The sequence below is a fragment of the Cicer arietinum genome, chromosome 3 (assembly GCF_000331145.2).
Source record: "Cicer arietinum cultivar CDC Frontier isolate Library 1 chromosome 3, Cicar.CDCFrontier_v2.0, whole genome shotgun sequence".
Taxonomy (NCBI): Eukaryota; Viridiplantae; Streptophyta; class Magnoliopsida; order Fabales; family Fabaceae; genus Cicer; species Cicer arietinum.
The window spans coordinates 30,925,735-30,980,025 of NC_021162.2; the positions used below are offsets into that span (position 1 = coordinate 30,925,735).

The 54,291-nt window shown below is 33.0% G+C and overlaps 1 protein-coding gene, 2 non-coding genes and 12 pseudogenes across 5 annotated transcripts; 2 read left to right on the forward strand and 13 right to left on the reverse strand.

Annotated features, from left to right (window-relative positions):
• Positions 1–11,194: 11,194 nt before the first annotated feature.
• Positions 11,195–11,314, reverse strand: LOC113784825 (5S ribosomal RNA; annotated as a pseudogene).
• Positions 11,315–11,634: 320 nt separating this feature from the next.
• Positions 11,635–11,753, reverse strand: LOC113784831 (5S ribosomal RNA). The gene has a single exon (XR_003470963.1). It is a non-coding gene; the product is annotated as a 5S ribosomal RNA (ribosomal RNA).
• A 311-nt stretch (positions 11,754–12,064) lies between these two features.
• LOC113784817 (5S ribosomal RNA) lies at positions 12,065–12,183 on the reverse strand (annotated as a pseudogene).
• Positions 12,184–12,487: 304 nt separating this feature from the next.
• LOC113784818 (5S ribosomal RNA) lies at positions 12,488–12,606 on the reverse strand (annotated as a pseudogene).
• A 3,612-nt stretch (positions 12,607–16,218) lies between these two features.
• Positions 16,219–16,337, reverse strand: LOC113784830 (5S ribosomal RNA). The gene has a single exon (XR_003470962.1). It is a non-coding gene; the product is annotated as a 5S ribosomal RNA (ribosomal RNA).
• Positions 16,338–16,557: 220 nt separating this feature from the next.
• On the forward strand, positions 16,558–16,676 carry LOC113784828 (5S ribosomal RNA; annotated as a pseudogene).
• Positions 16,677–27,724: 11,048 nt separating this feature from the next.
• Positions 27,725–27,843, reverse strand: LOC113784823 (5S ribosomal RNA; annotated as a pseudogene).
• A 309-nt stretch (positions 27,844–28,152) lies between these two features.
• On the reverse strand, positions 28,153–28,271 carry LOC113784822 (5S ribosomal RNA; annotated as a pseudogene).
• Positions 28,272–29,239: 968 nt separating this feature from the next.
• LOC113784824 (5S ribosomal RNA) lies at positions 29,240–29,358 on the reverse strand (annotated as a pseudogene).
• Positions 29,359–29,670: 312 nt separating this feature from the next.
• On the reverse strand, positions 29,671–29,789 carry LOC113784816 (5S ribosomal RNA; annotated as a pseudogene).
• A 2,039-nt stretch (positions 29,790–31,828) lies between these two features.
• On the reverse strand, positions 31,829–31,947 carry LOC113784820 (5S ribosomal RNA; annotated as a pseudogene).
• Positions 31,948–32,246: 299 nt separating this feature from the next.
• Positions 32,247–32,365, reverse strand: LOC113784819 (5S ribosomal RNA; annotated as a pseudogene).
• Positions 32,366–32,661: 296 nt separating this feature from the next.
• On the reverse strand, positions 32,662–32,780 carry LOC113784827 (5S ribosomal RNA; annotated as a pseudogene).
• Positions 32,781–33,086: 306 nt separating this feature from the next.
• LOC113784821 (5S ribosomal RNA) lies at positions 33,087–33,205 on the reverse strand (annotated as a pseudogene).
• Positions 33,206–37,137: 3,932 nt separating this feature from the next.
• LOC101491133 (ribulose-phosphate 3-epimerase, cytoplasmic isoform) lies at positions 37,138–49,393 on the forward strand. 3 transcript variants are annotated; one of them, XM_004516154.4, is made up of 8 exons: positions 37,139–37,717; positions 38,846–38,850; positions 41,664–41,726; positions 41,836–41,942; positions 43,030–43,127; positions 43,329–43,421; positions 43,747–43,788; positions 49,002–49,393. In XM_004516154.4, exons 1-8 carry the CDS (start codon positions 37,601–37,603, stop codon positions 49,155–49,157), a joined length of 681 nt encoding a protein of 226 aa, XP_004516211.1. In that variant the 5' UTR covers positions 37,139–37,600; the 3' UTR covers positions 49,158–49,393. The 3 variants fall into 3 exon arrangements, with proteins under 3 accessions (XP_073221992.1, XP_004516211.1, XP_004516210.2); XM_073365891.1 differs by lacking the exon at positions 38,846–38,850 and having other exon boundaries at positions 37,138–37,718; positions 41,636–41,726; XM_004516153.4 differs by lacking the exons at positions 37,139–37,717; positions 38,846–38,850 and having other exon boundaries at positions 38,897–41,726; positions 43,317–43,421.
• Positions 49,394–54,291: the final 4,898 nt, after the last annotated feature.

Here is a 54,291-nt window from a genome sequence, read left to right on the forward strand (position 1 = left end):
GAATCCAAAAATTTTGGTTCAAAAATCATTATATTAGGTTTTATCCAATTTTTCCTTTAATAAAAATAAAATTGGTGGCGACTCCGCTGGGGACTTTTGAGAGTCAAACCTAATCTAATTAATTATATATAAGTATTTTATTATTTATTATTTTATTTATATTACCCCTATTATTTTATTTATTTTCTTATCTTATGAATATAATTATATGTGTCTTGTCAATTTATTTTTATTGTGATGATTTATTTATTTTTATTTACACCCTAACACGATTCACACACTTATGAGTGAGCTCTATACCCGGGCTGAGTGCAAACCTAAGATAAGTTAGAGACTGTGTAATGATAATCTTCTGGATGTACATCATGTTTGGTTGTCATGAAAGTCTCACCTAGAGTTGACCTTTTCTAGAATATTTCCATTTTAATAGTTTACCTATTAATTGGTTTAATATTTTAGAATTGAGTTGTGTGCTCTGGGAACCGATTTAGAACTATAAGGCCACCCATAGTAAAGGTTCACAATAAAAAACCATAAGAAAAGAACCATGTAAGGCACATGTATATATGGAAGAAAAAAAAACTTAATCTAGCAATATCTCATTTTTATCATAATGCATTGTATAATCATGCATGTTTCATCTTTTATTTTATTTTACATGTTTTTCTTCTTGTCTTCACTTTTTTTTGGAAAAAGTGATTGCATATTAGGAGGTAGTAAAATATTTCAATTAAATGAAGTATCATTGCATTCACTTTCTTACATTCTCAAAACATTTTTCTTCAAGAAAAAATAATAAAAAAGTGAAAAAAAAAAAAGCAAAAAAAAAAAAAAAAAAAAAAAGTATCATGACACCCTTACCAAACATATTCTCGAGACTAAATCATGGATGAATTGAAGCATACAAAGGTTATCTGGATCAACTGAAAGACCCTATGTCTATATCATGGATGAACATCAATAAGTCTAACAAGATTATCTGAATCATGGATGAATACGTAGAACTCATGTTTCCCCTTGATTTCATAAGTCTAACAATTTTTACTTTTAGTCTAGGTCTACCTCAAGTAACTTGTCTACAAGATCTGAACATGATACTAATGAGATCATCTTCATCCTCCACCCCCTAATTCGAATTCATGGACATACTTTTTTGGCTTTTCACCACAGGTGAACCTCTAGAAGTTGGGTCGTCTATGTTGAACTTTCATCATTATCGCTTACTACTTTAATGTCATGAAAAAAATTCACCAATCTAAAGAAAAATATCAAATCTGGTATGAACCTTTAAGGACAATTGAAAAAACCTCGACTAAACATTATGTTGAAGACATTGATGATATTGCATATATTTAATGAGTTTATCCAAGGGGCAAAGTCGACAATGAAGATATTATCAATTTCTCTTGTGAATTTTAATTCTGAAGCACCGATAATATTGCTAAGTATAAAGTCTTACGATACTTTATTATATTGACACACTTTTGTTTCCTTAATATTATGAATATCACTAAATGCATTTTGTTGTCTCTTTCTTTCTACCCTTTATATATTTAACCATTTATTACCCAACATTATATGTCTTTTTCTAACCATGTACCATACATATTTTTAAGTAGTTCATTCATAAATAAGTTTGCTAAGATTTCATTACATAATTTCAGTCATGCTATTAATTCCACTGAAGGGGATGAGAACTATAAAAATAAAATCCTCTATTTGGATGGACCTCAATATGTTGGGACATGCAATTAACGTCATTTTAATCCCCTAGAGAGGTCGTTTTATTTTTATCATTTTCTAATTGTACTGTGAATATACCAATCACTTGGAGGAATTTGAAGTTTGTACCATGACTATTCTAGCTGCCTACAAATCAAAAGTGAAATGTTGAAAGCATATTGGGATTTGACCTAATCATCAACCAGTTGAATCAAAAATGTAAAATTTGGGATAAGAAGATGATCATTTATATGTACATATTAGAAAAATGTCTAAAAGTTGAAGTCATTTTCCATCGTGTCCTTCCCCTGAACAATATAATCAACTAGCTGATGTTCTAACTGTTTTATTTTCAATGTTAAAATTCACGATGAAGAATAGTCACTCACAAGAATGAAAGTCACGACCATCCTGCTTACTATCAAATGTAGAAGAAAGCTAGATAAAAAATTCTCGTACCAAATATTATCTCGTAATAGTGGGACACCCTCCCTGAGAATCAGACTATAATTGGGGCACCCTTTTATTCTTATTATATAGAATAAAGGCAGTGCGACTCGTTCAAACAAAAAATTCTTTTATCAAGAGTAATGATCTGTGTTGACCAACAGAATTCAAGTCAAGAAAAATGTTGACTGCCTCATATTAAGGACAATTATTTCAAAATATCTTAAAAGAATAACATATGAACTTCAAAGCTTTAAAAGAAAGAATTAGCACTCAAGAAGATTTCACATATTTAAAAGGACTAGCACATAAGTGGACTCCCAACTATATGAGCCCCAATACCAACACATTCAAGTTTTTCTATGATCTACACCAATATGGATCAAGAAGACTTATCACTACTTTCACACATTGATGCTTCAAAAAGTATTACATCTAAATGAAGACCCGCTAGGTTGAAAATCCAAAAGGACGACCTAGGCAAAAATTAGGGTATAAAAAAAATAATAAATACTCATTAGGTTGAAAACCAGAAAGGGAGACCTAAGCAAAAATTAGGGTACAAAAAATAATAATAAATACCCACTAGGTTGAAAACCTGAAAGGGCGACCTAGGCAAAAATTAAGGTAGAAAAATACGTAAATACCAATGAGGCAAAAAATCCAAAAGGACAACCTAGGAAAAGTGAGGATATAAAGTCGAATAAAGACCTACTAGGTCAAAAACAAGAAGGGGTAACCTAGGTAAAAATGAATGAAGACCTTTTAGGTCAAAAACCCATAAGGGCTACCTAGTTAAAAATTAGGGCAAAAAAAAAATAGAATGAAGAAGTTATAAAGGAAAATGTGCAAATAATATGGCTTACACAGATCGAAGTCGAATCAATATATTCTGAAAGGTTGTGAAGATAAATTGAGGCAAATCATATCCTCCAAAGTGGGTCAATAACGCTATTGAAATTATGGAATGATTTATTAGCACACTTTTTTTATGAAAAACTACTAACAAATTGGGTCATTTACCCATATGAGATCACCTTATCTTCTTATCTTTCTATGAATTCTTTTTTTGTACCATAGATTTTTTCATTAAATATTATTGTCTGAACCTTCCTTCACTACTTTCTTGTGTTACAAATCTTTTTTGTCAAAACACATTTTTATGATAATCATATGTTGGGGCACAAAATATGTGAAATGTCAAGAGTCCAAAACTAGTATGACGTCTTTACAAGGCAAGGGCAACTAAAGATCAAGTCGGTGATGTAATAAACAATCTCTTTAAAGATCAAAAGGACAACAATCATCTAATCTTCATAGATGACGAACTGCATGTCGAAGAGAGACCATAACAAAATGTTGCACGTATCAGTAATGTGCCTCGATCATATGATATCAAGAGTCCTTGTTAAATCATTTGATGGGAGTCGTAGAGAAATGATGACATAAATTGAACTCCCAATGCAAATAGGTCCGTACACTTTTGAAATCATGTTTCATTTGATGGATATCATACCCGCCTATAGCTGCTTATTGAGGAGACCATGGATCCATTCTACCTGTGTGGTGCCATCAACCCTACATCAAAAGGTAAAGCATATGGTATATGACCAGCTGATAATCGTGTCAGAAGAGGAAGACTCGTTGGTGAGTAAGTTTTCCACCACACTGTACGTTGAGATAATAGAGTAAGCTCTGGAGACCTCCTTCCAAACACTAAAAATCGTGGGCACCGCTTACATCAAAACAACAAAATAGAACCACATTTATTAAACACAACTATTATGGTTGTTAGATTCATGTTAAGTAGAGGGCATCATCCATGACACGGTTTGGGGAAGAATGAAGAACTTCTCAAAGGACTGATAAAACTTCTTGAGAATAGAGATAAATGGGGTTTAGATTACGAACCAACCAAAGTTGACAAGCAAATATTGGCTAAAAAAAAGGTTAGCTCGGATTTAAAATCGATACCCTAGAACCAAAATGATTCCCATATGTGACATTCAACATAGTTTCCAAAATGCATCAAAGACAAACAAGACTCATATTGCAATAGTCAGAGATGATCTTTCGATCGGTGATGCTAATTGGGTTCATCCATATAATCCAAAAGCAGAAATCAAGAATGAGGAGACAATCAAGTTGCCTATAGTATTCAATGCAATTCCTATATTTGAGAATAATCCATTAACAGATAATTGTACTAAAATCTGGCCACATAACTTTGACCATCTTACTAACCTGGCAATAAAAGATAATGAAGAAGATTTTTAATTTCCCATAAAATTGTTAAAATCGGTAAAACAAGAAGCTAAGGGAATTATGCCCCATAAGGAACCAATAAAAGTGATTAAAATAGAAAGGAAGTTAAAGTCGACACTATCTTAAAGAAATAAGTATATCATCAACTAATCCAACTTCTACAGGAATACAAAGATATTTTTATCTCTTCATATCGGGATATGTATGGATTGGATACTAGCATAGTGGAACATAAATTTCCCTTAAACCCTATTTTTCTTTGGTCAAACAAGGATTAAGGCGAATAAAGCCCGATATGTCATTAAAAATTAGGGAAGAGGTAAAAAAAAAAAACAACAATTTGACGATGGATTCTTCACTGTGGTAAATTATCCCCAATGGATAGCCAATATTGTACCTGTGTTGAAAAGGAAGGCAAAATTCGAATGTGTGTCGACTATAAGGACCTTAACAAAGCCAGTCTTAAAGATGATTTCTCGGAAAGAAGAAAATAGAAAGGAAGTTAAAGTCGACACTATCTTAAAGAAATAAGTATATCATCAACTAATCCAACTTCTACAGGAATACAAAGATATTTTTATCTCTTCATATCAAGATATGTATGGATTGGATACTAGCATAATGGAGCATAAATTTCTCTTAAAACCTATTTTTCTTCAGTTAAACAAGAATTAAGGCGAATAAAGCCCGATATGTCATTAAAAATTAGGGAAGAGGTAAAAAAAAAAACAATTTGACGTTGGGTTCTTCAATGTGGATAGCCAATATGGTACCGGTGTTGAAAAGGAAGACAAAATTCGAATGTGTGTCGACTATAAGGACCTTAACAAAGCCAGTCTTAAAGATGATTTCTCGTTACCTCACATCAATATTTTGGATGACAATGTGGCTCGCCATTCACTTTTTCTCCTTTACGAATGGTTGCTTAAGATATAATCAAATCAAGATGGCTGCCTATGATATGGAAAAAACAACTTTCTTCACTGCTTATGGAACATTGTGTTACAAGGTAATGTCTTTTGGTCTAAAGAATGTTGGGGCAACCTACCAAAGAGTTATGGTAACTCTATTCCATGACATGATACATAAGGAGATAGGAGTTTATGTAGATTACATGATTGCTAAGTCACAAACAAAAGAAAAATATGTGATTGATCTAAAGAAACTCTTTGAAAGATTCAGAAAGTTCAAGCTAAAATTTAACCCCTTCAAATGCACTTTAGGTGTACAGTCAGGGAAATTGTTAGAATTTTTGGTTAGTCATAAAAGAATAGAGGTTAACCTCGATAATCTTCGAGCCATTTTGGAAATGCCTCCCCAAAGTACAGAGAGAGGGGTTCGTGGTTTTCATGGGAGACTAAATTATATTTCAAGATTTATATCAGAACTAACTGTCACTTGTGAATTGACCTTTAAACTTTTACGGAAAAAATCAAACAGTTGTGTGGAACGAATAATGTAACATAAAAACATTAAAAAAAAGTTATTTAGAAAATGGTTGTAACATACAAAGATTGGCATGGGATGTTGCCGTTGCCACCACACGGGTATCGCACCTCGATACGCACTTCAATTGGGGCAACCCCTTTTTCCCTAATATATGCGATTGAAGTTGTGCTACCCATTGAAGTAGAAATCCCCTCGCTAAGAATATTAATGGAAGTCAAACTAGAGGATTCAGAATGGGTATAAATATGTTTCGATCAATTGAATTTAATTGAAGAAAAAAGGTTGGCGGCCTTATGCCATGGGCAATTATATCAGAAAAGACTGAAAAAAACGTACGATAAAAAAATACGTCCTCGAGAACTCCGGGAAGGAGACCTGGTGCTAAAAAAAATCTTACCCATTCAAAAGGATTTTCATGGGAAATGGACCCCCTAACTATGAGGACCCATACGTCATGAAGAAAGCTTTCTTAGGTAGGGCTTTTATCCTCACAAATATGGATATAAAAGATTTAATCCTCCCTGTAAACTCAGACGCCGTAAAAAAATATCACACTTAAGTAATGAATACCCGCTAGGTTGAAAACCTGAAAAGGGCAACCTAGGCAAAAAGTAGGGTACAAAAAAATAATGAATACCCGCTAGGTTGAAAACCTGAAAGGGCGACCTTGGCAAAAATTAGGGGTACACAAAAAATATTTGTTGGGTTGAAAACCCGAAAGAGCGACTTGAGAGAAGAAGAAAAATAAAAACAAAAATAAAAAACGACTTATCGATTATTTGAATGATCGTGTCCAATAAAAATATTAATAAAAACCAACATATTCATTCATTCATTTATCGATTAATGACATTTTATAAATTTAAAATCGAGAAAACGACCCGCATGTTGAAGCCGGGAAAACGACTTGCACCTGAAACCGAGAAAACGACCCGCATGTTGAATATGGGAAAACGACTCGCACCTTGAAGCCGAGAAAACGACCCGCATGTTGAAGCCGGGAAAACGACGTGCACCTGAAGCCGAGAAAATGACCCGCATGTTGAAGCCGAGAAAACGACTCGCACCTCAAAGCCGAGAAAACGACCCGCATGTTGAAGCCGGGAAAACGACTCACACCCCGAAGCCGAGAAAACGACCCGCATGTTAAAGCCGGGAAAACGACTCACACCTAAAGCCGAGAAAATGACCCACATGTTGAAGCCGAGAAAACGACTCGCACCTCAAAGCTGAGAAAACGACTCGCATGTTGAAGCCGAGAAAACGACTTGCATCCCGAAGCCGAGAAAATGACCCGCATGTTGAAGCTGGGAAAACAGCTCGCACCTCGAAGCCAAGAAAACGACCTGCATGTTGAAGCCAGGAAAACGACTCGCACGCCGAAGTAGAGAAAAAGACCCGCATGTTGAAGCCGGGAAAACGACTCGCATCCCGAAGCCGAGAAAACGACCCGCATGTTGAAGCTGGGAAAACGACTCGCACCCGAAGCCGAGAAAACGACCCGCATGTTGAAGCCAGGAAAATGACTCGCACCCCGAAGCCGAGAAAACGACACTCATGTTGAAGCCGGGAAAACGACTCGCATCCCGAAGCCGAGAAAACGACCCGCATGTTGAAGCTAGGAAAACGACTCACAGTGAAATTGAGAAAACGATTCGCACCCAAAGTTGAGAAAACGATTAGCATCTTGAAATTAGGTAAAAGACTTACCAAAATTATATTCAGACAAAATTAGAGTTGTCATCTTTACTTATCACTTACTTTGATTCTCAAATAAATTGTTAGATTTTTAGAAAATCATGAATTGTGTTTGGTTTCTATTTGACTCTGATTCCTTTCCAGAAACTTTTACTATTTTCTAAATAAAAACAAATAAAAACAAATGTATTTAATTAAATTGAATTTATGGTAATAAAAATCATTATAATGGTCATCATTTGAATGAAAAGAAACCGTAAAGAAATGAATCAATGGTAATAAAAATCAGTATAATGGTGGTCAATTGAATAGAAAAGAAACCGAAAGAAACATATTAATGGTAATTCATTGACAATTATTCTCTTGTCTTTTGTAATCTACACCCAAAAGTCTATAAATAGTCTACCGCAAGAGGACAAAAGGGGAAGGAGGAGCACAATTGAGAGCACACAAAAAAATAAAAGAGAAGAGAGAATAATAGAGAGAAAAGAAAGAAGAAAAATTGGAACGAGCTAGTAAAGAACATTTCCATTGCGGTAAACACTTATTTTTCTTTTTTCTTCTTGTCTATTTTTTTTTTACATTATTATTGTTATAAAGTTTTTTTTCTACTATTCTATGCACGTATGATATAAACAATAATTTTTTTTTACTTCACGATCAAGTTTTGGAATCAATTAATAAAAATCAATTTAATTTTTGTATAATCGTTTATTTCTTTATCAAATTTGTGATCTCTCATCTTTATTGTGTTTTATTTCTTGTGTGTTAGATCTTAAATTCTCTTATTATTACCGCCGTCGGTTCGCGCCACATATGTGTCGCCTACTCGCGGATTTTTATCCTTTAAATTTTTATAAAAATAAAAAAGGTAGTAAAAATATTTCTTTAAAATAAAACGATACACAAATCAATATACAACACATCACTCCTATTATTATTTTCATTATTACCGTTATTACTATTATTATCACTATTATTTTGTTAATTTATTTTGATATATATATAAAATAAAATTAATAATAAAATCGATCAACACATAAATATTTTCTACCCAAGAACTACGTGAGTTTTGATTTCCCTATTGCACATGGGGATACGTAGGAGCAAGATATTTCCCTAGTCAAACCAAATTAATAAAAATACATTTTTCCTTCTTTTATTAATGTAAATAATTTCTTTTTATTTTATTATTCTTTTTGGTGTAAAAATAAAAAAAATAAATAGTATGTATATAATTAATTATATGGTAACCGTTTTAATTGACGTTGTAGGGTGGTAATACTTTCTCTACTCGTAATCGACTCCCGAATCTGAATTTTTTGGTTCAAAAATCATTATTTTAGGTTTTATCCAATTTTTCCTTTAATAAAAATATAATTGTTGGTGACTCCTTTTTCGCGGACAAACCGGACGCGACAAAAACAACATACTCAAATTTGGGCAAAAACGGAGAAATTTTTATGGGACAGTAATCGATCATCGATGTCAAACAATCGGTTTGTTGTTGGTTTCCTCTTGGTTTTACGGCGACGGGTTGTAAGCTTCTTTCCTTAATCTTCTATTTTATTTTATTTTATTAACAATTTAAATCCTTTACACGCATGGGTAAATCCCATTAGTCTACTTTTGTGTTTCGCTGTTACTATTTTTATTTTATTTTTTTAAAACACAATTTAATTAATAAAATATTATTAATATTTCAAAACTAATAATTTATAAAACAAAATAATTAATCTTTTAAAATACATTAATAACCAAAACTCTCATATTCAAATTATTCACTATAATTATACTTATTTTTCCAAATACTTACATTAAATTACTACCATCGTTAGAAAATATTTGAAATTATAAAATAAATAAATATAACATCAACACTTTATATTAATTACTAATTCAAAATAAATAAATATAAAATCACAGTCATAACAAGTATATAAAAATCAAGAAAATCAAATACAATATTACTACTATCTCAAGATAATTATTTATAAAATAAATAACTAAAACTAGAAAATAGTTATAAATAATTGGAATATAACTACGTGCGCACTTAATATCAATCAAACACATTGTAAAATATCACATTAATTGCGTACGCGCATATGCACGTAAAATCGCCAAAAATCTTATTCTGTAAAATATTATAATAAAATACTATTTTGAAAAATATATAAAATATAATATTTGTTATTTAGATTACTCATTTAGTTCAATATGTATAAAAGTAGCACATCATCTAAAGTACCCATATAATGAAAATTAATCACGAAATTTATCAACATGTACTCTAAAATAATTTTAACACCAAATTAATTATTTAAAATAATATTTCATTTGTAAAATAGTTTCGTCCTTAAAATTTGAAGTGAATAATAGCCTAACTGATATCTAAATAACCACCTTCAAGATTCAAACTTAATTTATAAACATATTTAAGGTATTCACTATTCATTTAGGCACCACATGTCAAAAATCAATTACCTTAACATGATAGACTAACATGACACAATGAATCATTTAAATAATCGCAACTAATATTTCAATCATGAATGAAATACCATAATTACCCACTATAATTTATGAAGGAGACAAAACTTATAGATTTAGTAATCACAAACTTACTACCTCAAGTTCAATGAAGCGAAAATATGCCAAATGTATTGTTAACTTCAACTAACTACTCAAACAATGATTTTCTAGTTTTACTCGCTAAAAAATATTCAAATAATATTATCTATTTCTCAACAAATTTCACTTAAGTAAGAAAGATAGAACAATATTTCAATGATTTCGTACCCTTAAGAATTCCAAATGGAGACACACATAAGAATTCATATCATGAATAATTTCTTCGAAATCAAGAACTATAGTACATAACCATAGTGGAAGTGGATAAATATTTTCACATATTTTCAAAACTCACTCCAACCATTATTCACGCCACATAACCAATTATCGGCATTCAACACTGATGCCACATAAGACTCATAATCACTCAAATTTGTATAAGAGGTGAACATGATTTTTAACTATTTCAAAAATAGATTTAACAAGTATTTCTAAAAATAATAACAATATGTTATTGTTGCCCCTTTTATCAACGATGGGTCATCGGGGTAGCTAGCTCCTCCTACTCATATAGTCAACTACTTAAGGTAACTATAACTGCAGTCATTCAAATTTAAACATATATAATTAAAAGTATCTTTAAAGCGATTCAGGAGTGTGAAGGTGGCGCCACAACTCCTACTCCTTACTTCAAGTTAAAAATTCACTTAATTATACATTCACAATAATTTATTTGTAACTTTCAAGTAGTAACAATGACACTTACATCAATATATAATCAATAATTTGTTCCAAGCAATATAGAATTATTCCACTCTTAGATGTTCACGACTGCTCTAACTCTATACACTAGTTCCCAACAATTAGAACACTTGAAACAACAAATAACGACACAAAAATCGATTTTTTGTCAACTGCTCCGTGAATATTTTGTGATTTTCTGGCAAAAATTCGAGGACATCCGAGACAGTGGCCTAAAAACTCGTATTTTTACTAGGAAAATGGCAACAAATCTGAAATAAATACAAAAATAAAATAAAGAGTGTGAACACGAGAACTTCCCAGGAGGTCACCCATCCTAATAGTACTCTCGTCCAAGCACGCCTAATTACGGAGTTCGGATGGGATCTAATGCATTAATGCTGGTATGATCGCACCTGTAAATTAATGTGTCGTAATTGTATAAATGTGTTGCACCAAAGAAAATACCAAAAAAAAAAAAAGCACCCGCGACTAATTGAAATCCATCCAAAGCATGGATCTTTTTTTTTTTGTAAAGAAAAAATAACCTAATAATTTTTTCCAACAAAAAATAAAAAGAACAACACAAAAATCGCTTTTTGGTTAACTATTCAGTGAATTTTTTTTTGTAATTTTCTGGCAAAAATTCGAGGACATCCGCGATAGTGGCATGAAAACTTCTATTTTTACTATAAACATGGCAACAAATCTGAAATAAATAAATAAAATAAAATAAAAAAGGTGCAACACGAGGACTTCCCAGAAGGTCACCCATTCTAGTACTACTCTCGCCCAAGCACGCTTAACTACATAGTTCTGATGGGATCCACTGCATTAGTGCTGGTATGATGGCACCTATAAAGTAATGTGTCGTAATTGTATATATGCGATGCACCAAAGAAAATACCAAAACTAAAGCACCCCCGACTAATTGAAATTCATCCGAAGCATGATTTTTTTTTTTTTGTAAAGGAAAAATAACTTAAATTTATTTCCAACAAAAAATAAAAAGAACAACTTGAAAATTGAGTTTTGGTCAACTGTTCCGTGAATTATTTTTGGTTTTCTTGAAAAAAATCGAGGTAATCTGAGACCGTGGCCTGAAAATTTGTTTTTTTACTAGGAAAATGGCAACAATTTGAAACAGATAAAAAAAATAAAAAATAAAAAAGTGAAACACGAGGACTTCCTAGGAGGTCACTCATCCTCGTACTAGTGTCGCCCAAGCACGCTTTACTTCAGAGTTCTGATGGGATCCGGTGCATTAGTGCTGGTATGATCGCACTTGTAAATTAATGTGACGTAATGATATATATGCGTTGCACAAAAAAAAAAACACTCCCGACTAATTGAAATCCATCCGAATCATGGATTTTTGTTTGTAAATAAAAACTAACCTTATATTTATTTCCAACAACAAATAAAAAGAACGACACAAATATCGCTTTTTGGTCAACAGTTTCAAGAATTTTTTCTTATTTTCTAGTAAAAATTCGAGGACATCTGAGACCGTGGCCTGAAAATTTGTTTTTTAACTAGGAAAAAGGCAACAAATCTAAAACAAATAAAAAAAATATAAAAATAAAATAAAAAGGTGGAACGCGAGGACTTCCCAGGAGGTCACCCATCCTAGTATTATTCTAGCCCAAGAACGCTTATCTGCGGAGTTCTGATGGGATCTGGTGCAACAGTGCTGGTATGATCGCATCTGTAAATTAATGCGTCGTAATTGTATATACGAGTTGCACCATAAAAAATACCAAAAAAAAGGCACCCCCGACTAATTAAAATTCATCCAAAGCTTGGATTTTTTTTTTTTTGCAAAGAAAAAATAACCTTATATTTATTTCCAACAACAAATAAAAAGAACGACACGAAAATCGCTTTTTTGTTCAACTGTTCCATCATTTTTTTTTGTGATTATATGGCAAAAATTCGAGGACATCTGAGGCAGTGGCCTAGAAACTGGTTTTTTTTTTACTAGGTAAATGGCAACAAATCTGAAATAAATACAAAAATAAAAATAAAAAAAAGGGTGCAACAGGAGGACTTCCCAGGAGGTCACTCATCCTAGTATTACCTCGCCCAAGCATGTAACTCCCAAATTTTATAATAAACTATTTTATTAATTAAATGGGATTTTAAATAATTTATTTGATGTTAAAATTATTTTATAATATGTGTTGATAAATTTTGGGATAATTTTCGTCATACGGATGCTTTCTACGATGTGCTAGTTTTATAAATATTATATTAAATGAGCAATATAAATAATAATTATTATATTTTATGATTTGATATATTTTTAAAGAAAATTATAGTATTTTACTGTAATATTTTAAAGAAAAATATTTTATGCGATTTTAAGTGTATATACGCGTACCCAATTAATGTAATATTTTTTTTGTGTGCTCGACTGATGTTGAGTATGCACGTAGTTAAATTTCAATTATTTATAACTATTTTTTATTTTTAGTTATTTTTTTATAAATAATTATCTTGAGATATAATTGATATTGTGTTTGATTTCGTTTATTTTTATATACTTGTTATGACATTGTGATTTTATATATAATTATTAAGATTTAGTGATTAATATAAAGTGTTGACGTCATATTTATTTATTTTAAAATTTCGACTATTCTCTAATGATGGTAATATTTTAATTTGAGAATTTGGAAAAATAAGTATTATTGTAGGGATTATTTTGAATATGAGGGTTTTGATGGTTAATGTATTTTAAAAGATTAATTACTTTACTTCATTTTATAAAATATTACTTTTGAAATATCAATAATACGTTGGTAATTAAATTATGTTTGAAAAAAATAAGTGTTAAAAAAATAGTTTTGATAATTGTTTGTTTTATTTAAAAAATAAAAATAAATAGAAGAAAGAAATAAAATTTATTTTATGGATTAGACACATATTTAAGAGTAAAATCTAATTAAATAAAAAAAATATTAATTGAAAATAACAAGAATGAAGGGCATGAGAAAGAGAGAGTAACCTAGAACAAAATAGGACAGCCGCACATTGAGAGAAAACGAAGAAAATTGATATCGTTCATCGATGACTGTCCCATAAAAGTTTCTCCGTTTTCGTCAAAAATTCATCTGATTTGAGTGAAACCAACGCCAAAACAATCGTGTGAAAAGTGGCTATATTATCCACTAATTGGTTTTCTGATTTATGAACGATTGAAGGACAAAAAGTCAAAGAACAAAGGTTGTTTGCTCGTGGAATCGTACTCGTGTGTGAAAGCGTCGAAATAAGGTAAGGGGTGAGAGAGCGTTTGAATTCATGAGTATAATATATTGTGAGATGAACGGGAAAATCGTATTTCCCAACAATTCATCCGAGGCTCGCTACGTACGGCAGTAGCCCTTTGAGTGATAAATTAATTAATATGTAAAATGGAAATTGTGAGATTAAAATATGGAAGAGAAATACTTATAAGGTGTTGATTGATTCATTAAATGTGTTGTATTTAGTATTATTGTGATATTTGATTTAATTTCGTTAAATGTTGGGCATTTGATATTATTGTGATATTTGATTTAATTTCGTTAAATGTTGGGCATTTGATATTATTGTGATATTTGATTTAATTTCATTAAATGTGTCGCATTTGATATTATTGTGATATTGGATTTCAAACGAATTTTATGTATATGTTTGATTAGACATGTTTAGGTGATGTGATAATAAAAGGTGGATGCATTTTGATAAGTTTTATGTGATTACAATGATGTATAATTAATAATAATGATGTTATAAATTTGTGATAAGTCTATGTGATGATGTATGATTGATTATATTGATGTTATAAGATTGTGATGAGTATATGTGATGACGTGTGATTAATGATAGTGATTTTTTAAATTGTGATGAGAATATTGTGATTCCAATTTGTGTTTGAGATGAAGGTCTTAATGGAGTACCATAGGCCAACGAGGGGAGAAAATAAATATTGAGAATTTGTGAAGTGGAGATTATTTTGTCATCATATAGGTAGGGCCTGACAAGCCTAGTGATTCCAGGGAAGTACAACTAAATGAGTCTGATGACAAGATTGTTAGACTTTGGAGGTATTCAGGTGGGGAATTCCTAGGCGACTTGGAGGTCGCACTCCAAATGTCGGGAGCTACCACGCAACACACGTTTACCTCGACTGTCGCGTATATGTGCCTCGGGTTGAGTTGAGGGGATCTATGAGGACAGGGCCAATTTGAATTGTCCGTCCACCAGGATGGTGGCATAGTATCAAGCCTCCTAACCAAGTACTTCAGAGTTAGAATGGTACCACATTGTGAAGTCGAATCTAAGCTCATGCATATCATTGCATTTCCTTGTGATTGTTTTGTTGTGATTGATGTCTTTCTAAAGCGATAATAATTTCTCTTAGACACTTTGATGTTATAGTAAAATATATTGATTTTCCTTGAGTGATTTTAACTTTTTAATGTGATATTTTTCTTGAGCAATGTTTGTGTAATGATACGGTTCTATGATAATTGTTTGCGTGTTCTCCTTACTTATTTTATACTATTAACATGATTTCAAAACTCACCTCCTTTGTTGTTCGTGTTTGACTGACTTGTCCCTGCGTTTGTGAAATCGCATTTGTTACAGATTAATGAGTCTTGAAGTTCAAGTTTGTATTTTACTTATTTAATTTGAAACACTTTTTGTATGAAAACCTTATAAGTACTAGTAAGTTTTTAGAATTAAATCAAGTAATTATACTTAAATAAAGCTTATTGAGATTGTACTATTTTATAGGAGTAAAGAAATTTCAAGTGTCCCGTTTGATTTTTGAGAAACGTGATATTCTAACTTAAAAATAAAAGTTTTTATTTTCTTGAAAATAAATTTTTATTTATTCGCTGCAAATTTTATAGAAAAATGATATAAATTATTATATATATTATTTTGGGATTTAGGGTGTCAGAAAGCACGCTTATCTGCGAAGTTTTGATGGAATTCAGAGCAATAGTGCTGGTATGGTTGCATTTGTAAATTAATGTGCCGTAATTTAATATGTGTTGCACAAAAGAAAATACCAAAAAAAGGCGCCCTTGACTAATTGAAATCCATCCGAAGCATGGATTTTTTTTTTGTAACGAAAAAATAACCTTATATTTATTTCCAACAATAAATAAAAAGAACACAAAAATCGCTTTTTGGTCATCTGTTCCGTGAAATTTTTGAGATTTTGTGGCAAAAATTCGAGGACATACCAAATAGTGGCCTGAAAACTAGTTTTTTTTATTAGGAAAAGGGCAACAAATACGAAATAAATACAAAAATAAAATAAAAAAGGTGCAACACGAGGACTTCCCAAGAGGTCACCCATCCTAGTATTGCTCTCGCCCAAGCACGCTTATCTGCGGAGTTCTGATGGGATTCGGTGCAATAGTGCTAGTATTATTGCACCTGTAAATTAATGCGTCATAATTGTATATATGGGTTGCATCAAAGAAAATACCAAAAAAAAGGCACCCCCAACTAATTGAAATCCATCCGAAGCATGGATTTTTTTGTTTTTATAAAGAAAAATTACCTGATATATATTTTCAACAACAAATAAAAAGAACGACACAAAATCGCTTTTTGGTCAACTATTTCGTTAGTTTTTTGTGACCTCTTGGAAAATCGCTTTTTGATCATACCAGCACTAATGCACCAGATCCCATCAGAATTCTGCAGTTAAGCGTACATGGGCGAGAGTAGTACTAGGATGAGCAACCTCGTTGGAAGTCCTCATGTTGCACATTTTTTATTTTATTTTTTATTTATTTCAAATTTTTTAGGTCAACTGTTCCATGAATTGTTTGTGATTTTCAAGCCAAAATTCGAGGACATCTGAGACGGTGGCTTGAAAACTTGTTTTTTTTACTATGAAAATGGCAACAAATCTGAAATAAATACAAAAATAAAATAAAAAAGGTGCAACCCGAGGACTTCCCAGGAGATCACCCATCCTAGTATGACTCTTTCCCAAGCACGCTTATTGCTGGTATGATCACACCTATACATTAATGCGTCAGAATTGTATATACGCATTGCACCGAAGAAAATACCAAAAGAAAGGCACCCCCAACTAATTGAAATTCTCCCGAAACATGGATTTTTTTTTTGTAAATAAAAAATAACCTTATATTTTTTTCCAACAACAAATAAAAAGAACGACACGAAAATTGTTTTTTGATAGAATCTGAGATGTCTCAACTCCTGTTTGAGATTCGATTCTTTACAAAGAATTCAGTAGTAATAACACAATGTGATATAAAAGTTCAAAACTGATTCTTCTTTGTGAAAATGAGAATTTCAAGTATGTGAATGTGAATGATTTATGAGACTTTGATAGCACTTGAACTTCTGCATTTTTCTTGGACATTAGCCTTTCTTTTATAAGCGTTTGGAGCATTTAATAATGGTCAAAAGAGTTGTTGGTAGTGCTCTGTCAGTTTTGACCAAAACCAATATATATGATTAAAAATACTCCAGCCTTTGAGCATTTTGAATCTGTTTTGACTAATGATGTTACAAACTTTTTTGAACAGTTTTCCTTTGAGTTTAATGATCCTTGAAGCTTCTCATTTAATCATTGATGTTATAGCTTTGATTTGGAGCCTTGATTCTATCCAAAACAGTTTGGTGAATGATTATAAGCTTCTGCAGAAGTAAGGAGATCAATGCTGAAATTCTGCAGAAACGGAGATTAATTATCAATCTGGTTTTATCGGTTTGAACTTTCTGGATATTGATGATCAATCTTGAGATTCAGATTTGATCATTCTGGATATCTTCATGATGTCTTGTACAAATCAAGATTGATTAAACTTTCTTGACAGTTTGGCTGAAGAAGATTCAGACTTTTTCAACTAGTTTGATTCGAGACCTTTTATCTTAATGATTCGAAAGCCTTCTTTGACTGAAATGGATCATACTTGTTCCTTGCCATGTACTGATGAACTTAGTATAAAATTCAGAGGCAAAAACTTCGTTGAAATAGTGGAGATTGATTGGTTAAGTGGTTGTGACGATAAGTGTTGAACCTGGAGATCATTATTCGTTTTGTCTAGAATATTCTTGTTTCTTTATCTGTTCAGTTTTTAACTGTTTTCTTTGCTTTGCTTGATTCTTATCTTTGAACTAATTCACTCAAAAGCACAAGTTAAATTAACATAACATTTTAGAATCATAATTAGCATTCTTAATTAACCTTTGTTTATTTTCATCAAAACTTTAATTTGAGAGTTTGTCTTAACAATCTCCCCCTTTTTGATGATGACAAACATGTTAATTTAGATTTTAATTATGATTCTAATATCAATCTTGAATAGCTTAATAGCTCCCCCTCAATTAATGCAGTAAGTGATTTTGACAGAATTTTAAACATGCATATAATTTTGACATAAGTTATTTTCATTAATTCAAAAGAGATACAACACATAAGTTTGCTTTTAGCATAATTATAGAATCTTATATACAAAAGGGATTAAAAATAGAATAAAAACTATCTTAATTCTCCCCCTTTTCATACAAAAATGATGGAGTAGAAAGATCCTAAGACGCGAGTGATGGAGAAGATCCTTCAGAAGAGAAGAATTTTCCTGGGTTAGGAACTTGCGGAGGAGGAGGAACATGATGAAGTGGAGGAGGTGCGATTCCCAGTTTGGGAGCGAGTTGTTCTGTGAGCCATGTTCTCAACAGAGCAGTCTCCTAATGTGTTGAAGTGGTCGTGCCATTATAGTTGGAAGGGCAACCATAATGTTAGAATTGGAAGGTTCAACCATTCGAGGAGGAGTATGGAGGTGAATGGACGGTTGAGAGGTGGCAGCAACAACTGTGTTGATTTAGATTTTAATTATGATTCTAATATCAATCTTGAATAGCTTAATAGCTCCCCCTCAATTAATGCAGTAAGTGATTTTGACAGAATTTTAAACATGCATATAATTTTGACATAAGTTATTTTCATTAATTCAAAAGAGATACAACACATAAGTTTGCTTTTAGCATAATTATAGAATCTTATATACAAAAGGGATTAAAAATAGAATAAAAACTATCTTAATTCTCCCCCTTTTCATACAAAAATGATGGAGTAGAAAGATCCTAAGACGCGAGTGATGGAGAAGATCCTTCAGAAGAGAAGAATTTTCCTGGGTTAGGAACTTGCGGAGGAGGAGGAACATGATGAAGTGGAGGAGGTGCGATTCCCAGTTTGGGAGCGAGTTGTTCTGTGAGCCATGTTCTCAACAGAGCAGTCTCCTAATGTGTTGAAGTGGTCGTGCCATTATAGTTGGAAGGGCAACCATAATGTTAGAATTGGAAGGTTCAACCATTCGAGGAGGAGTATGGAGGTGAATGGACGGTTGAGAGGTGGCAGCAACAACTGTGTTGGATGGAATGGTGGAAACGGAGATAGATGGAATAATGGAAACATCTGTGGAGGATAATGTGGATGATTGAGGAAAAACGGAGAAAGTTGATGGATTTGGGATTTTTTCTAGAGAACGTTGGGAGAACATTCTGGAGCAATTTCATTTATTGCATCTCCTGAATGATCAGATGTTTAAGGTGAGAAGGGGATTGGTATGGTGGCAGTTCTTGTTCTTGTCGAGCGTTTTCTCTTCAAGGAAGTTGGAAAGGAAGAAGTAGTGTGGGTAGGCTGTTCAAAGAATGTTTTGCGCATGTGGGAGAGATTTTTTGTGAAAAATTTGGAGAGTTTTATGAGGGATTTTTCAGTGGAGAGAGGAATGCCAAAGTGCCTAAAGATTTTAGTTAATATCATTCCATAAGGAACAATATTTTTCTTGTAATCTTTAGTGGCAGCGCAAATCATGTGTTGAATGATTACATGAGGAAGATTAAGGTGCTTACAATTTAGGAGGTGATAGATGATCAAAGCATCATTTGCAGAGACATACTTGTGGCTTCCTTAGTGAGGAAGGAGTGTATGTTGGCTCATGCTGTTGAAGACTTTTGGAAGGGGCTTGAGATATGTGCAAAGGTAGCGAGTAGATCCTTCTTGAAACAAGTCAGAGAGTAATTCAGTCTCTTTGAGATTTAGAACTGAGTACCATTTGTTGCCAAAAATAGACGGTCCTTCTATAGGCAGTTGAAGGATGGAAGCCAGGATATCTGGAGTCAACCTTATCTCGATTCCCTTAATGGTGGAGATGATGAGGGATTTATTGGAGAAGGTTTTAGCATTGTAGTAGAAAGCTATTACAACATCTGGATAGTAATGCTCAGATGTTTGTAGAAAAGAGGTCCAACCTAGAGCATCAGTATGATGCTGAACATTATTGCCATCAACTATTAGTTTATCAAATACAAAAACTCTTTCGATTCCAATAGGGCGTTGAACCCATTTGTCTTTGAAACTTTTGGAGTTTTTGGGTGAAATAAGAGGAAGTGTGTTTGGTTTTGATTTTTTGGAGGGTGGAGATGGTTCAGATGATTCAGATGTCGATGAAGATGAATGTTTTGGATTGAGAGAACATTTTGATTTGGGTGAGGGGGAAGATGTATGAACTAGGGAGGTTTTTGGGATTGCAGAATGTTGTTAAGGATGTGAAGAATAGGATGGTCGAGCAGGAGAACGATCTTGATGTGGATAACATTCTTGTTATGGAGAGGGAATACGAACTAGAGAACGTTCTTAATTTGGAGAACGTTCTGGAGTTAGGGCTGGGGAACATTGGGAAACAAAGAATGTTCTGGAGAGGCGAGTTCAATGAGTTTCAAGTTTTATTTGGGTACATGCATTTTCGTTCTTTGGGGTTTTCTGAGGTTGTTTCTAGCCAGGAATTGTGCAATGGTTATGGTGTTTTTGTTTTCATCGATCGTGAGGTTGTTTTTTTGGATTTAGAGGAAGGTTGAGATGGTTTAGGAAGAGAAGAGAAGATTTCATTGATCAATCTCCTTTTCTGATTTGGAGAAGTTGATTGAGAAGGTTCAGAGGAGAAAGAAGATTTTGATGGAGTGATGGGTTGGGTTTTTGCTTTCTCTGTAGTGGTTGTGTGAAGGGGAGTATCACATGAGTCACCAGTCTCAGAATTGAAGATGATGAAGTAGAATGGTTTTACGGTGGAGGCCATTGAGGTTCCAATGCCATATTGTACTCTCATAGAACGTCTATTTGGTATCGTAAGTTTTCATAGATGAGGAGGAACTTGAGCGAGATTAGGAGGGGGACATGTGTAGAGCGGTGGAAGAACAGTGGACAAAGGATTGGGATTGATATGGTTAAGGTTGTGTCTTGTGGAATATGAGAGGTAGTCAGAAAAAGTGGTATCAGAGGATATATATGGAGGAGTTGGTCGTGGTGGTGGAGATGGTGAGCATTGTATTGAGTCAGATGAAGGAGATTATGAGGATGGTGAGCAAGGGTAGGCATTCTTTCTTGCAAATTGCTTTGTGCGCGCCATTGTTGTGGTTAGGGAAGAGTTTTTGAGAGAGATTTTAGGAGAAAGATGAGAAGTTGAGAACACTGTTGCTGTTTTTGAGGAAAAAGAAGATGGAGTGGTTTGGATGTCACTCCGAATTTTTGATTTGAAGAGAAAGAGGCAATGATAATTTTGAACCTTGGGAAGGAGGAGATAATTTGGGGGCGGGAATACTTGTGTTAGTACTCTTTTGGGGGCGGGAATACCGTTTTCATAGTGTTTAATTTGTAATCCAATAAAATACCTTAATTCTCCGATCATGCTCATTTCAAATTCACTTTGCATAAGTTTTGAAAATCCTTCACACATTTTTTCATTAGTTGATATGAAAATGATATAATCAACAAATACTTGAACAATAAGTAAATCATTCTTCTCTGTTTTCTTAAATAATGTGGTGTCAACTTTTCCTCTTGAAAATCCATTTTTGATTAAGAATGAACTTAATCGTTCATACCAAGCTCTTGGTGCTTGTTTTAAACAATATAAAGCTTTGGTAAGTTTGAAAACATGATTTGGTTTTGATTGATTTTCAAATTCTGGAGGTTGTTTCACATAAACTTGTTCATTTAAGAATCCATTTAAAAATGCACTTTTAACATCCATTTGAATCAATTTAATAAGCTTATGGGATGCATATGCAAGGAGTATACAAATAGCTTCTAACCTTGCAACCGGAGCAACGATTTCATCGTAATCTATGCCTTCTTGTTGATGTATCCTTGAGAAACTAATCTTGCTTTGTTCCTGATAACCTTACCTTCTTCATCTAGTTTATTTTTGAAAACCCATCGTGTACTAATGATTGTTTGATCTAGTGGATCAGGTATCAGTGTCCAAACTTCATTTTTCTTGAACTGCATCTGTTCTTCCTTCATGGCCTCTACCCAAGATTGATCAATTATGGCTTCCTTAATTGATTTTGGTTTAATTTGGGATATCATTGCCATGTTGTTTTCATCATTCTTGAATGATTTTCTGGTTCGAATCCCATCAGTCGTGTCTCCAACGATTTGTGTTTGAGGATGATCTTCAATTGTTCTGCAGCGCTTTGGTGGAGAATGAAACAGAGATTGTTTATCAAACTTTGTTTTCTACAGACTGTCTTGCTGCTGTAAATCAGTTTGAGTTTCTTTTTTTCTCATCCTTTTTACTTATATCCAAGTCATCAAACTCATCAAATAATATGTGCATACTAATTTCTACAACATTAGTTCTTAGATTAAATACTCTATATCCTTTAGAATAAGTTGAGTAACCAAGAAAAATTGCTTTATTAGATTTTGCATCAAATTTTCCAATGATATCTTTGTTGTTCAAAATATAACAATAACAACCAAAAATATGAAAGTAAGAAATGTTTGGTTTTCTATTTTTCCAGATATCATATGGGGTTTTGTTGATGATTTTTCTTATGGATACACGGTTTAAGATATAACAGGACGTGTTTACGGCTTCAACCCAAAAATACCTTTCAACATTAGACTCTTCCAAGATTGTTCTTGCCATTTCTTGTAATGTTCTATTTTTCCGTTCAACAACTCCATTTTGTTGTGGAGTTCTTGTACATGATAGATTATGAGAAATACCAAGTTCATCAAAGAAGGTTTTAAAAGAAGCATTTATGAATTCTCCTCCATGATCACTTCTTACAGAAATGATGTTGGATTCTTTTTCATTTTGTACTTTTTTGCAAAATATTTTAAATGCGTCAAATGCATCGTCTTTTTGTTTTAAAAATAACACCCGAGTGAATCTTGAGAAATCGTCAACAATAAAAAAATATCATATTTCATTCCTCCTAAACTTGTTTTGATTGGCCCAAAAAGATCTATGTGAAGTAGTTCAAGAGTTATGTTTGTGGTTACAAAATCTTTTGAATGAAAACTACCCTTGACTTGCCTTCCTTTTGCACATGCTTCACATATTTTATCTTTATCAAAATTGAGTTTGGGTAATCCTCTAACAAGATCTAACTTTGAGATTTTTGAAATTGTTTTCATACTAATATGTCCAGCTCTTTTATGTCATATCCATTTATCTTTATTGATTGACATAAAACAGGATTCATCAGGTAGTTCTTCAAGATATAAAACATAAATTTTTCTTTCTATTTCCAGAAAACAAAGTTTCTCCAGTTTCAGGTTTTCTGATTTCCCATACCTTTGGTTTGAAAATAACTTCACATCCATTGTGTTTTAAACCTTCAACATATTGAACATCAATTATTTGAGTAGAGTTTGTCATACCAATAGTTCATTTACCTTTAATCTGAGTTTGGTTGTTGTTTCCAAAAGTAACCGATCATCCATCCTTCTTGATGAATGTCATAAAGCAATTTTTATCTCCTCTCATGTGTCTTGAACATCCACTGTCCAAGAACCAAGGCCTTCTCTTTATATTTGGAAATCCGACATGCATAAGATGTTATCTCAGCCTTAGGTACCCACTTTGTTTTGGGTCCTTGAGAGTTAGTTTTGACGATTTCTTTCTTCTTAAGATAGCACATCATTTTTTCATGACCGGTTTTGAGACAATGTGAACATTTAATTGTTGATCTTGGAATTGATTTTATAATCTGGGTTTCAAAAAAATTTAAACTTGATTTTGAAGTAGTTCCAAATCGTTCTCCTTTTTCCAGATTTTCTGGAGAAAGTTCAGCTTTCGTTTTGGAACGTTCTTCGTTTTGAGAGCAGCATGAAGAATGTTCTCTTTTTTGAAGATTTTTCAGCGCTGGTTTAGCAGAACGATATTCTCTTTTAATAAACTTTTTGCTTTCAATCTTTTCATCTCTTTTTTCTAAAATAGCAAGCAAGTTCTAGATGTCCAAGTTTTTTACAGTATGAGCATCTAGTTTTACATTTTTCTTCCTTTCTTTGTGAGACAAAAAAGTTTTCATACATTTTTGTTTTTTGAGTTTGATTAAAACCAAGATCAGCTTTATCAAAGATTCCTATTTGGGATCCCATGATTTTTCTGGAAAGTTTCAGTGGCTTTAATGAAATTTAACAAATTAGTTTTAAGAAGTTCATTTTTAGTTATAAGGAGAACGTTCTTCGTTTTCTTTGCAGAACGTTCTTGACCTTCTCGATTTTCCAAATTTTGTTTATGTGTTTCTGTTAATTCTTGAATGATATTTTTGAGAATATTATTCCTAGCTTGACTCTTTTATTTTTCTTCTTTTTCTTTATGAAATTGTTTTTTCAAGGAGCTACATTTTTTAATAAGAAGATTTGAATCATTTAACAAGTTATTTAATTCTTTTCCCATTTTTTCACATAAATAACAACGTTCAGGATTTATTACCTCGTCTTCTTCTGTTTTTCCATCAAGCATATGTTAGCTTCCTCACCTTCTTCAGTTTCTAATTCTTCTTAATCATCCCATGTTGCCATCATTGATTTCTTTTTGAAAGGAAATCGCTTTGGTGGATTCTTGTTTAAGGGACATTATGCTTTGTAATGTCCTAATTTATTACATCCAAAGCATGTGACTTGGCTTTTGTCCACTTCTATTTTGGGATTTTTGTTTTGAAATCCCTTTTTGATTTGATCTCTTCTTCTCATCATTCTCTGTATTCTTCTAGTGAGAAGAGCAATTTCTTCAGCATCTTCTTGTTCAGTTTCTTCTGGTTCTTCTTCTATTTGTACTATGATGTTTTCTTGAGATGCTTTTAGTGCTATTGCCTTTCCCTTCTTGATTGGTTTGTCTTCTTGTAGCAATACTTCATGTGCTCTTAAGGTTCCAATTAGTTCTTCCAGGGGAAGTGATTCAAGATTCTTGGCTTGGCTTATAGTTGTTACCTTTGGTCTCCATATGATTGGAAGACACCTCATGATTTTTCTTACTCTTTCTTGAATTGTGTAAGCTTTTCCAAGAGAACACATTTCATTTACTATTGTTGTGAACCTTGAGTACATTTCATCAAAAGTTTCTCCTTTTTGCATTTCGAACAATTTGAATTTCCTTATGCCAATGTATATCCTTGTTTCTTTGACATGGCTTGTTCCTTCATGATGAGTTTGCAGTGTATTCCATACTTCTTTTGCAGTTGTGCATTCGTCTACTCTTTCACTCTCTTCCCTGCTTAAGGCACATGATAAGAATAATTGAGCTTTAGAGTTTAGGAGTACCTTAGTTTTATCATCAGCTGTCCAGTCTGCTTCTTTCTTCGCAGCAGAGGTTGAGTCATCTTAATCAACTCTTGGTATGAAATCTCCATTTGTAATGATGCGCCATATCCTTGTATCTTGAGATTTCAGAAACAGCTGCATCTTATTTTTCCAGAAATAATAATCAGATCCATCAAAGAATGGTGGTCTGTTTGAAGATCCTCCTTCAACAATGTATTTGGCTTTCAACATATTTTCTTCTAGATATTTTCTCTAGCACTTGTTAGGTGTTTTTAATCTTTCTAGAGTCCGATCTCTGATGCCAATTGAAGTAACAATGTCGATTTACAAGAAAGGCGGATTTGAATTGTAAATGTACCTATTTAAAAATTCCTAAAAAAGTCTCAAGATTTAACTCAAAAATGATCTTGGTTAAGAAAACTGAAAACGGAGAACGTTCTTGGTTAGCTTAAAAAACACAAATTCAGTTTATGTTTTATCTCAGTTAATCAATTAAGCTTAATAAATAAAGAGATAAGAGAAGGAATACCACACAAAGATATATTTTGGTTCACCCAACTCGGGCTACGTCCAGTCCTCACAACTATGAGATTTTTCACTAAGTGTTCAAAACAAAGAACCTTCTTGGTTTTACAGCACCTAGCTTAGATCAACCTTGATCTGTTACAAGCTATATTTCTTTCCACCCAGAAAGTAAATTAATCACCTATCGATCTTGATGGGATTCATTACAATCTATTCAAACTATACTTAAACTCTTATAGTTTGAATTTTACAATAATAATAAGATTGTTTTGATAAAATCTGAGATGTCTCAACTCTTGTTTGAGATTTGATTCCTTACAAAGAATTCAGTAGTAATAACACAATGTGATATAAAAGTTCAAAACTGATTCTTCTTTATGAAAATGAGAATTTCAAGTATGTGAATGTGAATGATTTATGAGACTTTGATAGCACTTCAACTTCTGCATTTTTCTTGGACATTAGCCTTTCTTTTATAAGCGTTTGGAGCATTTAATAATGGTCGAAAGATCTGTTGGTAGTGCTCTATCAGTTTGGACCAAAACCAATATATATGATTAAAAATATACCATCATTTGAACATTTTGAGTCTGTTTTGACTGATGTTGTTACAGACTTCTTTGATCGGTTTTCCTTTGAGTTTAATGATCCTTGAAGCTTCTCATTTAATCATTGATGTTACAGCTTCGATCTGGAGCCTTGATTATGTCCAAAACAGTTTGGTGAATGATTATAAACTTCTACAGAAGTAAAGAGATCAATGCTGAAATTCTGCTGAAACGGAGATTGATTATCAATCTGGTTTTGTCAATTGAACTTTCTAGAGATTGATGATCAATCTGGAGATTCAGTTTTGGTCATTCTAGATATCTTCCTGATGTCTTGTACATATCAAGATTGATTAAACTTTCTTGACAGTTTGGTTGAAGAAGATTCAGACTGTTTCTACTAGCTTGATTTGAGACCTTTTATCTTAATGATTTGAAAGCCTTCCTAGACTGAAATGGATCATACTTGTTCTATGCCATGTACTGATGAACTTAGTATAAAATTCAGAGGCAAAAGCTTCATTGAAATAGTGGAGATTGATTGGTTAAGAGGTTGTGACGATCAATCTTGAACCTGGAGATCATTCTCCGTTTTGTCCATAATATTCTTGTTTCTTTATCAGTTCAATTTTTAACTATTTTCTTTTCTTTGCTTGATTCAAATCTTTGAATTAATTCACTCAAAAGCACAAGTTAAATTAACATAACATTTTAGAATCATAATTAACATTCTTAATTAACTTTGGTTTGTTTTCATCAAAACTTTAATTTGAGATTTTATCTTAACACACCCATCCTAATACTACTCTCGCCAAAGCATGCTTTAGCATTAGTGCTGGTATGATCGCAGCTGCAAATTAATGCGTCGCAATTGTATATATGCGTTGCACCAAAGAAGAAAAAAAAGGCACTCCTAACTAATTGAAATCCATCCAAAGCATGGATTTTTGTTTGTAAAGAAAAAATAACCTTATATTTATTTCCAACAACAAATAAAAAGAACGACACAAAAATCGCTTTTTGGTCATCTGTTCCGTGAATTTTTTGGGATTTTCTGACAAAGATTCAACGACATCCGAGACAGTGGCATGAAAATTGGTTTTTTTAGTAGGAAAAGGGCAACAAAATTGAAATAAACAAAAAAAAAAAAGTGAAAAAGGTGCAACACGAGGACTTTACAAGAGATCATCCATCATAGTACTACTCTCGCCCAAACACACTTAATTGTGGAGTTCTGATGGGATCTGGTGCATTAGTGTTGGTATGATAGCATTTTTAAAGTAATATATTGTAATTGTATATACGCGTTGCACCAAAGAAAATACAAAAAACAAGGCACCCCCGATTAATCTAAATCCATCCGAAGCATGGATTTTTTTTTGTAAAGAAAAAATAACCTTATATTTATTTCCAACAACAAATAAAAAGAACGACACGAAAATCGCTTTTGGGTCAACTATTCCATGAATTATTTGTGGTTTTCTTGCAAAAATTTCAGGACTTCTGAGACAGTAGCTTGAAAACTAGTTCCTTTTACTCGAAAAATGGCCACAAATCTGAAATAAATACAAAAATAAAATATAAAAAGTGCAACACGAGGACTTCCCAGGAGGTCACCCATCCTAGTATTACTCTCGCCCAAACACGCTAATATGTGAAGTTCTGATGGGACTCGGTGCAATAGTGCTAGTATGATCGCATCTGTAAATTAATGTGTCGTAATTGTATATAGGCGTTGCACCAAAGAAAATACCAAAATAAAAGGAACCCCCGACTCATTGATATCCATCAGAATCATGGATTTTTTTTGTAAAGAAAAAATAACCTTATATTTATTTCCGACAACAAATAAAAAGAACGACACGAAAATCACTTTTTGATCAAATATTCCATGAATTTTTTGTGATTTTCTGGCAAAAATTCGAGGACATCCGAGACAGTGGCATGATAACTGGTTTTTTTTACTAGGAAAATTACAACAAATCTGAATTAAATACAAAAATAAAATAAAAAAGGTGCAACAAGAGGACTTCCCAGGAGGTCACCCATCCTAGTATTACTCTCGCCCAAGCACGCTTATCTGCGGAGTTCTGATGTGTTGGTGCAATAGTGCTAATACGATGCATCTATAAATTAATGTGTCGTAATTTAATATACGAGTTGCACTAAAGAAAATACCAAAAAAAGGGCACCTCCGACTAATTGAAATCCATCCGAAGCATACATTTTTTTTAAAGAAAAAAATAACCTTATATTTATTTCCAACAACAAAATAAAAAGAACGACACTGAATCACTTTTTGGTCAACTGTTCCATGATTTTTTGTGATTTTCTGGAAAAAATTCGAGGACATCCGAGACAGTGGCCTGAAAACTGGCTTTTTTTACTAGGAAAATGACAACAAATCTGAAATAAATACAAAAATAAAATAAAAAAACGTGCAACAAGAGGACTTCCTATGAATTCACCCATCTTAGTATTACTCTCGCCCAAGCACGCTTATCTGTAGAGTTCTGATGGGATTCGGTGCATTAGTGTAGAGTTCTGATGGGATTCGGTGCATTAGTGTAGAGTTCTAATGGGATTCGGTGCATTAGTGTTGTGTTTTTCTGGCCAAAATTCAAGGGCATCCGAGACGGTGGCCTGAAATAAATAGAAAAGTAAAATAAAAAAGATGCAACACGCAGACTTCCCAAGAGATCACTCATCCTAATAGTATTTTCGCCCAAGCACGCTTAACTACGGGATTCGGATGAGATCCGATGCATTAGTGCTTGTATGATTGCACTTGTAAATTAATGCGTCGTAATTGTATATATGCGTTGCACCCAAGAAAATACCAAAAAAAAGGCACCCCCGACTAATTGAAATTCATCTGAAGCATGGATCCTTTTTTGTAAAAAAAAAATAACCCTATATTTGTTTCAAACAACAAATAAAAAGATCGACACAAAAATCACTTTTTGGTCAACTATTTTGTGAATTTTATTTATGATTTTCTGGCAAAAATTCAAGGTCATCTGAGATAGTGGCATGAAAATTTGGGTTTTTACTAGGAAAATGACAACAAATCTGAAACAAATAATAAATAAAAAAAAAAAAAAAGTGCAACACGAGGACTTCCTAGGAGGTCACCCATCCTAGTACTACACTCACCCAAGCACGCTTCACTTGGGAGTTCTAATTGGATCTGATGCATTAGTGCTGGTATGACTGCACCTGTAAATTAATGCGTCGTAATTGTATATATGCATTGCATCAAAGTAAATACAAAAAAAATGCACCCCCGAAAAATTGAAATCCATCCGAAGCATGGATTTTTTTTATAAAGAAAAAGTAACTTGATAAATATTTTCAACAACAAATAAAAAGAACGATACGAAAATCGTTTTTTGGTCAACTGTTCCATGAGATTTTGTGATTTTTCTGGCAAAAATTAGACGACATCCGAGATAGTGGCTTGAAAGCTCATTTTTTTTTATTAGGAAAATGACAACAAATTTGAAATAAATAAAAAATAAAATAACAAAAAAGTGCAACACGAGGACATCCCAAGAGATCACCCATCCTAGTACTACTCTATGTGACACTCTAAACCCCAAAATAACATATATAATAATTTTATAAAGATTTATTTAGGAAATTTGCACCGGATAAGATTAATAACATATAGATTAATTTTATAAAAATAAATAAATATAACATTAACACTTTATATTAATTGCTAATCCAAAATAAATAAATATAAAATCACAATGCCATAACAAGTATATAAAAATCAAGAAAATCAAATACAATATTACTATTATCTCAGCATAATTATTTATAAAATAAATAACTAAAACTAGAAAATGGTTATAAATAATTGAAATATAACTACGTGTACACTTAATATCAATCAAACGCATTGTAAAATTTAGGGTGTTACAATTCTCCCCTTGTTAAAGAAATTTCATCATCGAAATTTGAAGTGAATAATAACCAAACTGATATCATACTAACCACCCTCAAGATTCAAACTTAATCTATAAACATATTTAAGGTATTCACTACTTATTTAAGCACCATATGTTAAAAATCAATTACCTTAGCATGATAGACTAACATGACACAATCAATCATTTACATAATCGCAACTAATATTTCAATCATGAACGAAATACCACAACTACCCACTATAATATATGAAGGAAACAAAACTTATAGATTTATTAACTACAAACTTACTACCTCAAGTTCAATGAAGCAAAAATATGCCAAATGGATTGTTAACTTCAACTAACTAATCAAACAATGATTTTCTAGTTTTACTCTCTACAAAAAATTTAAATAATATTATCTATTTCTCAACAAATTTCACTTAAGTAAGAAAGATAGAACAATATTTCAATGATTTCGTACCCTTAAGAATTCCAAATGGAGAGACACACATAAGAATTCGTATCATGAACAATTTCTTCGAAATCAAGAACTATATTAAAGAACTATAAGGATAAATATTTTCACATAGTTTCAAAACTCACTCCAACCATTATTCACGCCACGTAACCCATTATCGGCATTCAACACTCATATCACATAAGACTCATAATCACTCAAATTTGTATAAGAGGTGAACATGATTTTTAACTATTTCAAAAATAGATTTAACAAGTATTTCTAACATTAATAACAATATGTTATTGTTGCCTGTTTTATCGAAGATGGGTCATCGGGGTAGCTAGCCCCTCCTACACATATAATCAACTACTTAAGGTAACTATAACTACAGTCATTCAAATTCAAACATAAATAATTAAAAGTATATTTAATGTGATTCAGGATTGCGAAGGCGGAGCCACAACTCCTACTATTTACTTCAAGTTAAAAATTTACTTAATTATACATTCGCAATAATTTATTTCTAACTTACAAGTAGTAACAACGACACTTACATCAATATATAATCAATAATCCGTTTATAGCAATATAGAAATATTTCACTCTTAGATGTTCACGACTACTCTAACTATATACACTAGTTCCCAACAATTAGACCACTTGAAACAACAAATAAAGAAAATATAACCTAATATTTATTTCCAACAACAAATAAAAATAACGACACGAAAATCACTTTTTGGTCAACTATTCCGTGAATTTTTTTGTGATTTTTGGAAAAAATTCGAGGACATCCCAAATAGTGGCCTGAAAATTGGTTTTTTTACTAGGAAAATGGCAATAAATCTGAAATAAAAAAATAAAATAAAATAACATAAAAAAGGTACAACATGAGGACTTCGCAAGAGCTCGCTCATCCTAGTACTACTCTCACCCAAGCACGCTTAACTATAGAGTTCTGATGGGATCCGATGCATTAGTGATGGTATGATCCCACCTGTAAATTAATGCGTCGTAATTGTAAATACGCGTTGCACCAAAGAAAATAGAAACAAAAAAAACACCCCGACAAATGGAAATCTATCCGAAACATGGATTTTTTATTTGTAAAGAAAAAATAACCTTATATTATTTTCCAACAACAAATAAAAAGAACAACACAAAAATTGCTTTTTGGTTAATTGTTCAGTGAATTTTTTTGTGATTTCTTGCAAAAATTCGAGAAGATCCGAGACAGTGGACTGAAAACTTGTTTTTTACTAGGAAAATGACAACAAATCAAAAATAAATAAATAAAATAAGTGCAATACGAGGACTTCCCAAGAGGTCACCCATTTTAGTACTACTGTCACCCAAGCACGCTTAACTATAGAGTTCAGATGGGATCCGATCCATTAGTGCTGGTATGATCCCACCTGTAAATTAATGCGTCGTAATTGTAAATACACGTTGCACCAAAGAAAATAGAAAAAAAAACACCCCGACAAATGGAAATCTATCCGAAACATGGATTTTTTATTTGTAAAGAAAAAATAACCTTATATTATTTTCCAATAACAAATAAAAAGAACAACACAAAAATTGCTTTTTGGTCAACTGTTCAGTGAATTTTTTTGTGATTTCTTGCAAAAATTCGAGAAGATCCGAGATAGTGGACTGAAAACTGGTTTTTTACTAGGAAAATGACAACAAATCAAAAATAAATAAATAAAATAAGTGCAACACGAGGACTTCCCAAGAGGCCACCCATTTTAGCACTACTGTCACCCAAGCACGACTAACTACAAAGTTCTCATGGGATCCGGTGCATTAGTGCTGGTATGATCGCACCTGTAAATTAATGCGTCGTAATTTTAATATACGCGTTGCACCAAAGAAAATACCCAAAAAAAGGCACCCCCGACTAATTGAAATTCATCCAATGCATGGATTTTTTTTTTGTAAACAAAAAATAACCCTATATTTATTTCAAACAGCAAATAAAAAGTACACGAAAATAGCTTTATGGTCAATTGTTCCATGAATTTTTTGTGATTTTCTGGTAAAAATCCGAGGACATCCAAGACAGCGGCATGTAATTTGGTTTTTTTAATAGGAAAATGGCAACAGATCTGAAATAAAATAAAAATAAAATAAAAAATGTGCAACATGAGGACTTCCAAGGAGGTCGCTCATCCAAGTACTACTCTTGCCCACGCACGCTTAACTGTAGAGTTCTGATGGGATCTGGTGCATTAGGGCTGGTATGATCGCATTTGTAAATTAATGCATCGTAATTGTATATACGTGTTGCACCAAAGAAAATACCATAAAAAAGGCACCCCCGACTAATTGAAGTGCATACGAAGAATGGATTTCAATTTTTGTAAAGAAAAATTAAGTTTATATTTATTTCCAACAAAAAATAAAATGGACGACACAGACATCGATTTTTGTTCAATCGTTTCGTGAATTTTTGGTGATTTTCTGGCAAACATTCGAGGTCATCCGAGACAATGGCATGAAAACTGGGTTTCTTACTAGAAAAATGGCAACAAATCGGAAACAAATAAAAAAAAAAAGTGCAACACGAGGACTTCCTAGTAGGTCAACCATCCTAGTACTAATGTTGTCCAACCACGCTTTATTGCGGAGTTCTGACTGGATTTGGTGCATTAGTGCTGGTATGATTGCGCCCATAAATTAATGCGTCGTAATTGTTTATACGTCCTACTCCAAAGAAAATACAAAAAAAAGGCACCCCCGACTAATTCAAATCCATCTGAAGCATGGATTTTTTTTTTTAAAAAAACTAACCTTATATTTTTTTCCAACAACAAATAAAAAGAACAATACAAAAATCACTCTTTGGTCAACTGTTTAGTGAACTTTTTGTGATTTTCTGGCAAAATTTCGAGGACATCCAACATAGTGTCCTGAAAACTGGTATTTTTACTAGGAAAATGGCAAAAAATCTATAATAAAATAAAAAAAAATTTAACACGAGGACTTCCTAGGAGGTCACCCGTTCTAGTATTACTCTCGCCCAAGCACGCTTAACTTCGGAGTTCTTATGGAATCCGTTGTCGCACACGAGTCAAATACAATTGATAAAATATAAATAGTGGTAATAACTCGAGTCGTTTCGCAAGGACTTCTGATATAATAATATTAATCGAATTAAAAGTTGAAATTAGAAATGGGTTTTCTTAGATTTTTCTTTTAAAAGATGAGCAAAACGATTAATCCACTTATTCGAGTTTCAAACCTGTCACAGATTCTATCAATGAGTTTAATTTCTAATTTGTGATTCTATTCTTATTTGACTATAGAATTGATCAAACAAGCGTAATCAGTCCTATGTGAATTCAATTTCTTTGACTAGATTAAGCATCACAATCATCAAAATATTACAATTAACGATCAAGCGTCGTAAAATTATAATCGATCCTATTAAATTTTGTCAAATTATAATCAAGCGTCGTAAAATTATAATCGATCCTATTATAAGTCAATTAAATTAGAAACCGAAACTAAATTTTGTCAAATGAATTTAATCGATCCTATTGAAATTCAATTTAAGCAATCAAAATATCAAATATAATCAAATAAACATAGATAGAATCATGAAGCAAAATTGACAGTGTAACCTGAATCTCAAGTTGTTGATGAAACTTTGAACTCGTGGATTAATGTTATAAAATTAGCCTTCCATGAAATTAAAATAAAAAGTGTTTATTTCTTGTAACAATATGAATCCTAATATTTCCTGCCGTGAATAGAAACAAAACTGCCAATATATAGTATTCAATATTGGGCTTTAGGTTTTAGGGTTTAAAAACTAGTGACCCGCCATTTAAAATTATTACAAAATTTCAGATTACGAAATCTGCTATTTAGGCCCAGTAAAGTTCGGCATTGGGATTTTATTGCATCACAAAAGTTGTAGCTCTATTTTTTAGCTTTCCAACGCATGCTCGTATGCGCCAATCGGATATCCAGAGCTCAAGTTATGGCTTACAAAGCGAGAAAGGATCAAAATGCAAATAATAAAATTATAATTCATTTTGGACCCAAGTGATAGAGTCTTCCCCTGATATAAAATTCTCTCAAAGTGTTTGGGCTACTGTTTACACTCAAAGCACATCATGAAAGTTAGCATTATCATAGGCTTGACAAGCCTCTATAATCTATATTTGAAACACATGCACATAATGATAAAAAAGTCTTTATTCAGGTTGTAACGTGGCCAAGGTAAGGGTGAGATAATTCTAAGGAGACTAGGGCTGAAAATTAAAGAGGATAAAGGAGTAATGATTAATAGAGAAAAACAACATTAAGTAACTCAACAAAATATCATTGACTTTTATTTTCACACTCTCTTTGCTCACAATACAACCATTTTTCCTCATTTTATTCATCATATATATATATTCTTTTTTTTTTATAACCCTCAAATTTAAACAAACAAGTTGAGCACCCCCACACTTATTGAAGGAAATACTCCTTTATCCCCCAAGTTTGGGTCAATTGATTGTTTTTTACTTTTAGGCTTGTAATGAGCTATATAATAAAGAATGAGATAATTAGGCTCAAGGGGGCTTAAACAAATGGATAATTGTAGGGTATGCTTATTTGGCTAGTAGCTTAATCAAGAAACAAATGCCTAGATCATTTCAATATATGCATGCAGACAAGAGTCAAGTCAAGTTCTGGCGTAACTAGTAATTATGAGTGAGATAACACACAAGAAAAAAAAAAAGATAGAAAAATGTATTCCATTCATAATAAGGCTCAAAAATCTCACAAAGGTTAATCACTTATCACAAATGATACTCAATTTAGCATTTTAATCCAATAAGCATACCCTACAATTGATAAAACAAACGGGTCAAGAAATCAAGGCAATTTTCTTCAATTGATAAAACTCTTGGCAACTTACAATGATGAAGTTGCAAAAGTTGTGTTGGAAAATGCTTCATCTAATTTCAAGTATACTTCACATCAAATTCAAAAGAACTCTTGCATATTCTTTCTAGTAGTGTGAGAAAACATATTTGTGAAGAAATTGGTAATTCCAAATTTTGCATCGTTGTAGATGAAGCTTGCGGTGAATCAAAAAAGGAACAAATGTCTCTTATGTTAAGATTTGTTGACAACGTTGGTTTAATATAAGAGCAATTTTTTTTTTTGTGGAACATGTTAAAGACACTACAACTTTAACTCTGAAAGAAGAAATATGTGATATACTTTCTCAACATAATCTTGATGTTTCTAACAGACGTGGTCAATGGTATGATGGTTCTAGTAATATGAGAGGAAAATGGAACGGTTTACAAGCACTATTTATGAAAGCTTGTTCTTATGCATACTATGTCCATTGTTCCAATTCATAAATTTTTTGAGAAGCTAACTTTTGTTGTTAATGTTGTTTGTTCTTCTACTAACCGTCATGATGAGTTACAAGCTGCTCAATTAGAAGAAATTGCACATTTGCTAGAAATTGATGAGATCGTAACTGGTAAAGGTGGAAATCAAATTGATACTTTGAAACGAGTTGAGGATACTCGTTGTGGATCACATTTCTCTTCTGTTTGTAGCTTGATGATTTCTCTTCTATTATTGATGATTTCAAGTTAATTTAAGATATTTTTAAGTTATGTAGTTAAATTATTTGATATTTCACTTTGTGTTTAATACAACTTTATTTTTTGCTATATAATATTATTTGCATATTTGATTTATACATATTATGATTTTATGTCAGCCACCCCAAACTTTTTAGTCAAACTCCACCACTAAACTATATGCATCATTTCTTTAAAAAATATGATTATTTTTATTTTCATGACTGAAATAATAATTTAAATAATACATATCTGATAAAAAATTTGTATTGAATTGATATGATACATATTGCCCAATTATCTATAAAGATCAACTTATCTATAAAGATAAATGATCATGAACTATAACTTTAATCTCAAAAATATTATTATTCGTCTTTGAAATTACTTCATAATAGATCATTTTCAAAGCAGATTTATAGTAAAATCAACCTATTAATTTCTTTTGTTTTTGTCGGGATATAATCTAAAAAACACAATTACAATGTATTGGATTCAAATTATAGAGATGTATATTAAATAAATTCTCCCTTCAAGAGTTGCACCATTAAATATTCCAAATCTATGAAAAAAAAAATTTGACAGAAAAGTGTTTATGGTAAACGAGCACGGCGGTGTGGCTTCACCCATAGAGAAAGGGTAACACTAAATGGAAACATACTCCCAATCTCTATGGTGGTCGGAACGGCGATTTGACGGAGAGCATCGGCATAAAGTGTTGTAGGCTCGGAGGCGGCATGGTTCTCTATAAAGCTTTATTTTTATTTTCTTTATAGAGAAGATAAGAGTTCCACGTGGCATATTTTGGTTGGTTTGATGTATCAAACGGTACAAAAACAGGATCATTATCCTGCCTTTCCCGCAATAAAGTTACATAATCTTCTACCGAATATTAGTCCAAAGCAGCCACCAAAAATTGTGACCTCGAAGGAATTAAGGTCAAAGCAACATTGCAACCTAAGTATCAAAACCGTGCTTAACAATCTTGTTTTGGTTCTTGTTCTGCGTTTTGCTTCGCCATTCACAGACCAACGCCAAAGAGAATTATGGGAGTGACCCCCAAAATCGCTCCTTCGATGCTTTCATCGGATTTCGCCAATTTGGCTTCCGAAGCTCATCGTATGCTCAACTATGGTGCTGATTGGCTTCACATGGATATCATGGTACGCCCTTCGCTTTCCCTATCTCCTTTTATTAATTAATTAATTTATTTATTTATTTAACTTTTCATTCACCATAACATGTTTTCTTTTATTGCTTGCTTCAAATTTATGCTCTATTCGGTTAAAATTTGTAGATAGCCGATTTTGGATGAACTTATAGCAGATATGCTAGCTGATAGGGGATAAACTTGAATATTGAATTTGAAGTGTTTTGATAAAATTAGCCATTGAGTTCAACGATAATTTTAAAATGCTATAAAAAGATAATTTTAATTAATATATACATTTTTTCAATTAAGATGATGAAGGTGAAAATGAGAGAAGATGTGATATGTTATAAGCTCAAACTCTGTTGAAACAGTTGTAGGTTCCGAACAAAAAATGGTTACCAAGAAGCTCTATTTTGGGCATATGAGTTCACATGCTATAAGCTGTCCTCTATAAACTAGTGGTTTGTAATTGGCAAATGGACACTTGCCTTTTTCTTTCTAACAATTGTAAACTTTTGCACACCATTTACTTTCTACTTCTATGATTTAATTTAATGACCTTTATTTCCACATAGACATTCATAATATCTAAACAGAAAAATAGTCTCAATTCTGTTTTTGTTTAATGACGGTGTAATTGGTCCTTAATAAATTCATCATAAATGTTATTTTAACATCAATCTGGGAGTACAAAATTTGACAACTATTTAAACCGTTAACGTAGGTCACACATGTGGTCAATTAAGTGTTAGATTTGGTTAAAAGTTATATTAGGTGTTGTAACTCATCAACTACCCACGGAATTTTCTTGACCACAAATTTAAATGTGATTAATCTTGATTTTCAAGTGTTAAAATTTACATCTAGGTTGAACACCTAAGATTGTGGTTAATAATGTTTAAATTTGTGGTTAATAATGTTCAGTTGATGGTGAATGAGTAATCCAATCTTGATATATGTATTAACCACTCATTGAACTGCCTGAACCTAACCACATGTGTAAACTGTGATAATCATTTAAAAAGTCAAGGGGGTGTTATTTGTTACTACTTACTATTATGAATTATAATTTTTCTTATGGAATATATATTTTGTTTCAGATGGGTTACTGACGTTTCTCATTTTGCTTCCTTTGCAGGATGGGTAAGGTGTTACTGTCTTGCTCTGCTAATGCAGTTATCTTTATTCTGAATCGTGAGATTGCGACCCAAATTGACTTGGTTTTAAGCTTTAATTTCTGTTTTTTCCTTTGTCTTTTTTGTGATTTGTCCTGTTAGTTAATGTTTTAACTTTGACTTCACCTTGTTGGTTGGGATCCTGCAATGATAATCTATGAAGCACTGACTTAGACATAAACACCGGGCACAATATTGATATTGACACATATACATTGATAATTATTTGAGAAAATAGATATGATTGAATGTAATCATATGTGCCAGTGTCATGTTGGTGTCAGATTGACACTTGTCGAGTATTGGACACACATTCGATCTGAAGTGTGCGTGCTACATAGATTGATAATTGATCATATTTCTTTTGTCTGCCTAGTTTGCCCATATAGTTATTGCTATTTGTTCTATTCTGATGAGCGAAAGAAGACAAAGGTTTACTATCCAACACATTGTGATTTGAACTTTGAGCTATTAAAAGTTGAGAAAAATGAAGTGTCTCTCACCTGGAGAAAAATAATTTTGGGGAAGTTTCTTGCACTCCCTTGTGTCAATTTGTTTCTATATTTGTACAGCCAGTTTGAGTTACCCACAATTTAGTTCTTTTGTAACTTTGAGATAACACGTAAAGTTCTTTCATGAGATTATAACATTATGAACCTAAGTGGATGATACATGAGACAAAATAGGTGTAGAAGTGAAAACATTAGGGATAAAGTTGCGTACCATCCAATGTGGAAAACATGGTGGAGTCTTGTTAGATGGTTTGAGCATGTGTGGGGAAAATCTAGAAAAGCTTCAATAAAGGAGGGTACATCATATAGAGGATAATCCAATACTTTGAGGTTGAGAGAGATTAAGGAAAACTATAAGCTAAATTTATGAGTAGCTATTTAGTTTTAACTGTCATTAGATATGATCTATGACAAAAATTATACTTTTACTTGATCCATCCATCCATCCTATAACCAATCCTTCCTAGTGGGAATTTTTTGTCCTAGTAGCTTTGGATTAAGGTGAATAGTATACATCAAATGGGAAAATGAGATCATTCACCATTGAACAAGAATTCACATTCCCTACTGCTATAATGAATACGGTGTTCTAAATGTGTTGTCATTTGGGATGTTTTATCTGCATAAATAGATGGTCAATTGCCAGTCGTTCAATAACAAGAAATAACATGATCAAGTTCTTAGTGCAGGTTATGATACAGTATTCATTTTTAAGCAGTGATGCGTTATGATATTTTGCTGTTATCATTTTCGGCTAACGTGAGTTTTTATTTTCACAGCTTTGGTTGATATGCTGATAGAACAATGCAAATTAAGAGGAATCAGGGCCCGAAGAGTGGGCCCCACTCACCCAAGTCACACACCTCACACACATTTAGTTTCTAGAAGGATGAATAGAGGAAATAAAAACTAGTTAATAATGTCTCTTATTCTATTGATTATCCATTAAAGGAATGAAGGAAGGGGAAGTGGGAAAGGCATTCAGTTTCAAGAAGGATGAATGGAGGGAATAAAAGCTAGTTAATAACTCTCTGGTTAGGAGCAATTTTGCTCTGGTTTAGGAGTTCTTAGAAGTTAAACCTCTGGTTTAGTTTTTCTTTTTGCATCTTCTCCTGATCTTGTCATTGTAATTTTAAGAAATAATATACCATTTTCTTCCATTAAAATTCTGAGTTCTATCATATGCACTGTCATACTAAATCATATATTTATAAACCATCATAGTAAATTTTGATTTTATCTTCAATAAGATGACTTGCACTCTTCAGGCTCCGACTGAATGTTTTCTCCTTATCTCTTTTTTTATAAATTATGAATTGTATTTTGTTTGCCTAGTTATGTGTTTTGATTGATACCACATTCATCCCTCTATTGCATACATGCCTCTAACATAGTATTGTTTTTAGCATTTGTAATGTGAGCTTGTGGCAGAGGCCTTCACTCTTTATCCTCAATCTCTAGTTTATTTAACTGTGGCAGATTTCTGATTGAATTATTGTTTGCAACCTGGCATTCAATTCACATCTGTTTTGAAACAGATCATTATCTTGCACTGTATTGAAATTAGGCAAGATATCTTTATTATGAAAGCGATATGGAATAGGACTGCAGTTTGGACATTAAACTAAGTACTACTCTGGACTAAGGACTCAATTATAAAAAAATAACTATTTCAACACTTAATAACGATGATAGTTAAATGCATTTAGTTTTCATGATTTCATGCAAAAATGAATACATTTACTAACCTACGCCTAATTATTATGATTATCTCGTCACAACATTATTAGATTAGTTTAAGGGTATTTTTGAAATAATAGTATTCAATATTTGTAGATTAGTTGACTCTTGCTTATATTTAAGTCCAACAAGTTTAAGCATTTTTTTTTTTGCTTATAATTGAGTCCAGAGGGAATACATATCATGCTGAATGATCTTCTAATTGATGGAAATAAAAAAAAAAACTCCAGTGGCTCTATTTACCTTTCAAGCTTCTGTTTGCAATGTTTTGAAGCATCAAATCAAAAAGTAAAGCTTTTGTGTAGGTGCTAGTTTTGCTCAGTATTCATTTAACTTCATAATGATGGAAAGGAAGTTTTGTTCATGAACATGAGTTGGCTGCTATGGATGATCTGGAGCCACTTTGTGGTGCTAATTTTTATTTATTTATTATTAAACACTACCACACTCTATTTCATTGCTTGTGTTGACGATTAAATTGTTGAAAAAGTTTCCTTTCCTTCCCCATTTTTCATCTATTTTTGTGCAGGCACTTTGTCAGTAATTTAACTATGGGCGCTCCAGTCATTGAAAGTTTGAGAAAGCACACAAAGTAACAATCTTCCTTCTTCACTGATTTAAATGCTTTTGTGCATAATATTTTTTGTTCCTATTGGCATGATATATGGTGAATTTGAGTCAATAGTGATTAACCTTTGCAGGGCGTATTTGGACTGTCATCTGATGGTTACAAATCCTCTTGATTATGTTGAACCTTTCGGAAAAGCTGGTGCTTCTGGTTTTACATTTCATATAGAGACATCAAAAGGTTGGTATTGATACCGTGGTTTTCAAATCAAGATTCAAATAGTGAATCAGAGAACCATTTTTTCGAATCGTGAATTGAATCTTCTTATTAATCTAATAGTAAGATACTTGACTAATGAAAATAGGGTATTTTTAATTTCAGTAAAAGCAAGTGAAATAACAAAATTATAAGCTTATTATATATCATATACGTGCCTCATGGTTGTCAAACTCAAGATCCCACCTAAGATTGTTGGGGTATAGCAAAATCGTAAATTCTGGGATTGTAACATGGATCTTAAGATCCCACAAAAGAAACAAAGTTATTGCATAATTAAAAAATATGACCTTAATTTAAAAATTTATTAATTTAAACATAAAATAAAACTAAAAGAGGTTTAAAAAGACATCAAACTAAAAATTTCACCACCATCTATACAAAAATCCCATGCTTCCAGCATCTAAAAGCAATAAACAATTTTTTTTTGTTTTTTAAAAAATAAACAAATCATTTTATACTTTTTTTTACAAAAAAAATCATTTTATATTATTGATTAAAGAATAATATAGTATTATATATTTCCTTTCATTATAATTTATAGCATAGTATATTTCCTTTTTTAAATCACAATAGCAATTATTATTAATTATATAAACCAAAAAAGAAAGCAAGTTAAAGATTCAAGTTAGCAATGAAATGACAAGAAAGCAAGTTAATTAATTATGTATTTCCTTTTGTCGCGTGCCCCTAACAACCTTGACGTGCCTCAATAATTAAAAATTCAAGTCAGCAATGAAATGACAAGAAAAATGTCTGACTATATGAAGTTGGCAAAAAAAAGTGGTGACTACACTAAATTTTGGTATCGGTTCATTAGAATGAATCAGGATCATCTTTATTATTGGGGTTTATGATGGGATTCTTCTCCAAATAGATTCATGCTAAAGATTTGTATTCGACATACGACTGACATGTATCTCGTAACATACTCATAACCATGCTCGATACTTTCTTCCTCTTGTCCGTCTTCTCATATGCTGTTTTCTTCTGCCCACCTTTTATATATTATTTCTTGTCCTGCTTTCTTAGAAGTGGTTTTTGTCGGCAGACAACTGGAAAGAACTTATTGAAAACATTAAGTCACTCGGCATGAGGCCCGGCGTAGCGATAAAACCTGGGACATCTGTAGAAGCGGTTTATCCGCTGGTATGCATTTTTAACTTCTCTCGTAATCATTTGGTCATATCAACATAGCTGGGTCATGTTATCATCATTAATCTTATGTGACTAAGTATCTTGAGTATTTTCTTCGTGAACTTGAGAACAGTATTTCACTCATAGATCTTAGTCTTAAGAGGGTCTTTCTTTGTGTGTGTTGTTATAATCTTAGTTTAGTTTTTTTCACAGGTTGAAGCTGAAACTCCTGTGGAAATGGTTCTTGTGATGACTGTAGAACCTGGATTCGGAGGACAAAAGTTTATGCCAGAGACGATGGACAAGGTATTATTAATTGCTTATTCTTAATTTTTATATCTTTTGGCTGACAACAATGTTGTAGATCGCAAATCGTGAAAAATAGCGGTTTGTTCAAATTCCAGCACACTACACTGCTATAGCTGCTATAAACTATAACCACTATTTGATGACACTTTCTACTAAAATTTTATTAAAATTTGGCTATGCTATAGATCTATATAATAACATTTTATTAAAATTCCGCTATGCAATAGCTTTGTATTGCTGCTATTTGACAATTCTAGCAGATAACTTGTGTATGATATCTTTACTTATATTTTGGTTAATTTCCCCCTCTTTTTCAAACCAGGTACGGATACTGAGGAAGAAGTATCCAGCACTTGACATAGAGGTATGTCTTTCGATTTTCTTGTTTGTAACTGTTAAATATTATATTAGAATGTAAATATTATATTATATTAGATGGGCTGTAAGTATTCTGGCCCGTTAGTATTACTGTAAATTAGGGTTGTTTAATACCCTTTGTCTATATAAAGAAATTCCGTTGTGTAGTTAAAACACACGGGTTATTCAATATGTCTCTCAATACTCTTTATATTCAACATGGTATCTAGAGCCAACTGAGAGACAACCCTAATCGTCAACTACCCGTTCGACCCACTGTCTCCGGTGAATATTTTTTATTTCGGCAAACCATGTTTGTTTCAACTCCGGTTTCCCCTCTCTGCCGTTGATACGCTGATTCCTCAATTTTTGTTCAGCCGTTCACGCTCTATTGGCACTGCCGTCGCTGTTTCTGACGAGTTTTTTCAACGAACGACCACTCCAGCAGCGTCGTACACCCCAGATTGGCCAAACCCTTCCGCCGCGTCATCAGCAACCCACTCACGCGCTGCCTGCCCTCACGCACGTGAGATCCACGCGCCGCACACTGCCACCGCGCGTCCGACAGCCGTTCACTGTGCCGTTTCTTCCACCGCACTCGCCTCGGCCCCCTGCTTCCATATCTGCCCTTAGTTTTCTGTTTCGAGTTACGAATATACGAGTTCCAGTTCAAACAGCCCCTGTTTTCCCGGTTCCGACGCGTTTTCTGACAATCTGTGTTGACCATGGCATCCCAGTCTGAAACAAAGAGCATCTTCACCAACTACATCACTTCTCCTCTCTCTGTTGAAAAATTGAATGGATCAAATTATGATAGTTGGGCTGCCGACATCAGACTATGGCTACGTGGTCAAGGTTACGAGGATCATCTCACCCAAAACCCTAAAAAGGTGAGTGTGACTGAAACATCCAAATGGAGTCAGATTGATGCTCAATTGTGTAGTGTCATTAAGTCTACACTTCATCCAGATGTTAAACCGATTTTCCGTCCGCATCTCACGTGTGAATCGGTTTGGAGTCAAGCAAAGGCACTCTATACTAACGACACACAACGTCTCTATGGAGTTTGTCACCGCTTGTTGAATATCATTACTCCGAAGTCACTCGATGGCTCTATTTCTGCATATCTTGGCACCGTTCGTAGTGCACTTCATGACTTTAATGAGCTTCTCACTCCTGCTGCAAGTAATCCAACTGAACAGAATAAGGAGTTGGATCAACGCAGCACCTTCTTCATGCTTCTTGCACTCTATGGCCTACCCCAGGAGTACTCTGCAACTCGTGATCAAATTTTGGGGTCTGTTACTGTTCACGATATGTCTACTACCTCAGCGATCCTCCTTCGAGTACCAGCAAAACATCCAGTTGAGCAGTCTATTACTTCAGTTTCGGGTGACACTGCTGCCCTTGCATCTCAGGGACATAATCAACATTACTCTCGTGGAGGACCATCCAACTCTAAGCCTCGTCCCAAATGTAAGCATCGTCATCGGCTTGGACACACTATTGATCGCTGTTGGAAGTTGCATGGTAAGTGTTCGCCGTCGATAAATGCAACTCAGCTTGATCCTTCTGCCACTATTCAGACTACACCATCTCCACAAGGCTCCCCGACAAACTATGAAGATTTTCTCCAATGGGTTCAGAGTCATCCGAACTCTAGTTCTCCTACTTTGGTTGCACACACTGGTAACTCATCTGTTTACCTCTCTCACTCATCTTCCACTCATCTTCTCGCGGCCCTTGGGTTCTTGATTATGGTGCGTCTAATCATGTTACTGGTAATAAAGGTCTCTTTTCTTCACTCTCTACATCTGGTTTTTTACCTAATATAACTTCTGCCAATGGTACTCAAACCCGGTCTCAAGGAATTGGCACTGTCCACATTCTCCCTTCCATCTCAGTTGCATCTGTTTTCTATGTACCTGGATGCCCCTTTAATTTACTTTCAGTTAGTCGATTAACTCGGTCTCATAATTGTATTATTACTTTCACTAATGATAATGTTACCTTGCAGGACCGGAATTCGGGACGGACGATTGGCGTAGGATGTGAGTCACAAGGCCTCTATTACCTTTCTACATCTTCCAAGACGTGCTCTGCCACAGAGTCCCCTCATACTATCCATGCTCAGCTAGGACACCCAAGTCTTACCAAACTACAAAAACTGGTGCCTAGTTTCTCTAAGTTGTCTACTTTACATTGTGAGTCGTGTCAGTTAGGGAAACACACCCGTAGTAATTTTCCTGATCGAGTCAATAAAAGAGTATCCTCTCCTTTTGCTTTAGTTCACTCTGATGTTTGGGGTCCCTCTCGTATTGTGTCTACTTTAGAATCTAAGTATTTTGTTACTTTTATTGATGATTATTCTCGTTGTACGTGATTATTTTTAATGAAAAATAGAACTGAATTGTTTTCCATCTTTGAGCAATTTTATCAAGAAATTAAAATCCAATTTGGAGTTTCCATTCGTACCTTAAGAAGTGATAATGCTCAGGAATATTTGTCTCATCAATTTCAAAATCTTATGCCTTCCAACGGTATTTTAGACCAAACATCATGTCCTCATACACCTCAACAAAACGGGGTAGCGGAACCCCAAAATCGGCATCTCATTGAAACCACACGAACCTTACTTCTCCATGGCAATGTTCCATTCCGTTTTTGGGGGTATGCAGTCTTAACAGCGTGCTACCTTATCAATCGTATGCCATCTTCTGTCCTTGATGGCAATATCCCCCATTCGGTTCTCTTTCTTCACCCAATACCACCTCGTGTTTTTAGGTCCACGTGTTTTGTCCACAATTTATCTCCTGGTTTGGACAAATTGTCAGCTCGGTCACTCAAGTGTGTCTTTCTCGGTTATCATCGGTCCTAAAAGGGCTATCGTTGTTATTCTCCCACACTACACCGCTACGTTACATCAGCCGATGTTACCTTTTTTCGAGTCTGTACATTATTTTAAACCTACCCATATAGCTACTGAGCCCTATCAGGACATTAATCCCGAACCTCCTCAAGTAGTTATCCCTCTCCCACCCACTCATATTCCTATGAACCTGCCGAGTCTGCCCCCAACCTCCACGACCACTACAAACATATCAGCGTCGTTGCTTATCCTCTGTTGTGCCTGTTCCTGTTCCCATTATAGACTCTCCTCCGACGCCACCTTCAGATCCGGCCCTGCCACCTGAACCTGACCTTCCCATTACTCTTCGTAAGGATATTCGCACCACCCGTAATCCATCTCCTCATTATATTGATTTGTGTTATCATCGTCTTTCTCCTTTACATTACACTTGCTTGTTCTCTTTGTCTTCTGTTTCTATTCCTAAAACTACAGGTGAAACATTATCCCATCCTGAATGGAGGCAAGCAATGCTTGATGAGATGTGTGCTCTACAAAGCAGTGGTACTTGGGAATTGGTTCCTTTACCTCGTGGGAAGTAGTTAGTTGGGTGTCGTTGGCTTTATACAGTGAAGGTTTGTCCTGATGGTAAGATTGATCGATTTAAGGCTCGTTTGGTAGCTAAGGGATATACTCAGATTTTTGGGTTGGATTACAGTGACACATTCTCACCTGTTGCCAAAATGGCATCTGTCAGACTGTTTTTCTCCATTGCAGCAATTCGACATTGGCCTCTCCATCAGCTTGACATTAAAAATGCCTTTTTGCACGGTGATCTTGAAGAGTAAGTTTATATGGAGCAACCACCAGGGTTTGTTGCTCGGGGGGAGTCTTCCAACATGGTTTGTCGGCTACACAGGTCCCTTTATAGTCTTAAACAGTCTCCTAGAGCTTGGTTTGACAGATTTAGCTCGGTAGTTCAAGAGTTTGATATGATCCGTAGTGAAGCCGATCACTCTGTATTTTATCATCACTCAGCCTAAGGATGCATCTATCTTATTGTTTACGTGGATGACATTGTTATAACTGGAAGTGATCAGCAAGGAATACTCCAGTTAAAACAACATCTCTCAAATAAATTTCAAACTAAAGACCTCAGTAAACTCCGTTTTTTTTTGGGTATTGAAGTAGCTCAATCCAAGGATAGCCTTGTAATTTCACAAAGAAAATATGCTATGAACATTCTTGAAGAAACAGGCCTATTAAATGCCAAGTCAGTTGATACTCCTATGGATCCAAATGTCAAACTCCTACCCAATCAGGGGGAGCCTCTATCAGATTCAGGAAGATATAGGAGATTGGTTGGAAAATTAAACTATCTCACAGTTACTCGTCCTGACATTTCCTTTGCTGTCAGTGTGGTAAGTCAGATTCCTTGCCATGAACATATGGATGCTGTAATCCGGATTCTTAAATACATCAAAAGTGCACCTGAAAAAATGTCTCATTTATGAAGATAGAGGACATACTCAGATAATTGGCTACTCAGATGCCGATTGGGTATGCTCACCCATAGATAGACGATCAACTTCCGGGTATTGTGTACTTGTTGGAGGAAATTTAATATCTTGGAAGAGTAAGATACAAAATGTTGTTGCAAGATCCAGCACTGAGGCAGAATACAGGGCCATGGCACTAGTAACATGTGAACTCATCTGGTTGAAACAGTTATTGAAAGAACTTCAATTTGAAGAGGCCAACACAATGACACTAATATGTGATAATCAAGCTGCATTGCACATTGCCTCGAATCCTGTTTTTCATGAGAGGACCAAGCATATTGAGATTGACTGCCATTTTGTTAGAGAAAAGATCGAATCGGGTGACATCATCACTAGCTTTGTCAATTCCAATGATCAGTTAGCAGATGTGTTTACAAAGGCATTGCGAAGTCCTATAATTAATTATATATGTAACAAGCTAGGTGCATTTGATTTATATCCTATAGCTTGAGGGGGAGTGTTAAATATTATATTAGAATGTAAATATTATATTATATTAGATGGGCTGTAAGTATTCTCGCCCGTTAGTATTATTGTAAATTAGAGTTGTTTAATACTCTTTGTCTATATAAAGAAATTCCGTTGTGTAGTTGAAACACACAGGTTATTCAATATGTCTCTCAATACTCTTTATATTCAACAATAACTTCTTTTATGTCAAAACAAATGCATATTTTCTTCATGGTTGTAAACACATAATATAATTGAAATTTTCAACTTCAATGATTCTTGAACTTTGAAGTCCTTTACATTTTACACTTTGTAATGTTCTTCACTACTTGTCCAATGACAATAGAATTTTGATTGCAGGTTGATGGTGGTTTAGGGCCTTCAACCATAGACATGGCTGCATTAGCGGGAGCAAATTGCATTGTTGCCGGAAGTTCAGTATTTGGAGCCCCTGAGCCAGCTCAAGTAATATCCTTACTGAGAAATTCTGTTGAGAAAGCCCAGTTAACATATTAACTTGATATAATAAAGATCTTTCATTGATGTTACAATGATTGTAACTTCGTGTAATCTATATGCTTGTTGTGCTAACAATTTCAAGTCAAATAAGAGATCAAGTGATTTAATAATGTCACTGTCTATGTCTCTCAATATTTAATGTGTACTTCACAAAACTGTAATACAGGCATAAAAGGAGTGACACATATTGCTGTCACCTGATTAAACATTTACAAATAGCTTTATATTTTTCATTTACCAATGGTACTAGTGGAAATTGAATATGCAACATATGAATTTAATATTTGTCTTTTAAATGTTTTAGCACATAAAAGGAGCTTATCAGTTTCTAGCTTCTCAGTTTCAACTACAGCTGAGTGTGAAATTGGTATTATAAAAATTGTCTACAATCCGGTTAGTGTCATGGAAGACACTACTAATATGTCAATTCAATAATTTATCATTTAGAAAACTTACAAATTTAAAATGTTACTTAAAATGACTGCACTTTTTACTTTTTATTTCTTTTCACGATTGAAGTCCATAGAATAGTATTGTTTATTTTTTGTGTGATTATATTTATTATAATTGAAAAAGATAAAAAATTCAGCATAATTATTTTTGAGAGACAATATAATATATTGTTTTGTTTAATTATTTATAAGTATATCATTATTAAAATTATAACAATTATATTATTAAGTTTATTTTTATTTTTTGGATTATTATTATTATACAGAATATATATATATATATATATATATATATATATATATATATATATATATATATATTAAATTCATAAAAAAGTGTAATTTTAATAATTAAAAAAATGATAAAATAAATTTGAATTCCTCTAAGTAACTTTTCAACTTTTTAGTCTCAAACAAAAATTCATTCACTTTTAGTCCTTATTTTGAAGAGTGTATATATATATATATATATATATATATATATATATATATATATATATAGAGAGAGAGAGAGAGAGAGAGAGAGAGAGAGAGAGAGATTTTGTAATATCTTCCTCTCTATTATCTTCCCTTTCTATTTATTGAATTTATTATATTCTTTTGTTTTTAAATTATAATAACTCTTTAGAATATATATATTCCTCTGTTGCTACTTATGATTTTGTTCACATTTTTTAGAGATACATGGCTCTTTTTTTTTTGGACGCATTTATATAGCTTTTTTTTACGGAGATAGAATGAGATTTTTTTTAAAGTCGTGTTTGTCTGACTTACTTTTTTCTTGAAAGCTACTTTAAAACTAAAGTTAAATTTAAGAGCTCTTTGATACAATGGACGTCAATAAAGATGTGGAAACTAGCAGAAAATGTAATCATCCGAGCAAAATTTTAAGCTGCCTCGTTAATTTGTCTCATAATAAATTTAACATGAGAGTTTATATAATAAAGTGAAAAAAGACGTATATAATCATCAATAATCACACTAAATTCGGTGACATCGTCAACAACATTCTTAAAATCGAGCTCGAAATCAACAAGACCTAACTGAAGTTCATGGACTTAATCTAAAGTGAAGAGGAGACTTGCAGCTTCACCAACCTCAGCAGAATATAAAAGAGAAAACCACAATATTTTTGGTAAAACAAAAGAACTGTACTCATCTGAACACATATTCAAGCAGTGCAAGAATGAGCGACCAGTGACTGAGTTGATGTGGGACATCAACAGTCATTCTGTAGCTTGTAAGCTCAAGCAATCAGTTTCGGTTGTTTCATTTACGTGATTCTCACATATTATTGTTGTTGTGTTGCTTCCAAATGCTTCAAACTATAAAAGTGAAAAAATTGCTTTGCTACTGCGTCGTTAGGGTTGTGCAAAAAATTTGGTTATGAGGCTCAAATCTATAATCAGATCTAAATTCATTTTAAATATCTGATTAAAATAATATAGTTATAATCCAACTCATTTACCAACTGGTTGGATATCCAATTATTGGATTTGGATTTCATCTGATTATTATTCACTCATTATTTATTTTTGGATTTGAACCTTAATTTTTTTTTTGGAATCCTAATTCCTTTTGAATTAGCAAGATGTTCACTTTCTCTCATTAACATAATAAAATAAAAATCGATTTAAGCATAATGCAAGCTTGCTCGTAGTTTTGTTATAATAATTTTATAATGCATCAAATTCTTGAAATTAACAAGTTATATTACATTTTCCATATATAATGTCAAATTTTCAAATAAATTAAAATTACACAAATCAATTAAAACATAACCGAATTTTAACTGATTTTAAAAAAACTAATAAAATTAAATTTGTCGAAACCAACATGATTAAAAATTGATTATTTAACCATAACTAATTTTACAACTGATTTTATAATTGATTTTAAACTAAAAAATAAATTTAATTATAAATATTAATCTATATAATAATTTTAAAATAGATATAGTTTGATTTTAGAAAAAAAAATCAACCATGCGAAACCTTGGAGCAATCATGACATCGACTCCAACATTAGTTTTCTGCCAAATTCGAGTAGAAGTAGGACACTGGAAAAATAAGTGCTTGCGTTCTTCGACATGACCTGCACATAGAACACAATCTATTGGACCCGCAACACCGCGCTGCTGGAATCTACTGCGTGTTTGAAGGCACCCACGACAAATCACACATGCACCCTATTAATTCTTAATTTTGGGTTGTGCTTGCAGATTTCAAATAGATTCCAATCACCCGCAACTATAATATCAAATGTTATAATATCAAATGTATCAATTAAGGCAATTTTTGGTACTCTCAATAAGTTAGTGTATAATTTATTAAATTAACTTATAAATTTATTGGATTAAAAGAGATGTGTTTGGTAAACAAGTTTTTCTCATCCGTTTATAGTTTGAGACGCTATTTTAAGTAGAGTTTGAGCTTATACCTTTTTATATATATTTTTTTCCATTTATAACCTTCTTATTTTATTTTTATTATTTTTTTATCCTTAATACACAATAACTACTCTACCTACCCACCACTCTCTCACCCACCGGTTCACATCTTTACATATATCTATTTCTTTATCTTCTAATTAGAGAACTCTTCAAAATTATGTTTGTATTGTAATACATAAAAAGTAAATGATATAAAAAAAAGTAAATGAATTGCATGGTTTTTATTATTGAATGAAAATTCTATATGCTTTGTGCATTCATGGATGGTTGGGTTTTGTGTTATCTTTATGGCGGATATGTTATCACAGTAAATTGGTACTGGTTTGGTCATGGGTAGATGTAGGTCTTTGAGAAGGTATAAAAGCCATTGTACTTCACAAGTTGTGTTAGCTAAGGCGCGATATATTTTTCCTTGGAAGATGAGCGAGAAACAACAATTTGCTTCTTGGTTTTTCATGAGATTAGAGAAGAGCCCAAAAATATGTTGAAACCAGTAATAAACCTGCGACAATCTAGGCAAGAAGTTCAATCACTATCGTTGAAAGCAGACAAATTAAGGGAAGATGTGGAGGAGAAGAAAATGCCATTTTCAGGGCAACCTTTAAGATAGTGAACAATGTGTATGCTAGCTTGATAATGTGTAACCATGGGTGCTGAAACAAATTGGCTAAGTTTGTTGACAACGAATGACAAATCTGAGCAAGTATAGGCAAGATAAATCAGACGTCCAATAAGTCTTCTGATGAGTTTTTGATCATGAAAAGGTTGGCCATCAGTTGTAGAAAGCTTGATATTTGGTTGCATTAGTGGAAACAGGTTTTCTTTGAAAAAGTCCCTCGTCATCAATGAGTTCCAAAGCATATTTGCGTTGATTGAGAGAAATCCTTTTTGTTGATCGCGCCACTTCAAGTCCCAATTTTATTTTTATAGAAAGCCTAAGTCTTTGATTTTGAAAGAATTTTTAGAAAGTGCTTGATATGGTTGATCTCCTCAATCTCATCACTTGCGAAGACTATGTCATCAGCAAAAGATGACATAAACAAGTAAAATAGTAAGATGAGCATTAGAAAATTTAATAAAGAGAGAATAGTTAGAGGAAGATTGGACATAACCTAGAGTGGTTAATGCAGAAGTGAGTTTTTGATTTCAATTCCTACTAGTTTGTCTAAGCCCATATATAGATTTCTTTAATTTGCAAACTAAGTTGGTATTTTTAGTGTGGAACCCAGGAGGAAGCTCCTTAAGATCACCGTGTAAAAATGCGTTATTAACGTCTAATTGGTGTAAGTGCCAATTTTTGGCAGCAATAACAGCTAATACAAGACGCGTAATAGTCATTTTAACGATAAGGGAGAATGTTTCTAAAAAATCAACCTTTTCTTGTTGGGTGTAACCCTTGGCAACAAAGCGACATTTATGTTGTTCGAGACTACCATTCACGTTGTATTTATTTTGGAAATCCATTTGCATCCAATTAAACCTTTTTCCAGAGGTAACTCGAAAAGTTCTCAAGTATGATTTAATTGGAGTGCTTGAATTCTATTATCCATTGCAATTCTCCAACTCTCATATTTAATTGTTTGTTTATAAGTATATGGTTCAGGCAATGAAGAAAGAGCAATGACATAATTTTTATGGGAAGGGGAAACAAAATCGTAAGAAAGATGATTAAGTATAGAGTAAGGTGAACTTGAATTTTTGGAAAACAGTAGAATAAAATAAATTGACAATGTTGACATACTAATCATTCAAGGTTTAAATATGTTTTTGGTCCCTGTAAATATAATAGTTTTCAGTTTTAGTCCATGTAAAATTTTTTGTTTGGATTTCATCCTTGCAATATCAAAAAACTTTATTTTTGATCCTTAACATCAAGTGGGCGTTACAAAAACGTGAGTTGACAAAGGGAATATGTTTTTTGTCCCTGCAAATATAACACTTTAGTTTTAGTCCCTATAAAATTTTGTTTGAATTTCATCGTATTCACCATCAATCACAAATCCAGAAAGTGAGTTTCATCATCTTTATCAACCCAACAATCTATATTTTCCCTCACTCAACTCAATCTCTATCCCTTCATTATTCATACCTCACCTAACCAAGTTTTTTCTGTCAATAACTCTACCTCCAACCTCATCGTTTCCCTTTATTATCTCAAAATAATAATAATAATAATAATAATAATAATAATAATAACAACAACAACAACAACAACAACAACAACAAC

Coding starts and splice junctions, on each gene's coding strand:
- LOC101491133 (XM_073365891.1), top strand. CDS start 37,601: ATGGGAGTGACCCCCAAAATCGCTCCTTCGATGCTTTCATCGGATTTC. Junction 41,943..43,029: donor TCATATAGAGACATCAAAAG/GTTGGTATTGAT, acceptor TTTTGTCGGCAG/ACAACTGGAAAGAACTTATT. Junction 43,789..49,001: donor ATCCAGCACTTGACATAGAG/GTATGTCTTTCG, acceptor TTTTGATTGCAG/GTTGATGGTGGTTTAGGGCC.